This window comes from Leptodactylus fuscus, chromosome 2 (assembly GCF_031893055.1).
Source record: "Leptodactylus fuscus isolate aLepFus1 chromosome 2, aLepFus1.hap2, whole genome shotgun sequence".
NCBI classification, from domain to species: domain Eukaryota; kingdom Metazoa; phylum Chordata; class Amphibia; order Anura; family Leptodactylidae; genus Leptodactylus; species Leptodactylus fuscus.
Window position 1 is genome coordinate 149247681 of NC_134266.1, and position 72089 is coordinate 149319769.

Here is a 72089-nt window from a genome sequence, read left to right on the forward strand (position 1 = left end):
AATCCCAGGATCTCCTGAGAGTCTCATCTTTTTAAAACCAATTTGCATTTTTAATTCAAAATAAATTGGGTCAAATCTGAATTGAACTTTTGGTTCACACCAGCGAATGAAACGAATTTTGAACAAAATTCCTTACTGAAATGCAAAGTTATATATATATAATATTTAATATACAGTATATATGATAGCTATACAGAAATATGAGTTAAAATAAAAGACCCATTAGGTTATTTAGCAGAGCTCCTGTATTCATCCTTCTTGCCAACTTGTTTGGAAATAATTCCTGGGCAGCCTGTCTGATGTCAAATCTTATCTCCTGTGCCAGATTTCTACACTGTTCTGCAATTAATATGGCTTTGATACCTGATGGATCTTAATAGGTCTGCTGGAGAGCTGTTCAGCTAGATCTCACTTTGAAGTGCAATAACTGAATCATAGGGGACGTACGAAACACAACAAATAGTTCTCAGGTTTATAACAATCTCTCCAGTATGCGAATCTATTACAAGGTTTCTCTTCTTTTACTGATCAAAGATGAATGCAAAGCTGTCAATTTGGTAGAGGAATCTCTGAATGCCACCAACAGTCCAGCTTGCTAAAACGTGCTATTTTGTGTTTTCTACCTTTATTTGAACACTATTGTATCTGAAGTTTAATAAATTATTACACTATAGTAATAGTTATTGAATAAATAATATGGGGATTATCAGATTACAATGAAGATTACTGTATATACAGCATACGTAGTTATTCTATTGCTATGATCATTTCATGTTATTTTACATAAAAAATTCACATTATAAAATATAACCCTGTTGAGAACCTACTCATACAGGACTCTGAAGCTCCCATACTGTATGAGCAGTTATTTGACATGGTCCTCATGTTGTGCTGTTGTGCATGCACTACGTTTGGTGCCACTGTGCAGACTGTGTCTCATTCTATTGTTACTATGTTACTAGATAGTCATTACGCACTAAAATGTATGTCTAATATTAGTGCAATAGGTAATATAACTACTATAATAGAAGTGCTTTTGCAGGTTTTAGTTTTTGTTGGTTACCTATAGAGCTGGTACTACTATGGACTAAGGTTCTGCAATCATATAAAGGCCATCCCAACCCTCAACATCACTGCAGGAAGCACATTGCTTGATAAGTCAAGAGCCCTAGTCCTTAGCAACATGTTCTGTGCAATGTTACATATACAGTATAAATGAAAATCAGAAAATGAGGATTTAATTCTGCAACTTCATCAGTACAAAAAGTACTATAAAGTCTGTGTGGGAACATGGAAATGGAAAGATATGTAGTTAAGCCACTATGCTTATCTATGGGGACATTGGTCACTGCATTGGATGCTCTGGACACCTTCTGCATTATCTATTCTTATTCTTATGGTAGAGTTGGAAGGGACCTCAAGGGCCATCGGGTCCAACCCCCTGCAGGTTTTCCTAAATCATCCCAGCTATATGTTTATTCAGATTCCGCTTGAAGATTTCCATTGATGGAGCGCCCACCACCTCCCGTGGCAGCCTATTCTACTCTCTCACTACCCTCACTGTCAGAAAGTTTTTCCTAATGTCTAATCTGTATCTCTTTCCCTTTAGTTTCATCCCATTGCTTCTTGTACTTCCTTGTGCTAATGAGAATAGGGTAGATCCCTCTGCACTGTGACTACCTTTCAGATATTTGTAGACTGCTATTAAATCTCCCCTCAGCCTTCTCTTCTGCAAACTAAACAATCCCAGTTCTTTTAGCCGCTCCTCATAGGACATGGTTTGCAGACCTTCCACCATTTTGGTTGCTCTTCTCTGGACTTGCTCCAATATATCGATGTCTTTCTTGAATTGAGGCGCCCAGAGCTGTACACAGTATTCCAGGTGTGGTCTGACCAGGGAAGAGTACAGCGGAATAATGACCTCTCTTGATCTAGATTCAATGCTTGTCTTAATACATCCCAGAATTTTATTAGCCTTTTTTGCAGCAGCACCGCACTGTTGGCTCATGTTGAATTTGTGATCTACTATTATGCCCAAGTCCTTTTCCCCTATGCTAGCACTTAGTTCTATTCCTCCTATACTATATATGTTTTTTACATTTCTGTTACCCAGATGTAGAACTTTGCATTTGTCCCTGTTAAATACCATTTTGTTCGCCTCAGCCCATTGTTCCAGTGTGTCTAGGTCCTTTTGAATGCACTCTCTCTCCTCTCTAGTGTTGGCTATTCCTCCTATCTTCGTATCATCTGCAAATTTTATGAGTTTCCCAATAATTCCATCGTCCAGATCATTTATAAAGATATTAAAAAGTACTGGGCCCAGGACAGAGCCCTGCGGCACCCCGCTTTTGACTTTCTTCCAGTTCGATGTGTAGCCATTTAGTATTACTCGTTGTGCTCGATCATTAAGCCAGTTGTGAATCCACCTAACTGATTTTTTGTCAAAGCCATACTTAATCATTTTTTCAATAAGAAGGTTATGTGATACTTTATCAAATGCCTTACTGAAGTCAAGATATACTATGTCCACGGCATTCCCTTGGTCCAACCATTCAGTGATTTTGTTGTAGAAGGAAATCAGGTTAGTCTGACAAGATTTATTGGTCATAAAGCCGTGCTGGCTCTGGTTAATTAATGCCTTCCCATCCAGGTACCGAAGTAAATGTTCCTTGACAATTTACTCAAAGATTTTTCCTGCTATCGAGGTCAGACTTACCGGCCTGTAATTTCCGGGATCATCCCTTTTCCCCTTTTTGTAGATGGGGACAACATTTGCCCTTTTCCAATCTAAAGGGACCACTCCTGTTTCCCATGACTTACCGAAGATTATAGCAAGGGGTTCTGTTATTTCCTCTGCTATCTCTTTCAGGACTCTAGGGTGTAAATCATCTGGTCCTGGGGACTTGGTTTCCTGTAACTTGGCTAAGTGCTCTCTTACCAGACCTTCGCTTATAGTCAGCTTGGAGTCCTCCTTCCCCTCATCTCCATCACCATTAATGTCGATATTTCCATTAGTTTCTTGGGAGAAGACGGATACAAAATATGAATTTAGTAGCTCCACCTGCTGTTCCACCATGTTAACTGTTTCTCCTTTGTCATTCTTCAGGACTCCAATGGTCTCCTTCACTTTTCTTTTGCTTTTAACATATCCCCAAAATCCTTTTACGTTACTCTTTGCCTCTTTTGCAAGCTTCAATTCGTGTTCAGCCTTAGCTCCTTTGATGCTTGTCTTGCAGAGTCTGCAGACTGCTGTGTACTCTTCCTTAGGTATAGTTCCCATCTTCCACTTTTTGTATGTTTCCTTTTTCCTTTTTAGCAGGTTATGTAATTTTTTGGTCATCCATCCTGATATTTTTAGGTGCTTCCCATTTTTCTTCCTTCTAGGTATTGTTAGTTCCTGTGCTTTAATGATTTCCCTACGGAAGATTTCCCACCCTTCATGTGCATTTTTGTGCTTAAGAATTTTGCACCATGGAATTCTGCTAACCCTTGCCTTCAGGCTCTTGAAGTCTGCCCTGCTAAAGTCGAGCCTTGAAGTCTGTGTCTTCTCAGGTCTTCTTCTTCTTGCAACCCCAAACTCAAGTATAGCATGATCGCTGAATCCCAGTGTCCCTGCTACCCGTAGTTCCTTAACCATGTGCTCTTTGTTGGTTAGGACTAGGTCCAAAATGGATGTTCCTCTCGTGTTTTCTTCTACTAGCTGGGCAATGAAGTTGTCTGCTAGAGAGGATAAAAATTTGATGGAGCCTTTACTCCTGGCTGTGTGGGTTTCCCAATGAATGTCAGGGTAATTGAAGTCTCCCATGATCACTATTTCATGTTTCTTTAAGAGCGTGGTCATTTGCTGTGAAAAAATCTCATCCATGTCTTCTATCTGTCCTGGTGGTCTGTAATAAACGCCTAGTATGATGTCCTTATCATTGTTTTTCCCTTGAATTACTACCCAAATAATTTCCAGTAGATTATCATTCTGTAAAACTGTAATTTCTGTGGAGATGTGTTCTTTTTTAACATACAATGCAACTCCACCCCCTCTTTTATTAGTTCTATTCTTTTTGAATAAGTTGTATCCTTCCATCTGTATGTTCCAGTCATGCATGTCGTTCCACCAGGTTTCTGTGATGCCGATGACGTCATAGTTTTCCTTGTGTATCATCAGCTCTAGTTCTCCTTGTTTGTTTCTCATGCTTTGTGCGTTTGTGTAAAAACATTTCAGATTGTGCTCTGTTGCATCGTTTTTCGTAATTTCCTTCTGAGTATCCTGTCTTGGGTCCTCTTTACCACATCTAGTAACCTTGTTAAGTATGTCTTTTAGCTGCATGTTCTTGTCTTTCTTTTTTCTTCCCATCCCCTCTTCTTCTAGTTTAAAGCCCTTCTGATGAGTGTGGCAAGTTTTCTGGCAAATATGTTTTTCCCAGGTTTTGTGAGATGTATCCCGTCTCTAGCAAGGAGTCCATCATAGAGGTAATTCACGCCATGGTCCAAAAATCCAAATCCTTGCTCTCGGCACCACCGTCGAAGCCAGGTGTTTACCTCTAGTATTCTATTCCATCTCCTGATGCCATGACCATCAACTGGGAGGATTGATGAGAATACTACCTGCACATCCAGTTCCTTCACTGTCTTCCCCAAATTTTCAAAGTCTTTATAGATAGTTGGTAAATCATTTTTTGCCGTGTCGTTTGTACCCACATGTATCAGTAGGAATGGGTAGTCGTCCTTGGAGCTGAGGAGGCTTGGTATCCTATCGGCCACATCCTTGATTTTTGCTCCTGGGAGGCAGCATACTTCTCGTGCGGTTAAGTCTGGCCTGCAGACAGCTGCCTCTGTGCCTCTTAGCAGTGAGTCACCCATAACCACTACTCTTCTTTTCTTCCTTGCAACACCATTTCTTGTTGCTCCTGATTGTCTCTGGGTGACTTTTGTTTCTTCTTTTGCTGATAGGTTATTTTTGTCATTTTCATCCGCCTGCATGAGAGTTTCATATCGGTTACTTAGCTGTGTGAGTGGTGATGGCCTTGTGATCCATTTGCATCTCTTGGTCACATGTGTCCAGTTTTCTGCCTCTCTAGGTTCTCTCAAGTATTCTTCCCTTACTGTAATCGGGGGACTTGCATCAGTCTCTGCAACTGTAGGCTCTCTAGCACTTTCATCCCCTACTGTGTTCTGGAGGCTTGCTTCAGCTTCATCAATGAAGACCTCACTTTCTTTGATGCTTCTCAACGTCACTATTCTTTCTTCCAACCTCTGCACTTTTTCTTCTAAAAGGGCCACTAGTTTACATTTCATACAGGTGAAGTTGGCTTTATGGTCCGGCAGATCTGTAAACATATAGCAAGTGTTGCAGCTTACCATGTGGGTTTTCGCCTCTTCCATGTTGCTCATTAAATTTGGATGAATGATCTTGTATATGTTTTTTTTTTTTTTGTATAGCTAAGCAGTATGTAAGTATTACTTTATGTCTAAATATTACACGTATACAGTAAGCGCCAACAAAAGAATAATTATGAAATTAGACAAAAGAGAACATAATGTAACTCAAATTCAGTACAAGATACAGTGCTACATTTTATTTTGTAAATTTTGTTCATTAGACATATTGTAGGATGTCGTGATCTGTACTATTCATGCAAGAAAAGAGAGCTGAGGCAGTTTTCTTTAGAGGAATGAGTCCAAATTCCTAATTCTTACCTTCATGCAGCAAGACTCTCCTCTGACTCTCTTCAATGTTTTATTAACCCAGTTACATATACATCAAGAAGGAATGAGTGATTACATTTTCCAAGCCATTGGTTATGATTAGGAACCAATCCCAGGTCTAAGACATGTACGTCTTCATTGCTGCTTGTTCTTTTTATTTCTGACTTTGCATTGAAATTTCATTTGACCCCATGATGAATCTCTCCTTTTAGGTTTCTCGATCCAGTGGCATGTACTGCCGAGTAATTCCCTGCAATATTAGCTTTCCTGATGGATTTTGTAGAGTTGATGCAAAAGTTTAGTTATGCACCAGTTGGTCTTATTGGTCTCACTGTTACTGTTTGTGTTGCTTTCGTCTACTGATTATCTGTAATCTGTTTTTTGGTAAGGCTTTCTCCATTCTCTTACTGTTTCCATTCTCTTTTGTACTACATGTCTACCTTGCTTGGTTAGGATCAGTGTTTGCTATTCTGTCCTTCTTGTGATTCCTGTGGCTGAGGTGCCTTTATTCTCACATCATTTATGCATTCAGAATAAAGCTATTTTGATTGTTTTGTGTGACCTCTTAATTTACATAGAGATTATATGTAGTCTTCTATCTTTATGCAAATATTCATACAATACAATTCTATAGATGCCATAACCATGTGTTAGACCAGGAAAAACAACGCAGCAATGTTGATTACAGCCAAATGTCAGTTGTAGGTGGACTTTACGATGCTGATGTCATGTACACATATATATACAGTCCTATGAAAAAGTTTGAGCACCCCTATTAATCTTAATCATTTTTAGTTCTAAATATTTTGGTGTTTGCACCAGCCATTTCAGTTTGATATATCTAATAATTGATGGACACAGTAATATTTCAGGATTGAAATGAGGTTTATTGTACTAACAGAAAATGTGCAATATGCATTAAACCAAAATTTGACCGGTGCAAAAATATGGGCACCTCAACAGAAAAGTGACATTAATATTTAGTAGATCCTCCTTTTGCCTCTAGTCGCTTCCTGTAGCTTTTAATCAGTTCATGGATCCTGGATGAAGGTATTTTGGACCATTCCTCTTTACAAAACAATTCAAGTTCAGTTAAGTTTGATGGTCGCCGAGCATGGACAGCCCGCTTCAAATCATCCCACAGATGTTCAATGATATTCAGGTCTGGGGACTGGGATGGCCATAACTTCAACTTCGTCACTGATTCTTGAACATTATTCTCAAGAATTTTGAGCGCTGGGGACCGTCCCCATCGCTGCAAGAGAACTCATTTGCATACTGGTAAAAACCGGTATTTCTAAGGAACGGCACAGCGGAGACCACATCTACAGGTAAGAAACAAATAGCCTTTCTAAAGGCTATTCCGACGTCTTATCCACAAAAAAAAGGTTTTTAATGGTAGAATCCCTTTTAAAGATACTGACACCCACCAGTACAGTATTGGGAAGAAACTGACACCCACTAGCTGCACCAGCATATGTAGTCGTATCTACAGTGTAACTATAGTCTAGCAGATATCGCTGATGTCATGGAAATCTAGGCCAACAGGTTAGAACAGTGGGAGGATCTGGCCCAGTATGCCATGGTAGTTTTATCTTGTCTTAAGTGTTATGGCTGAGATGATATTCAGTGCTGCCAGTGGCGTTATAACACCTAAAAGGACTACTGTCCAGAAGTAGCATGGAAAAAAAAAATCACTTTTAACTAATTGAATTAGGCATAGATACTAGAGATGAGCGAGTAATGAAATATTCGATATACTCGTTTCGAGTAGCCCCTCAATATTCAACTATTTGACCGAATATCTAATCCCATTATAGTCTATGGAGAAAAAATGCTTGTTTCAGGGGAAACCACAATTCGACTAAGGAATGACACCCCAGGAAATGATGCCAACACCTCTGGAATGCAACATGCCCAAGCTCCAGGATTTCCCTACTATCACAGCCTATCAACTAGACACTTTCCACACTCAATAGAACCTCTATGAAAGTTGAATAATTATTTAGAAACCTTCTTTCCTCCACAATAGTATGGACAGAAACAAAAATTTAAAGCTAAAGAAACATTAGCATGCACTCCTTTAAATCACGTTGCCCATTACAGCCACAGATGGCATAGGCAATGGGAAATCCAACAGCCTCCACCCTTAACTGTCATTGTGTGTGTGTGTGTGTGTGAGTGTGTGTGTGTGAGAGAGAGAGAGCGAGAAATGTGGTAAGACCTTCAAAAATTCACTTTTCCAGCCCTTAACGTGAGCCCTTCCAAATAAAGTTAGAGTCCCTTAAGCTGAGCTACCAGCAGAGATTGAGGCCCTTGAGGTGACTTCAGCTTTTTACTAGCATAGTTTTAGGCCCTTTAAGTTAGTTCAGCCTTGCACCAGCAGAGTTTTTTGCCCTTTGGGTGAGTTGAGCCTTGCACCAGCAGAGTGTTAGCCCCTAAAATGGTGGTTCCAGAACCATCACTCTCATTGTGTTGGATTGATGCAGTGGATTGGACTGAGGACCCAGACATTGACCTTGATTTTGATTGTGAAATTGATAACATTTTAGTATCAACTCCTGGGGGTAACTTTCATTTAGAGGACCGCAAGGGCGGAAAATTGGCTGAAACCACTACTAATGGTAAAGGTCCTCTAATATGGGACTCTACATTACCTCTACAGGGTTCTGATCAGGTGTTAATAGTCCAAACAATATGCTCTAGTACTTTAGATGTAGATCAGAAACCACTTTCCCTTCTGACACCAGATTTAACCAAGCTTCATCATCATCATCATCATCATCATCATCATCATCATCATCATCATCATCATCATCCTGCTGAGATGGAGCCACTAAAGGAAACCTTGCCTTCCAAGGCATGTTCTGGAGCTGTGACTGAGCCAAATCTAAACACAGAGTCCTTTGGAACTGAACAATATTAGAAGTTCAAAAGACTTTAGAGACTGTTGAAAGTAATGGGAAAGGGAAAAGAGCTGTTGTTTATGAATGTTTTCCTGCCTAGCAGAAGCTACAATCACTTTCTCACCCTCAATACAATTTCTCACTATCTCACCAAAACGCATCTGACAAGAATATGGCTGACACTATTGTTATAAATCCGAGGTCACCTGATTTCGCATGCCAATGACTTTTTCCTATTTTTTTTTTTATGCCTACGTTTTCCTGCTTCCTGTGCCACCTTCCCTGCACAGTTACTGGTGCAAAAAAAAAACGCCAGGGAAGGTGGGAGGGCATACAAATTTTTACTGCGTTTACCATGTGGTATTCGATTGGAATCGAATATATCTTGAATACCTTAATATTCGATCGAATATCTACTCGATCGAACCTTATTCACTCATCTCTAATAGATACCATGTTCAGTATGTTCACTAGTCTATAACAAAACTACTTATTTTACAGTATGTACTGTAGTTCTAGTCATAGTTGGCTTTAGCTATGTGTGATACATGTTGTCACACAGTGTGCTAGCAACCCAATACAAGGGGAAGGGGGTGTTAGAAGCACATTCACATGCCTTACTAGGCATCTCGCATTGCTCCTTGACACCTCCTCTATGATACATACATTGTTGGCCAAAAGTATTGGCACCCCTGCAATTCTGTCAGATAATACTCACTTTCTCCCAGAAAATGATTGCAAGCACAAACTCTTTGGTATTAATATCTTCATTTATTTTGCTTGCAATGAAAAAACTCAAAAGAGAATGAAAAAAAAGTCAAATCATTGATCATTTTACACAAAACCCCCAAAATGGGCTGGACAAAAGTATTGGCACCCTCAGCCTAATACTTGGTAGCACAACCTTTAGACACAATAACTGCGATCAACCGCTTCCGGTAACCATCAATGAGTTTCTTACAATGCTCTGCTGGAATTTTAGACCATTCTTCTTTAGCAAACTGCTCCAGGTCCCTGAGATTTGAAGGGTGCCTTCTCCAAATAGCCATTTTGAGATCTCTCCACAAGTGTTCTATGGGATTCAGGGCTGGACTCATTGCTGGCCACTTTAGAAGTCTCCAGTGCTTTCTCTCAAACCATTTTCTAGTGCTTTTTGAAGTGTGTTTTGGGTCATTGTCCTGCTGGAAGACCCATGACCTCTGAGGGAGACCCAGCTTTCTCACACTGGGCCCTACATTATGCTGCAAAATTTGTTGTTAGTCTTCAGACTTCATAATGCCATGCACACGGTCAAGCAGTCCAGTGCCAGAGGCAGCAAAGCAACCCCAAAACATCAGCGAACCTCCGCCATGTTTGACTGTAGGGACCGTGTTCTTTTCTTTGAAGGCCTCTTTTTTTTCCCTGTAAACTCTATGTTGATGCCTTTTCCCAAAAAGCTCTACTTTTGTCTCATCTGACCACAGAACATTCTTCCAAAACGTTTTTGGCTTTCTCAGGTAAGTTTTGGCAAACTCCAGCCTTTCTTTTTTATGTCTCTGGGTAAGAAGTGGGGTCTTTCTGGGTATCCTGTTATGTCAGTCCAGGCAGCTGCAACGGGGCTAAGGAATAGCAGTAGGAAATCTCGCCCTGCACTACTCCCACTAGCTATCCCGGTCCCTGCCTCACGGGTGTGGGTCGGCTGTACTCAGGCTAAGCCTGACCCCGACAGCTCCTCTCTCACTGAAACCATAGGCCTAGAGGGAAGTGGGAGAAGGAATGCCCTATAAGATCTCTAGGGACTGGAGACTAAAGGGGGTCACCCCTAACGAACAAGTGAAGCTGCTACTGACAGGGACTGACAAGGGTGTGCGCTGACTTACAACACAAGCAGCACACAGGAAAAATGTGGGAAAGGATATCCCCAAACCAATATGGGAAGGAACCTTACACTAGGAAACAAACACAGGGAAACTGAGTAGAAAACAAAGGATAAGGCAATTCACTCACACAGTCAATTATACACAGAGGGAGGATTGGTGAACACAGAGGGGAAAACTCACACACCAACTTGTTCACCCAAACCTCCCAAACACCAACCACGGAACTTCCTCTATCCAAGATAACCACCTACTCCTCCTGCTAAGGGCTAGCTCTGTAAAAGCGACACTCAGCACAGAACCATGGGAGGCATGGGTTTAAATACAGAGTAGAGACCACTCCTCCCAGGTGCAAATGGGAGGACAGACTAATCAACCAGGAAATAAAGCTGCCTACCAACAGTGCGCGCGTGCAAGTCAGAAGGTGTGCACCAATACCCACGACAGGACAACCCCGCAGCGCCAGGATGCCACCCCAGACACTGCGCAGCCAAAAACTCCCCAGGTAAGAAAAATAGAAAGCAATGAACCTAAATACTCCTAACAGGATCCTCCCCTCAAGGAGAAGACTCCGGATTCTCTAGGAGCATCCTTCTTCGGGAACTCCTTGTGGAATTTCTCCACGAGTCTGGGGGCTGACATATCCGACTCCAGAACCCAAGAATTATCCTCAGGACCGTATCCCTTCCATGCCACCAGATACCGTAGCTTCCCCCGAACATATTTGATATCCAGAACTCGGGATATCTCATACTCCCCGGACTCAGAAACTGGTGGAACCTTAACTGGAGATGTTCCCTTCTTGGCCTTCTTTAACAAGGAGACATGGAACACCCGGTTTATCTTCCACTTTTTAGGTAGTTGCAGCTGCGCCGCCACTTCATTTACCATCTTGATGATCTTAAAAGGACCCACAAACCTGGGACCCAGCTTCTTGCTAGGAACCTTCAACCTGATATTCTTGGTGGACAACCAAACCATCTCACCAGGGAAGAACTGCAACTCTCCTCTCTTCCTATCCGCCTGGACCTTAGCCTGGTGCGACGCCCGCACCAGATTCTCTCGGATACGGGACCATACCCCTTGCAGCTTTTTAGAAAATAGCTCCTCCTCCGGAACTGGGGAAGAAATGGAAGAAAATACTCCGAAAACAGGATGTCTACCACTGGAGCAAAAAAAAGGTGTGGTACCTGTGGCATTGGAATCATGGTTGTTTAGGGAAAATTCTGCCAGGGGGAGAAAGTCAGACCAATTATTCTGGTTCTCTCGAACAAAACACCTCAAAAACTGTTCCACATCCTGATTCTTCCTCTCTGTTTGTCCGTTAGACTCTGGGTGAAACCCGGAGGAAAACGACAGTGTAACTCCCAACCTGCTGCAAAAAGCCCGCCAGAATTTAGCCACAAATTGCGGACCCCTGTCCGAAATGATCTCCTCAGGAAGAGGACCATGCAACCTTACAATTTCTTTAATAAATGCCTCTGATAGTGTCTTGGCACATGGCAGCTTGGAAAACGGGATCAAATGGCACATTTTCGTGAAGCGGTCAACGACTACCCAAATGACCGTGAAACCCTTAGACACCGGAAGGCCCATGATGAAATCCATAGACAGATGAGTCCAAGGTGCCTTAGGAGGTTTCAATGGATGTAGAAGACCGTGGGGACGGGTATGCGACGCCTTGGCTCTTGCACAGACCGAACAATTTTGAACAAACTGCAAGACATCCTTACTCCACCCTGGCCACCAAAAATTCCTAGACACCAATCTCATGGTCTCTGAAACCCCCGGGTGACCAGCAAGAACCGACTCATGACACTCCCTCAGGAGACTTTGTCGGAGAGTAGTTGGGACAAAAAGCTTGTTTCTAGGTATCTTGGAAGGTGCAGCGTGTTGCGCTTCGATCAAGGCCTTCTCCAATTTCGCGCCCAATACTGCTACCACCACTCCATCCCCAAGAATAGTGGCAGGCGCCTCTCGTTCCTCCTCAGTCGACATATACCGGGATAAAGCATCAGCCTTAACATTCTTCGAACCCGGCACATAAGTCACGGTAAAATGGAACCGTGCAAAAAATAGAGCCCATCTGGCCTGCCGTGCATTTAATCTCTTCGCCGACCCAAGATAAACCAAATTCTTGTGGTCAGTAAATACCTGGACTGGCCTTCTGGCCCCTCCAGGAAATGATGCCAATGTTCGAACGCTAGTTTTATTGCCAGTAGTTCCCTATCTCCGATGTCATAATTCCGTTCAGAGGCAGAGAATTTCTTAGAAAAGAAGGCACAGGGATGCGTACCCTCCTCGAACTCTTGAGAAAGTACTGCTCCCACCCCCACCGAGGAGGCATCCACCTCCACTCGGAAGGCCAACCTATCATCCGGCTGTCTCAAAATGGGAGCGGACGAGAATCGCTTCTTCAATTCTTCAAACGCGGCTAGCGCCTCTGGCGACCACTTAGCACAGTCAGCCCCCTTCTTAGTCAAGTCCGAGATAGGTTTCACAACCTCAGAAAATCCTTTGATAAACTGGCGATAATAGTTGGAGAACCCCAAGAACCGTTGGACCGCCTTTAGGCTCTCAGGTCGCGGCCACTCCAAGACTGCCCTGACCTTCTCAGGGTCCATCTCGAATCCCTTTTCCGATAGGATATAGCCAAGGAAACATAATTTATTGACCGCAAACACACATTTCTCCAGCTTAGCACTTAATTGGTTAACCCTAAGGAGATCTAAAACCTCTCTCACTCTCTCCCAATGAGTCTCCAAATCCGGGGTGTAAATGAGTATATCGTCCAGATAGACCACAACCCCCCTCCCTATGACGGCACTTAGTACATCATTAATAAAATTCAGAAAAAACGCAGGCGCATTGGTTAGACCAAAAGGCATCACAAGATTCTCAAAGTGTCCTAGGGGTGTGTTAAACGCTGTTTCCCACTCATCCCCCTTCTTGATTCTCAGCAAGTTATACGCCCCACGTAAATCTATTTTACTAAACCAGCGGGCTCCCGTAATCTGGCTGAATAGATCCGAGATCAACGGAATGGGATAGGGATTCCGCACCGTAATTTTGTTAATCTCCCTAAAATCCAAACAAGGGCGCAACCCTCCATCTTTCTTCTTTACAAAGAAAAACCCCACTGCTACTGGGGACTTAGATGGGCGAATATGCCCCACCTCTAGACTCCCCTCAATATACTCTTTGAGCGCCTCCCTCTCCGGAATAGTGAGATTGTACAACCGTGTCTTGGGTAGCACTGCATTAGGTATAAATTTAATCGAGCAATCATAGGTGCGATGTGGTGGTAATGTCTTGGCTGCCCTTTCCTCAAAGACCTCCCTGAACTCACATATTTCTTGAGGCAAATTGTCTATAGACAAAGACATAACGGATATGGGCAGACATCGACCATTACATAGGGTTATGCTGCTTCAGCCAGGGCCACCCCAACACTACTTGTGCTGGTAATTTAGACAACAAGAACAAGTCAATCTCTTCCCGGTGGCCACCCACAACAAACTCCAGACCCTCCACCTGTTTGGAGATGACAGCTTGCTGTAGAGGGGTCTTATCAATAGCCCACACTGGTATCTGAGACTTCAAGACCAAAGGACTCACCCTTAATTGCTCACAAAACTCTGAGTCAATAAGGTTGACTGCCGAACCACAATCAACCAAAATCCGGCACTTCTGCCCATTTACCCATCCTTCAAGGGTCAACCCGGCAGTCTGAGTACAGGAAATATGCACACCTCCCTCCTTAGTAGGTTTTCTCCCTTTACCCTCAATAGACCTGGGGTTATTACTCTCCTTGGCGAACCATTCTCTGGAGGGGCATACCCTTGCTACATGTCCCATCCCTCCACACACAAAACAGGGTACTGTGCGGGACCCTTCACTCTTGGGTCTAGCACTTCGCACAGTGGCCCCAATCTGCATGGGTTGGTCCCCCGGGTCCTCTCTAAAAACAGAGAATTGAGGAGGGCTAACCCCCCTAGGACTCTTGTCTCCACGCTCCCGGAGGCGCCGTCCAACTCTAATTGCCAGCTGCATGGCCTCATCTAGATCTCCCGGAACAGGGTGAGAAACTAGATGGTCTTTAACCTGGTCCGGGAGCCCTGTCTCAAACTGAATAAGTAGAGCGGGGTCATTCCAGTGTACTTCTGCTGCCCACCTACGAAACTCTGTGCAATATTTCTCTATAGCGTGATCCCCTTGCACCAAACGTCGTAGGTTATACTCAGCCGTGCGTACCCTGTCTGGGTCGTCATACAGTAACCCCATTGTGGAGAAAAACGCCTCTACAGTTAGTAAGCAAGCTGAGTCGGCTGGTAACGAATGTGCCCAGATGAGGGGATCATCTCTCAATAAAGTAATAATAATCCCAACTCTCTGTACCTCAGAACCGGAGGAAAACGGCCGTAGCCGGAAATACAAAAGACAGTCCTTTTGAAATCGGAAAAAATCTGACCTCTTACCTCGGAAGGGTTCAGGTAAGCTGACTTTTGGTTCCAGAGGCCGACCCACAGGGGCGCCACTCACCTGCCTCTGTATGCCCTCCACCTGAGAGGCTGTGTGTTGAGCCAACTGCTGTAACTGAGATACGTCAGAAGCTTGGATGGCATCCACTCGTAGCTTGATCCCCTCCATCTCAGTGGAAATCTGCTGCACCGCCTGGTACAACTGTTTCAGGTCCGTCATAATGCAAATGAACCTTTTTTTTTTACGGCTGAGTGTACTGTTATGTCAGTCCAGGTAGCTGCAACGGGGCTAAGGAATAGCAGTAGGAAATCTCGCCCTGCACTACTCCCACTAGCTATCCCGGTCCCTGCCTCACGGGTGTGGGTCGGCTGTACTCAGGCTAAGCCTGACCCCGACAGCTCCTCTCTCACTGAAACCGTAGGCCTAGAGGGAAGTGGGAGAAGGAATGCCCTATAAGATCTCTAAGGACTGGAGACTAAAGGGGGTCACCCCTAACGAACAAGTGAAGCTGCTACTGACAGGGACTGACAAGGGTGTGCGCTGACTTACAACACAAGCAGCACACAGGAAAAATGTGGGAAAGGATATCCCCAAACCAATATGGGAAGGAACCTTACACTAGGAAACAAACACAGGGAAACTGAGTAGAAATCAAAGGATAAGGCAATTCACTCACACAGTCAATTATACACAGAGGGAGGATTGGTGAACACAGAAGGTAAAACTCACACACCAACTAGTTCACCCAAACCTCCCAAAAACCAACCACGGAACTTCCTCTATCCCAGATCACCACCTACTCCTCCTGCTAAGGCCTAGCTCTGTAAAAGCGACACTCAGCACAGAACCATGGGAGGCATGGGTTTAAATACAGAGTAGAGACCACTCCTCCCAGGTGCAAATGGGAGGACAGACTAATCAACCAGGAAATAAAGCTGCCTACCAACAGTGCGCGCGTGCAAGTCAGAAGGTGTGCACCAATACCCACGACAGGACAACCCCGCAACGCCAGGATGCCACCCCAGACACTGCGCAGCCAAAAACTCCCCAGGTAAGAAAAATAGAAAGCAATGAACCTAAATACTCCTAACAATCCTACCATACAGTCCCTTTTCATTCAGATGCCGACGGATAGTATGGGTTGACACTGTTGTACCTTCGGACTGTAGGGCAGCTGGAACTTGTTTGGATGTTAGTCGAGGTTCTTTATCCACCAAGCACAATCTTGTGTTGAAATCTTTCATCAATTTTTCTTTTCTGTCCACATCTAGGGAAGTTAGTCACAGTGCCATGGGCTTTAAACCTCTTGATGACACTGCGCACGGTAGACACAGGAACATTTCGGTCTTTGGAGATGGACTTGTAGCCTTGAGATTGCTCATGCTTCCTCACAATTTTGCTTCTCAAGTCCTCAGACAGTTCTTTGGTCTTCTTTCTTTTCTCCATGCTCAATGTAGTACACACAAGGACACAGGACAGAGGTTCAGTCAACTTTAATCCATTTCAACTGGCTGCAAGTGTGATTTAGTTATTGCCACCACCTGTTAGGTGCATCAGGTGAGTAACAGGTGCTGTTAATTACACAAATTAGAGAAGCATCATGATTTTTCAAACAGTGCCAATACTTTTGTCCACCCCCTTTTTTATGTTCGCTGTGGAATTATATCCAATTTGGCTTTTTGACAATTATTTTTGTGGTTTTCCATTGAAGACAAATTAAATGAAGATAATAATACCAAAGAATTTATGATTGCAATCATTTTCTGGAAGAAAATGAGTATTATATGATAGAATTGCAGGGGTGCCAATACTTTTGGCCAACACTGTAAAGTAAAATTAAGTCATTGCACTGCCCTCTTTGTTCTTTAAGAGCCTGGCCATAAGTGTGAAGGTTTGGAGGTGAGCATTCTATGATGTGGTGGAGGGTTCTTTTTTACTTAGACAGTGTATGACATACATTTATTCAGGGGACACAGTGGTGGTATATTTTAGAATCAGGGCACAGTATTTATGTCATGAGCTTGTTTCTGGTATGGGTATGATACTTCCTTACCTGTTTTCCTTATGATGGGCGAGTGGCATCAAAAGCGGATTCTGCACAGGGCACAACCTGACCTAATGCCAGGCCTGGTTCTAGTACAGAATATGCTGCACTCTTTTCACAATCATTAATAAGCTGCCTGGACTTATACCTTACTTTACCTTATGCTCTTATACCTTTACTCATTCCTCCACTTAATAATGCAGACAAGAAGTCAAACTTCACTAGAGAAACATTGTATAAATATTTAATACTCCTCTCTTCTGAGCATACAATAATACCAATCTGTGGTTATTAAATATATTAACACACACAGTCATAAGTTATAAATAGAGGAGTAGAATGAGGAAACCTGGTAGCGATAATAAAGTCCAAGTAGGTTAACATGAATAAGAAAGTACAAAACGAGAAATAGAAGAAAAGCTGCAAAGGTCAGGCGCAATGAATGTTAATTAATAACATTTCACTTAAAAGAGGCTCCATACGTGAGCTGCAGATATGAAAGGATGTGATAGATCTATTAAGCCTTAGATTGGGAAGGGTATAAGTAGGGCAAGGAAAAGTTGATCTAACACTTCAAAGCAACTTTAGGTTTTTGTTTAGGAGGGTACGCATAACAGCGGGTATTGGATATGGGCCGCTGGGGTTGTTTTTGGGTCACACAGAAGGAAAAGTTTGCTCTTTTCTACATTATACAGTTACATGCTTATTAAGCAGATATCGCACAAACCATGGCAAGTGATTGATTAGTCTAGATGAGAACTGTAATTAGCGGAGAGATATTGCCCCTGGTTTTGATAGGAGAAGAAGGGAAATGGGTAATTTTCACACTACAGAAAAATGTGTTCATGTCTGATTCATGACTTAGCCTAGGATTTTGATAATATTATTCAGATATTAATTCAATATTTTAATTTACTTCCAGCACTTTAGCTGAAATCTGCACATTAGAAAACATAAAAATCATAGTTTTATTATCCGTGTTATATTTCAAGTTACCATGGCAACAAACGGACTGTGTATACTGTACATATCAGCATAGTCTGACAATGAAGGGCAAAGGAAGGTGAAAGACTAGAAAGGTCAAACTTTCCTAACAGATACTTTCGGCATCTCGGCCTAAGAAAGGTCTTAAACATTTATACTGTAAGTCAGTGCGCTGTAACTAAACATCTGTCAGAAAGTAACAGGGTTATTCATCAAGATCTGTGTTGTTTAAAGACATTCATTACAATAATGCCAATTAGAAGCTGCTTAAGATTTACGTGATGTTTCTGCCGCTTTACAATGCTTTGCTTGGTCACAATGGATTGACATTTTCAGCAGTCCCATTAGGACTGTAATTAATGAAGACTGAGCTGTCAATATGATAGTTACTTATTCCAAAAGGGTAGCTAAGATTTTCACAAAGTCATAATGATATGTCAGACATTTTCATCACTTATAGTCACTTTCATCACTTATAGGTGCTGAGTGGGGTTGAGCCGACCTTGAGATTTCAGGATCGTTTTTAAAATCCGATTTCCGATCATTTTCCATTCGAACCCGATCCCAATTCCGATCCCAATATCACTAGAATTTTTTTAATAATCAAAGATCGGATTTTAAAAACCATCCTGTTCACTACACAGCGTGGTGTCCAAAAATTGAAGGCATTCATTTTTAGTCTCCACGCTGTGTAGTGATTAAAAAAAAAAATCCTATGGCTACTTAGTCACCCCTGGTGTCCACTTACCTGCACAGATCACTGCCGCTGCCGCTCCCTGTTGTTCTCGGTCCTCTTCCCTCTCATTCACACGACTGCAGAGCGCCATGCGTGCCCCGCCTCCGTAGGCCAGATGCTGGGAGTAGGTGGGGCTTGTTGTGGCTTAGGAGAGTGTGGGCGGATACAGGACAGGGAGACGTGAGTGCATCACTCACGTCTCCCCTCCCAGTACCCACCCACGCTCTGCTAAGCCACAAGCCCCGCCTTCTTCCTAGGTCTGTAACACTAACCTGGGAGTGAGGGTCACTCACGGTGCTCTGAAGGCCTGTAAATGATAGAGAATGGAACCGAGAAGAATGGGGAGCGGCAGCGGATCTGAGCAGGTAAGTGGACTATTCTGTTTCTAGTGGACTATATTATTCTGTTTCCTCCCTGCTGTACCATATACTGGACTCTGCTATATCTGCATTACAAACTCTGCTACATCTGAGATGAGTATATGGCACAGCAGGGAGGAAACAGAAGAGTAGCACGCTCCCATAGGAATGAATGGATGCACATGGGGTTAAGCGGCTGGACGCCAGCAAATTCTGCGTGCCGGCTGCATCCATTCATTCCTATGGGAGTGTGCTATTTGAAACGGCAGTTTCGAATAGTACTCGCTCATCTCTAGTAGCTAACATTGTTAGCTTTTCCCACAATGCTTGGCCAGTAGCAAAGCATTGTGGGAAATAACCTTCAACCTCGATCCCACCTAAAAAGATCTCTCAACCTAGTGCTGAGACCTTCATCAGTCGTTAAAATGAAGAGACATGGTTTGTGGACTTTCTATGAATTTGCACATGAATATACTGAATACTAGAGTCAAACAGAACTGAACAGAAATAAATGGGTGCAGCACTCAGATGAGACTCTCCAACCCTTTATTTCAGCAACTTTTAGGGATCACAGGTCTCTAACCCCCATCTGATTAAATCTTCTGACAAGTCACTGTGACTTATTAGAAGCTTGTGAAAATAATAGGCAACCTTTTGATGGGAACCTGTCAGGTCTACTTTCTTAACCACTTGCGGACTGCCCAGTGGATATAAGGTGGTTGTCTAGTTCTGCAAGGAGGTACTGGTACATCCTTGCAGTTTTCAGCAGCTTCAAATTCAGCCGGAGCTCCCAGAGAAAAGGCAGTGAAGGTTTAGGAGGCTCTCAGCCTCCTAAGCAGGTAGAGTCTGCTGTGGCCCTTTCTGTACAGTGCATCCATGTGATCAACCCAGTCCAACATATTATTGAAGAGAACACCTAGGTACATCCCCTGGATGTCCACTGGTTAGTTGAATAACCCAAATGATAAAAATGTTACAGAATTCAAAACCGCACATACAAAAAACCTGAAAATGCGTCTGGTCCTGGACCAGAAATTGTCCCGGTACAGAAGTGGTTAAAGAACACAGTTCTCCCACAGTTCTTTATGAACTGACAGTTTAGTGTCCAAATACCCCTACTCTAATACTGTCTTTTGACACACAGAATAAAAAAAAAACCTTTATATTTTCCAGATTCTTGTACTTTTGGCACCTACGCAGCTCTTCTTCAAGGTCAGAGTAGTACATCACAACTTCACTGTGCAAGCACCAGTTATTGGGCACATATGCACTAAAGTCAGAGTGTACATCCCTATGAGAAGAGACATAAATTCATAGGGTAGTATATGCAAGCAAGAAAAATATTTGGCTGGAACGCCTACCATCCTTCTCTTAGATAAAGGCTCACATCTCTTGATTGTGCTATAACTAAACACAATTCTACTGTAATCTACTGATTCCTCAGCCTGTGTTTTTAACAAGCTATACAGTAACCACAGATTGAACCAACACATGAGTACTCACTTGTCAGATCTGAGGATAGAAGCGATCCTCTCTTGAAATTACTTATTTGCCGCAACCCCATGGTGGTAGTAGGAGGTTTGGAGAAGTAGTTCTAGTTGGTGTTGTCAGTGGGAGACCAGGAACAATCAACTAACTCCTTCAGCTCAGCTCAGAGTAGGAGTAGTGTTGAGGGGGTCTGTAGTGTACCTGATGGTCCTGAACTTCCACCGAGCCAGGTAATGATGGTCAGTAGAACCCTTGATAGTAAACACAGGAATGACTCAAGATTGGCGTCATTGGGCTAATGCAAGTACCCCAACACATTTCCCTCATCTGAGGCTGTGAATACCTCTCTCTCAGTAGTTTTGCTCTGATGCAAACCAAAGCCTGAACTGAACAGAACTCAACTGAAAACCCTACTCTTCCCCCCTCACACCAACCAACTGTTGGGTGGGCTAGACCAAGTTTCCCTAAATGGATGGGTGTACCATTACGACAAAGGAAAGTACCCAAAAAGGGGAAACAGCATACAAGGAAACTGCAGAACATAAATTATACAAAACAAACAAAAAGATTTTTACAAGTGTCCACTGGAATGGTGCAAATGTACATTGAAATGATAGCAGTGCTGGTGCACTCCACTGTTTAAAACCTGTTCAATATTTTCCCAGAAACACTATGGGATAAATGTATTCTTGGGCAAACATGGGATGGCATATAAATGCCATTCTTGTCATCTTGTCAATGCCATATTTTACTTCTGCATCACCCTCACCACTTTCTTGAAAAGGGGGCATGACGAGTTATGTAGGGGGCAGGGGACATTTACTATCATTTACTCCAGAAATCTAGAATAATGGTGTGGGAAATGTATGCCATGCACGCAGTCCGGTGGGTGGTCCTCCTTATCCATGAGAAGGTGTGTGCCTCATTATATAGGAGACACACCATCCGCTGGCAAAGGAACTAAAAAGACTGATGTTAATAATAACAATCTTCATAAATTGTGGATTGGTGTACACTTAGGTCTTCAGCATTGCTCTTCTAGTATTATGAGCCTATTTGCAACAACAGTATATGGGACCCTACACTAAAATGACTCTCTTTGAAGAGGTCACAGCACTTGTCCAAACACCACATTCACTTCAATCAGCTGATCAGTTCCAGGAGTCAGACCTCTATTGATCTGATTTGGTGACCTATCCCAAGGATAGGTGATCGATATCATAGTACCAGAAAAGCCCTTCAAATATGTGTCCCTTTTTTATTTTTTCTATCGCCACATTTTAAAAGTCCTTACATTTTCATTTTTTGTCCACATAACCATATAAGACCCAGTTTTATTGTAGTGAGTGATATCGGTAACCATGTAGCTTAGTTTCACCACCAATGTCCTAAATTGTGCACCATGCCCTGCGAGTATGAATAACACAGTAACTTTATTCTGTTAGTACAATTGGGGCAACACCAAATTTATATAGATTTTTCATGTTGAAAAACTTTTGCACAGTAAATCCAATGTTCATTATTTTAGTGTCACCATATTTTAAAAGACATACATTTTTATTTTTCTATCAATGAAGCTATGTGAGTTTTTTTGTCAGATGAGCTGCAGTTTCTATTGTTAGCATCCTGGGTATATGCAATTTCTTGATATATTTTTTTATTATTTTTTTTTAGGGAATTTGACCAACTAGGCCGGTACCATCTTTATGAAGTAATAGTACTTTATGTCATCTTAACAGGTTCTCTTTAGGAGTTAGATTGATGTCATACAATGTACTAGATGCAGCTATAGCCACATCCATTTGGGAGGACTGCTGGTGCTTTTACTTCTTAGGCTAATTACACACAACCATGTGCAGGCCAATGGCTGTTTTTGAACGCATGGCCAGTGCACGGGTAGCACATGGATGTCACCTGTATGCCAACCGTGCTTCTGTGGTCCCATTCATAAATCAAGATATGATGGAGGGGGAGGGGGGGTCTCAGAAGCACGGCTGCAAAAAGTGGACAGTAATAGGACCTGTCCTGAGTTTTGCAGCCCATACTGTCGGTCCATGCACGGAACCATGTAATATGTGAGTGGGCTAATAGAAATGAATAGGTCACTGTGTTGTCCAGGAGAAATGGTACAAGGGGCCTAAGTGATTGGAATGAGGATTAGTGTCATCTGTATATCATTACTACTCATGTGGCTTTATTGTTACTGCGGAGCCGTTAATGATATAATGCTTTGGACCAGTGGCGGATCCAGGGTTTGCGGGGCCCTGGGCAATTGACTTTGGCGGGGCCCTACGCGCAGCGCGCTGCAGCAAATTAGGCCCCGCCCACTTTTATGTTGACTCCGCCCATTCAAATTCATTTTTCATGTGATTCCACACAGTATAATCCTCCTACAGTCACCCGTAAATTATATGTCCCCCTTCCATCTCTCCCCATTTTCATATACACCCTTCATCTACGGATACTAGAAAAATGCTTCACAGCCCTGGTGTTATTTTACGTGGACCCAATGTGTAAGCAGGAAAAATTATTCCATATACTGGCACTGTTGCACGAACAACCTAAGCCCTGCTGGTGCAGGTATTATCCAACAGTCCCAAAGAAAAAAAGGTATGAATTCAGCATTCAGTCCAGTGTGATATTTAAAAACTTTAGTACTTTAATTAGACCATCTTAAAAAATTTGAACATTTACAGAAACCAGTGAAAAAATAGAAAAATGACACAGCACTTACATGACAATGGTTACACGAAAAAACAAAAACCGCCTACGCGTTTCAGGGCCCAAGCCCCTTCCTCATGGCGAAGTGAAAACTGAATGAACTGTGTGGCTATTTATACCTCTCTGAGGTTGGTTGTTAATTATTTTATATTTGCTGCAGTTGTGCAGCAGCCTAGCCACCTTGTTCACTACAACATAATAACACTTTCACAAAAATAAAAAAAATAAAAAAACAAAAAACATACATTTAACCTTCCACCATTAATACCAATGTGTGTTACAACATAAAAAATAAAATAATACATTTTAAAACGTGTACCATTTAATATGTACGTTATTTACTTATTGTGTTGCATATCTTTTCTACCTTACTGGTGTGATTACGGATTCACCCTATACAACTCCTACGGGCGTATGTTCATAAATGCTAGCTGCTATTTTCACTTACATACATATATAATGTGACTGTACTTACCTCTTAGAAGTAGATAGCCCGTGTATCTAAGCATTGGTTTCAATGAATGAATCTGTTCCATGTATAGTGCTTTCGTAACAACCGCAAACATGTACTATACGTGGAATAGCACATCACATGACAGACGTCAGACGTGCTACCATAGTAACTATACATACTATGCGGGACTACACATTGTAAGTTATAGTTTTTTTTTTGTCTTTGTAAAGCGACAGCTTCATTGGCAATAGGGATTTCCAATACAGCAAGGTAACCTAAGTGGTTCAATACCGGTAGGTGATGGTGATCCGCAGCTAGCATTTATGAACATACGCCCGTAGGAGTTGTATAGGGTGAATCCGTAATCACACCAGTAAGGTAGAAAAGATATGCAACACAATAAGTAAATAACGTACATATTAAATGGTACACGTTTTAAAATGTATTATTTTATTTTTTATGTTGTAACACACATTGGTATTAATGGTGGAAGGTTAAATGTATGTTTTTTGTTTTTTTATTTTTTTTATTTTTGTGAAAGTGTTATTATGTTGTAGTGAACAAGGTGGCTAGGCTGCTGCACAACTGCAGCAAATATAAAATAATTAACAACCAACCTCAGAGAGGTATAAATAGCCACACAGTTCATTCAGTTTTCACTTCGCCATGAGGAAGGGGCTTGGGCCCTGAAACGCGTAGGCGGTTTTTGTTTTTTCGTGTAACCATTGTCATGTAAGTGCTGTGTCATTTTTCTATTTTTTCACTGGTTTCTGTAAATGTTCAAATTTTTTAAGATGGTCTAATTAAAGTACTAAAGTTTTTAAATATCACACTGGACTGAATGCTGAATTCATACCTTTTTTTCTTTGGGACCCTTCATCTACCCCTAGTTTCATGTCCCCCCTCTATCTCTGTCCCCAGTTTCATGCCATTCTCCCCCTTTATCTGCCCACAGTTTCATGTCCCGTCCCCCCCTGTCTCTGCCCCAGTGTCATGCCGTTCTCCCCCCTTCATCTGCCCCAATGTCATGCCATTCTCCCCCCCTGACCTCAGCTCCTGCTTAGCTGCGGCCCGGCTTGCGTGTGTAAGCGTGATGTGATGACATCATCGCGCCTACAGACGCAAGCCGGGCCGGAGCTTTAAAGCAGGAGCTGAGCTCACAGCTCCTGCTTTAATCGTGATTCAGCTCATCGGCGAACGGACGCCGATGAGCTGAAATCGTGACAGGCAAGTGCCGGGGGGCCCCCAGAGGCTCTGTGGGCCCCGGCACTTGCCCGACTATGCCGAGCTGACCGGGACCATTTTGTTAGGGCTGGGCCGCGGGGCCCTGCTAAGCGGCTTGCCCGGCCCTGGATCCGCCCCTGCTTTGGACTAAAAGTGACCATAGCTGAATCCAGTACATCATGTTGCATAACCTATATGCAGTTAATAGACAAAGAACTGGTGAAATCCACACTTCCCATCTAATCTCTTTAATGAAAACACTTTATGCCAATTAGCTCTTCGGGAACACATTAACACAGAAGTTCACCTACCTTTTCTCCTTCTTCTTTGATCTATTTTTATTGAGCACATTGAGTATATATACACTTTCATGCATTAGGTTACATTGTGTTCATCTACAATTGTGACTCACAGCAGATACCAATCAGATCATAATTTACTAGGAATTAAGCAGACATCTGGGTTATTTTACTTTATATTGTGCATATACACTTACACCTGTTATATACAGTACATATGCACATTAATATACGCTGCCACTTTGTATAGCCAAGACTTTCAGCTGTCTCATACCTCAGGCTTTAAAATGAGCAAGAGAACGTATGGAGCCACGTTATTTTCATTAGAAAAGTGAAATCACTGTTAATCTAACAGTAAAGAGTCTTAAGTGTTAAGTCGCTGATAAGAGGTCTTTCCTAGGCTTAGCAACTCTCTTTAATACATATTTTTATGGGACTCAGCTGCTATTTGGAAGGAGCAAGGGATTTTGCTATTTAATAACAAGAATGATCTGGTGCAGCTTTCATGATCTTGTGTGATATTCTGAAACATCTCTATATAAAATGACATAAGTTCCTTAATAGGTGAAAGCCCCGTCTGCTGCCAAGAGTAACAGTTACTGTATAATCATTTTAAAGCTGATAAAATTCCTAAGGGTTCCATCAGTAGTTACAAAGTATCCGTAGTACCATGAGCCTACAAAACACAAATAAAGTAACTCTGCTATACACCATGGCTCATAAGCTTGTCCTGTCTGTCACGTAGCACTAATAGGGTAGCAAAACTTACCATTAGCCCTTCAGGCAGAGTGCATACTACTCTTACAACCCATGACTATTCAGAATACAACAAAGCAGAACAGCAGAATACAGAAATAAAACTTCAGTAGCAGGGAATCACACTACTACTACTACTACTACTACTACTACTTCTCCTACTACTACTATTACTACTACTTCTACTACTACTATTACTACTACTACTATTACTACTACTACTGCTACTATTACTACTACGACTACTACTACTCCTCCTACTACTACTATTACTACTACTACTACTACTACTCCTCCTACTACTACTATTACTACTACTATTACTACTACTACTATTACTACTACTGCTACTATTACTACTACGACTACTACTACTCCTCCTACTACTACTATTACTACTACTTCTACTACTACTATTACTACTACTACTATTACTACTACTACTGCTACTATTACTACTACTACTACTACTACTATTACTACTACTACTACTACTACTACTAATACCATTTAAGACCTGATATTGTAATGAATATTATCTTCCATCCATAGATGTGACCCCCCCTTATCTTTCCTCTTGAGTGAGAATGTGTTCCTCCAGATGCATAGTTTATTCTTTTGCAATGATGTATCCCTAAGGCCTCATGCACACAACCTTGTGCACAGTCATTGTGGTAGCCGTGTTTTTCATGGGTTGCAAACTGATCCATTCATTTATATGGTACCATACATGCAACCATTTTTTTTCACAGTCAGGTGAATGGGGCCATGGGCAAAACTCAGGACAGGTCCTATTCCTGTCTTGTTTTGTGGCCATACTAACTGGGGCCATGGATGCATGGATGGTGCATGGTTGGGTGCATGACGAAATGACAAATAAGGCTAAGTTCATATCTGCGCCAGAGTCTCTGTTGGAGACTCCATCACAGGAAACTGCCAGAGATCAGCAGAGAGAAAAGTCCTGAATAGACTATAATGCGGTCTACTAGGTGTCCATCTGGTACCTGCTGTTTTTAGACTGAAACCAGTGGATACCCGGCAGACCCCATTATTATTTATGGGGTCTGTTAGTGTCCCCAGGTAGCTGCTGTTTTAGTAGTCCAGCAGATGTGAACCTAGCCTAAGTTATATCCTATATGAGTCTATGTGTGGCCACATAGTTATGTTGTGATTTGTCAATTTGACCTAAGTTAAGGTTAGGTGAGATTAAGAGAAATAAGCAGTTCTTGAGGATCTATCAGGTGTTTATCTAGGAAATACTCTAGATTCAATCTGCATAGTTTAAATGGTATATCTGCATTTAAGTTCTATTGTAGAGAACATAGTACACTGGGTCTATGTATGGCGGTACACGACTCCCACTTCAGTGTCCTTTGAATCACTGTATCATGCACCACACTTACAAGGCCTGCACTATGCATATCACATTTTAGCATTTTTCCCTGTACTGTTCATTGTATGGACCAGGCCAATGATGGCAGCAAAGCTGAAAAACCTTTAGCTTTACAGATGATTTAAGGAAGAATGTTCTTCAATTATCATAGATTTAGCATATCAATTTTATGTGACACAAATATTATGATGTAACAAATCTATAACCATTTCGATACATAATTTTTTATGTACTAGGCATTCAGTGTACACAGGACTGGGAGCCTTCATAAGAAGCGACCAGGCCAGTAAGAACAGCATCAGTAGGACATTTTTTTTTTTTTACTTTGTGAAATAAATGAATGTTTTAATACCCATGAACGGATTGGCCTCCATATTTAAACACCCGCTTTCCACCTTAATAGTACGGTGAGTGTCAGGAAGGGGTTAAAGCAAAGTGCTTTTAGTGTTAGTGCTTCTTTGTCCATAGCATTTGCATACTGTACATTAGGCGACATGTGCATCTGGGGTGAACAAACCACAGCAATTTGTGCAAAGAATTGAAAATTGAAATGTGATGTTTAAAAATGCAAAATGCTTCAAATAACTTCAACAGCCTCAACGCTGTGCTGAATTAATAATCTACCTAGATTATATAACCTGAAAAGTGGTCATTCACATGCATATTTTTAGGCAAACCGTCCAAGAGTCATAATAGGAAAAAAATCCAGTGTTCAAGCATTACCTATTTTGTCTTTGTTACATGTCTCAAGCAATGGCAGCAACAATACAGCACAGTCACAAAGTAGTAGTCACAAAGGAGCCCTGCGGCCTCTTAATTGTTTAATGAAGTGCCAGCGCTGTCAGTACTCAGAATGGCTTAGAGCTGGAAATAACAACAGAGATATGAACACGGGCCCATTTTTCTTGCAGTATAATGTATGCACCTTTAAATTCCCAGTTCCCTTCTGATTATTTGGTTATGCCTTTGCAGCTAAAAATAATCATGACGTGACACACGGCCATGACACAATCACTGTCCGCAGCACGGATGTTTCAACCTCAATGATGTCATCATGAGCACATTGACACACCGCTGCTATTGCGAAATCAAGAAATTTACGTTGACTCCAGAGCAGCAGAAGATTTGACAGGTAATGTGTGGTATGTGTTGTCCAGGGCCGATCTGAAGTAGGCCTCAGCGCAGGTGTAGATTCTGACTCATAAAAGGCTGCAGAGCCTACAGTTCAGTAAGTTCCATGAGGTGAAAGGAGGTGTATGGTTCTGTCCTGTAACTCTGAGTCTGGTGAGATTATATTGCGCCAGTTTCGTTCATGTGGCTGGAAGTAAGCCACACGTATAGTTAGGTCAACCTACTGTCTAGTCAGTCGCTCAGACGAGCAGGTTTTTTTATTTAGTTTTTTTGCCTGAAGTTAAGGCTGTATTTTGTTTTGCTCATTTTGAGCCTGAAGTCAAGGTTTATTTATTTTCCGTTTTTTTCTAAATAAACCAGTTTACTGCATGTTTTGTGCCCCTGTCTTGACTGTTTGGGTTCGCAGCACTGCTTCTACTGAGCTGACCTCCACAATATGTATATATTGTACCCTTGTATATAGTGATGCCTTCTAAAGTTTTCGGCAGACCACAAGCAGCAGATAGACAAGGAATGGTAGTGCAGTTTCCAGAGAATGAGCTTGGTAGCCGCCTGAAGCAGATGACTGATGTCTACATTTAACTGAAATTGTGTATTTTTGACAAATTGAATATATTTTGTTTAGCTATTATGGACCTCATTATCACCCTACAGCCAATGCGATATGAATAAAGGTGAAATTACCATATATTAGCTTGCAATACTCTTTCCAGAGTAGTCTCGGAAATCAACCTAAAGGTTTGACATATTTGCCTTAATGATTTATCTATTGCAATGTTTCAAATGAAATCTCCCTCACTATATCGATGTTGTGCTTTGCAAATGGAAACAGACACCGCTTAGAAGTTCTTCGAGATTTTATAGAAGACATCAATTGCGTGCTTAGGATTCCTTGGGCATTATTTCTTGATGATAATTGTGCTCTTTAATTGCTATAGGAGCTACATTAATTTCTTAGAGCAATGCTGCCACATTATCAATGCAAATGACATGCATGCAGACTAAATCCTCTAGCTGTGCCTGGAAGCTGCAATTTTTTTGGTCTTGTAACTTCTGATCTTTGAGTTTCCCTGAAGCAGGTACATTTAGATGGAATGAAGGAAAAGGGAGGGATGAGAGAGGGAAATCTGTAAGGGATAAAGGAGACATGATGTGACAGAAGTCAGTTTGGGAGTGACTAACAGAACAAGGGAGAGTGTGTAGAAGCAAGATGAGGCTTACGTAATCCTGATGTGCTAGTTAGGATGTCAGTGTTGTGTATCTGTCAGGGCGGCTGTGCTTTAGCAGTTGTAATCCTCTTAGGAACCGTATAAGTAAAGCAGCTCGGGAGCAGGGCTTCCAGATTTAAGGCTATAAAATCCCAGGGAAGTAACTTACATCTACTTGATATAATACCAAAACAACAAAGTAAATGGCAAGCATAGCAAAATTAGGTAATATTATGGTAGACAATAATGTGATAAATGTCCACATGCACAGATTTACTTTTAATTAAATATGTAAGTTGGAAGTAGAATAGGGAAATTCAGCAAGGGTATTTTCTAGGAATTTGGTCTCAGGCCTCGTTCACATCTTCGTTGGTAATCCGTTAAGGGCAGTCCGCATGGGGTCCCCCCAAACAGAATACCAAACGCACTGGCAAGCGGTGTGCAGTGAAAGCACACAGTCTCCATAGACTATAATGGGGTGCATGTGTTTGCCGCGAGATCTCTGCACGAATCATGCGGACAGGAAAGTACTGCACAATCTACTTTCCTGTCCGCATGACTCGTGTGGAAATCTTGCAACAAGCACATGTACCCCATTATAGTCTATGGAGTCTGTGTGCTTTCACTGTACACTGCTTGCAAATGCGTTCGGTAGTCCATTTGGGGGGGTCCCCATGCAGACTCCCCAAACAGATTACAAATGCAGATGTGAACCAAGGGATAACGAAACACTAAATATAAAAAGTGCCCAAAACGTAGTAAATTACAGCCTGTTCTCTCTACATCTGACTTAGCCAAATTTGTTTCATATTATATTTTAAGCAGAAACTCTATGAAGATATCCTCTCTCTTTATCTCAGGAGCATAGTTGTCCTCCCTGCCACTTCTCACTGCCCTGTGTCTAGCTGTAAGACAACTGGCTGGAGCAGGAGTCTCAATGATCTGCCCAATAGGCTGCATTGCAAAATATTGTTAACTCCATCATCTTAGTCTGAGCCTCTCATAGCCACAAGCTGAAGATGGGACAGATGAGTAGGAAATTGTTTCTGTGATGGATTTCTTATGACTGTTTGCTTCAGGTTCATGTAGAAATGTTGCAGACTGACAAACAATGAGGAGTATTATATTTATTCGTAACTTTAGTATTCATTTAATGACTACATTAAATCATTGCAGCAAAGGCCTCTGGGAAGGTCGGCATGATGTTACAGGGAGTGCCCCCTAGTGGGCTGCATGACTGAGGCACTGTCTTCCTATTTACATCATGGAAGACAGATTTGCATATTCTTTACATTTTTTTATATTAATTGGATGAAAAATTAAAAATGCTCAAAAATTGATACACATGCAACACAAAGTTTTTGCTGTGAATGACACTGCGTATGCTGGCTACATGTTTTAATTCTAGGGCATTGCTTTATATCCATGGGCAAGTGACTAGCGTTGCCAGCAGAGATCACAGTAGTGGCTACTACCACTACTACTGGGGTTATTCCTATATTTTAGGAGAGTAATTTATGAAACAGAACTTTTCCTAACATAAGCTTTTACATGACAATGCAGAGAGCAGGTTATTTAATGTTAGTTATGTTGTATTGCTGGGGAACTTAAAGAGGACCTTTCACCATTTTGTACACAGGCAGTTCTATATACTGCCGGAAAGCTGACAGTGCGCTGAGTTCAGAATACCAAACGCAGTCAGAAAGGCGTTTCTGACAGTTAACCAGAGATGTCCTTCTTCACAGCACAGCCAATTGCGCTGTGCTGTGAGAGTCGGGAGGAACTCCCCGCTCCCGCTCCTGATAATGCTCGTCTATGGACGAGCTGTGTGAGCAGAGGGAGGGGGCGTTCGTCCCCGCTCACACTGTACAGCGCGATAGGCTGTGCTGTGAAGAAGGACGTCTCTGGCTAACTGTCAGAAACGCCCTTCTGACCATAGAAGAGCTACGGTACCGGACCGTAAGCTCTTCACACCGGGCACAGATCGGGAAAGCCGACAGTGCACTGAACTCAGCGCACTGTCAGCTTTCCGGCAGTATATAGAACTGCCTGTGTGCAAAATGGTGAAAGGTCCTCTTTAAGTAAATCAGAGTAGCAACCCTGTGCACACACACAAAGCCCCGTACGCTGTACCCATGCCTCTATATGGTCTCTATGAAAGGGGCTGTACTTTATCCCTTCCGGGAGACTGTAGCCGATATCTTCTGATGCTTTTGTGACCCTAAACACACATTCATTGCAGCAGTCATAAAGCAAACCTATCCAGCTGCACTGAATATACAGACAATACAGGAAATGTGTGCTTCTAATCTGTCTGCTTCAAACGAAATTACATTTTTACAGAAATATATAGCACCAAAAAATAGAAGAGATTAATTTTCTTCTACAGCTAATTAAATCTAATATACAAAACAAAATGAAAGATTTCCCTACACCCTCCCCATTACCTGATCATCACCATGGCTTCTTGACATTTACAACATTAAACATCAAAAGGCCTCAATTCCCCCAACAAGAAGAAAAGTTTGTTGCTTCTCCTTAAAAAAAGAAAGCTGGTGTTGTTTATCTACAGGAAACTCACTTTAAAGGACAGAGAATCCCTTACATACAGAAAAAAACATATTCTCAACAGTTCCATAATACCCACCCTTCCTCATCAGCTAAAGGTGTCTCCATCCTGATTCACAACTTAATCCCCTTTATATGTATCAGTGAATACTCTGATGCTGATGGCAGACTTCTATTTCTGAAAGGTACGATTGCTTGTACGCTCCAAACACAGGACAAATACCGTGGCTCATTGATTCCTTGAAAACTCTCCAACTGTTCACAGACGGCTCTATAGTAATTGGTGCTAATATCAACTTTTCCATTAACCATAGCCTGGATACGACAGCGAAAAAAGCTCTTTATAACCAGAGGTCTATCAGTAAATTTCTCACTGCTCTTGTGGATCTTCAGTTACTAGATATTTGGAGAACTGTTCACCCTTCCACCAAGGATTATACGTTCTATTCGACTATTGGCAGTTCATACCACCGTCTAGACCAGGGGTAGGGAACCTTCGGCTCTCCAGCTGCTGTGAAACTACAACTCCCAGCATGCTCCATTCACTTCCATGGGAGTTCCCAGAACAGCAGAGCCAGTATCCTCCCTACATCTCCCATCAATTTCTAAGGACGCTGTGCCCGCATAGCTTGCACCTGTCTCCTCAGAGGAACTGTCAGTCATCATTGGTGGTCTCGCCTCCGGCAAGAGTCCTGGACCGGATGGTCTGCCTTTAAGCTACTATAAAAAAAAAACTTCAGCAGGTGCTACTACCATGCCTGGTTACGTGGTGCAATGTGCTTCTGGAAGGTGCTCCCCTACCCAAACAATCTCAACAAGCACACATCACCTTGATCCATAAAGATGGTAAGGATCCTGCCGAATGTGGGAGCTATAGGCCTATCTCCTTGTTGAATGTGGACATTAAAATCTGGGCAAAAGTCCTTGCCAAGTGCCTCCAGCCATTTATTCCGGCCCTTATATGTGACGAACAATCCGGTTTTGTCCAGGGTAGGGAAGGTCGTAATAATATGTCCAAGTTGCTGCCTGTCTTCCAAATGGCGCACTCAACTAAGCAGCCGCTGGTCCTTCTGGGAGTCGATGCAGAGAAGGCATTCGACCATGTTGACTGGACTTTCATGAGACAGGCCCTTGTGAAATTTGGCCTTCCCTCGCAATTCGTTACAGCTATCTTCTCCTTGTACAACCAACCCTCTGCGTCACTTAGAGTGAATGGCACTTTGACTGTCAGCTTCAATATAACAAATGGCACTAGACAAGGATGTCCCTTATCACCCTACTTTTTGATTTTAGTCATAGAAACACTGCTTCAGGCAGTTCGGCAGGACCCTCGAGTTAAAGGTGTCTCGGATGGCACCACAGAGCTACAGGCTTTGGCATTTGCGGACGACATATTGTTTGTTGCCTTTTTTGTGTGTTTTCTGTCTATGTCAATCATACTACACTGGCGTTTGAATTGAACCCGCTGCACGTCATGTGATGTTCCATGTGATCTAGTATCGCGAGAGTTCTTCGCTAGACGTGCGGCGGGCCTTAGGTGATATACGCCACATACAAGATTTGGATAGACTCCTACAGCTCCAGTCAGGGTTTGGTGAGTCTGTAATATGCTTTATTAGTATTTGTACCATGTAAATGAGTTAATTGTATCTCTTTGTGCTTTATGATTAGTGTTCCTTGTACTGCATAAACTCTATATGTTTTTGTATACATAGCATGTATAGGGTTAAATTAAAGCTGAATGTGGGAGGACCTAACTAGCTATATAATGTGGGTTCAGTTGGTAACTAGCAGGCTATGAGTAAGGGGCATACTATGCAGCCCCGAAACGCGTAAGCTACTATTTTGTATTACTGAGTGGATCCATTTTTGTAATTATTTTATTTTTGATGAAGTAAAGGTGAAGTTTTAATTTTTTCTGGCGCTGGATATTTTATTTTTCTTCGGTTTCAATATTGTGCATTTGCATCCTCTTCAGTCGGGGATTTATCCGGAGCAGCCTTAAACCAAGTATGTTTCCATTCCTTTTTACCTAAAGGGGGTTGAGCGGTTTCTTTGTTATATTCATATTGTTTGTTGTGTCGAATCCAGAAGGATTACCGGTTATTGTTGAACATCTTACTGACTTTGGTTTTCTCTCTCACTGCAAGGTAAATCTCTCTAAATCAGAGGTCCTCAACATCACTTTGACTAGAGCTAAGGCCGCCCTTCTGCAGACTGCAACTCCGTTTCTTTGGGCTCCGTCAGTCATAAAATACTTGGGTATACTGTTGACCTTCACCCTGGACATATTGTATGAGGCAAATTTCCCTCCATTACTGACAGACATCAAACACTCACTGACCTTATACTCCAAGCTGTCCATATCCTGGTTTGGTCACAAGAATGTCATCCAAACATATATCCTGCCCAAGATTACATACAAGCTCTCGATGCTACCCATTGCCATCCCCAAGACTTTCTTTCACTCAGAAATAATTTTTCCAACTTCATATGGCATAACAAGACACCGCGTTTGGCCTGGTCTTTCATGACTAAAGCAAAAAGATCTGGTAGTGTTGGTCTTCGTGATCCCTACAATTATTATTGAGCCGTTATGCTGAGCTGGTGGGTATAACTTGCTGCTCCTATTCAATCGAAAATTTCATCCAATCTCCTGCGAACTGTATATGGAAGGCCCTTCTTGAAAAATCTGTGCCTACCAGGACACGTGGCGGGGCGACGTGAGATTTCATGCCCTATTCTGAAGGAGGCCTTCTCATTATGGTCATCTCTATACTCCAGACTGGCGCCTCGACCTTCTCCACTTCTGCCTGTATGCCTCATCCCAGACTCTCTAAAACTGAATGTTGATGCATATCATTCCCTGTGGGACAGATTCTCCCATCTGACAATACATGACATTATGAAAGACGATGCGCTCCTGTCTGTAGCTAATATTTTGTCTTTGGTCCCGGATTTGTCTTTGTCCTTTCTTCATAAACACCATCTTGTTACTGTCCTTCACCTTTTCACAGAACAGTTTCAACTGCGAAATGAGCTGACTACCTTTGAAAAATTGCTACTTTCTCAAACCAGGATGCCGAGAAGCATCTCACATATGCTTCATTCATATGTGGCCCCAGATCAGTTCTATAAACCATCTTACTTGACATCTTGGGAGCAGGAGTTAATGATCAACCTCAGTGTTGATGATGTAGAAGGTATATTACAAAACTCCCATGGCATCTCCACCTGTATCCGCCTCCAGGAAAATCATTTTAAACTATTATCCCGATGGTATAGGACACCTGATTGCCTCCTTCATAAGAAACTGGCGGACAATGACCGATGTTCGCGTTGCTCTGCTCCTCATGGCACTTACCTGCATATCTGGTAGGACTGTCCGCTGATTCAACCTTTCTGGTCAGGAGTACAGGAATGTATTCGCAAGGTAGCCTGCTCAACTTTTCAGATCACCCCATCTTTGTTGTTCCTGAACCTACCGTTACCCACCTACTACCCCAAGAAAAATAGATTTACATTCTTCCTACTGGCCACGGCTAAACTCCTTGTCCCGTTGTATTGGTTGACTACTTCAACCCCTCCTTTATCAGTTTGGTAGGACAAGGTCAACCAACTGTCCAGATTTGAGGAGTTTATCAGCTGGACATCCAGATCACATGAGAATTACCTGAAAATCTGGTATCCGTGGCTTCTACGAAATGTTACCATCTAACCAAATGTCCTAGTTAGATGACGCTTGCATCTGTGTCAGAAACTGGCCTTCCCCAACCTCCTCCTCCCTCCCTCTCCCCCTCCTTCCCCTCTCTCTTTTTTCCTTTTCTTCCCCTCTTTTATCTACCTTCTCTCTTTACTCTTTATATGTGACTCTTGTTTGTATTGTACTTTTTGTATCCTTACAAGATTGCATCTTCTGCTTATATTTGCCTGTATGTTCTTATGAAAAAGAAAAATCAATAAAAATTTGAATTAAAAAATAAAATAAAATAAAGATTACTTTTAAGTATTTCTGGCCAGGTTCAGCCTTCGGGTAGTGTTGTGGCGACCAGCGTAGGTCATTCATTATTCAACTTATGAGTGGGGAGTTACTCCTTTAGCCATAGATTTCAAGCTATATGGGAAAAAAATATATATATCTCCGTTCACAAAAATTGTCAAATTCTGTAATGCCTTGGAAAACATTATATATTTCACAAAAGCTTAAGCATGATCATACAGTGAAGAGAATAGTGTCTGAGAGCACAGATGGGTTCGTACAGCTAATGGCATAAAGAAGAAGGTTTCTGCCTGACAAATTCATAGGATTAAGAGAACAGTTGCAGTGATGTCGGCAAGGAGGTATTGGGTCAGAATTATGGGAAGAGAGCTGGTAGTCCCCTTTAGGGTTCCTGAAGGTGAGAAAATGAACGCTGCAAGGTATATAGAGTTTCTTACTGACCACTTTCTTCCATAATACAAAAAGAAGAACCATGCTGTCAGAAGCTGTGTTTTATCATCATGAGAAGATACTGTTCCAAGGATCTCCACTAGTGGCCGCTGTTCTCAAGTGTCATTTTTACTTCCACCACTGGAGGCTGCTGTTCCCTGGCTCATGCCCACAATCAAGATGGCGAGTATTGTTTCATGACTGTGGCCATCTTGCTTCGTGTTTGCGGCCATCTTGCTTCCTGTTTTAGGCCTATATAAACCTAGAGCACATTATAACCGATGTTTGAGTATTGTGTTTATTCCCGGTCCTCTAGCTCTGAGGTATATCTTGCTCAGATTACCTTGGCTTCATCTGCTTACCTGCTCTGTGTACCAACCCCTGGCTATCCATCGACCAAGTCTCCTACTCCGTGGCACCTGCTATCTTTCCTGTCTATCGGATTCCAGCTGTATCACCAGTTTTGTAACACATGCTCTTCATAACATCTGGAATATTGTGACCACAGCCTACAAAAATATATAGATAAAATAGAATGGTGCAAAGATATGTTACAAAACATTGAACATCTGTAAGCCCAAGGTCTGTGAATAGTATCTCTGAAGCAAATATCAGAAATCACAGTAACTGACATCAACGAGCAGTAGAATGAGCTGTTTAAATCTTACACAGTGCTGAGATATAGATCTCAGGCACCTAAAAGTCTTCACCAGCATCAGATAGTCTTGGTGCTGAATTTGGTGCCCAAGTATTCCCCACAGAAACTTGTATAAGAAATAGATGCTCCTCAACTAGTCTATCCAGAACCCACAGTAAACTCTCAAGGCAAATCAAAATCAGGGATTTGAATCTGAAGCATGAAGATGCTCAAGCCAAAAGTCAGTCCATGAGGTAATGACAGAGCCAAAATCAGAAGACAAACAGATTTCCAGTAACAAGCTGAAGGTCAATATTAGAGCAGTCCAGCACAAATGATCAGGATAAGCAAGTCTCATTAAAGTATAACTAAATAGCAGGCACCTAGATGAGCAGGAACATGGTTTAAATATCCCTCCTCAGCTGCTAATTGGATCAATTGGAAAAGCAGGGTAAGCTTAAAGCAGCAGCAGATAAACTAACATTCCTGACACTAGTTTTAGATAGTTGAGTCTGCCATTGTCACTGTAACTGTCCACATAAACACTGCTGCTTGCAGATTCAGCCTTTGTGAAACTGAAAAAGATACAGCTTGTAGGCTGCTTCTCCCCTCAGGATGTTAGACACACCCTGTTTCCCCGAAAATAAGACATCCCCCAAAAGTAAGGCATGGGGGAGGTTTTGTTAAATTGCCTAATATAAGGCACCCCCCGAAAATAAGACATCCTCAAAAACACTGCAGCCGGCAGAACACTGTGCACGATGTTCCGTGTGCACAGGTATGCCGGCTGCTGCCTCTGCTGTGATACCACTGTTCCTGCTTCTGTAAGATGAGCTGGGAAAGCATTGTGTGCTGCGGGGAGTCCACTCTCCCAGCTCATCCCACAGCAGCCGGAACAGTGGTATCACAGCAGAGGAGGCAGCCAGCTTTCCTGTGCACACGGAGCACAGCGTTCAGCCGGCTGCAATGTCCACTAAGTGAGGCTCTCTGGCACAACCGCCGGAAACCTCGCTAATCTCTGCTAAGCCCCGCCAATCACTTCCACCACCGTGACCAACAGCAGCACCAGCGCTGCTATGAAGATGGGGAAGGTAACTAGCATACCTCCCCCCACCACCACCACCTACCATCGGCAGTCATGCCGGCACTCCGTTAAGGAAGCGCCGGCATGACTGCCGATTGTCCCCCGCTGCATAAGACATCCCCCGAAAATAAGACAGGTCATATATTTTGGAAGGGAATTTAATATAAGACACTGTCTTATTTTCGGGGAAACAGGGCAGAAGTGGAGTTACGTTATGTGGCAGAGAAGGTCTGTGGCAGTGAGAGGTGGAGTCAAGCAGAACGGCCACAATTCAAGATTAGGATAGAGGTGAGGCAGGCCATGGATAAGAATGGAGAGAAGTAGGTGAGATAATGCAGTGAGCAATAGAGTGAGTGAAATGAGCGCTAGTTAGGATTGGTGTGGCCAGTCAGTTGGCAGTGGTAGCGACTCTGTGGCCACCTGCGTCCTGTGCGGCTGCACAGCTCACACTTGTCTAAGATCAGCCATGCCACAGCTTCTTCTAGACAACATAGGAAGGATATTGCAGCAATTTCCTTTTAGGGTGCATTCACACTGAGTAAACGCTAGCTTATTCTGAACGTAAAACACGTTCAGAATAAGCGGCATCTAAAGCAGCTCCATTCATTTCTATGGGAGCGGGGATACGAGCGCTCCCCATAGAAATGAATGGGCTGCTTCTTTCACTCCGTGCAGTCCCATTGAAGTGAATGGGGAGTGCCGGCGTGTACGCTCCGGCATGAGCAGAGCTTGCCGTATACGCCGGCACTCCCCATTCACTTCAATGGGACTGCACGGAGTGAAAGAAGCAGCCCATTCATTTCTATGGGGAGCGCTCGTATCCCCGCTCCCATAGAAATGAATGGAGCTGCTTTAGACGCCGCTTATTCTGAACGTGTTTTACGTTCAGAATAAGCTAGCGTTTACTCAGTGTGAATGCACCCTTATATTTAAAAGCATAATATATCTCCAAATTGCAATGACATGTAAGAAATGATGTAATCGGCACAATCATTCCTGATAAATAGCAGGAGAAGCATTTTCCTGTGGAATGAGAAACTGGTTAATAAGTAATATAGGTTTACTGTTAATTAGTAGAGATGAGCGAACACTAAAATGTTCGAGGTTCGAAATTCGATTCGAACAGCCGCTCACTGTTCGAGTGTTCGAATGGGTTTCGAACCCCATTATAGTCTATGGGGAACATAAACTCGTTAAGGGGGAAACCCAAATTCGTGTCTGGAGGGTCACCAAGTCCACTATGACACCCCAGGAAATGATACCAACACCCTGGAATGACACTGGGACAGCAGGGGAAGCATGTCTGGGGGCATAAAAGTCACTTTATTTCATGGAAATCCCTGTCAGTTTGCGATTTTCGCAAGCTAACTTTTCCCCATAGAAATGCATTGGCCAGTGCTGATTGGCCAGAGTACGGAACTCGACCAATCAGCGCTGGCTCTGCTGGAGGAGGCGGAGTCTAAGATCGCTCCACACCAGTCTCCATTCAGGTCCGACCTTAGACTCCGCCTCCTCCGGCAGAGCCAGCGCTGATTGGCCGAAGGCTGGCCAATGCATTCCTATGCGAATGCAGAGACTTAGCAGTGCTGAGTCAGTTTTGCTCAACTACACATCTGATGCACACTCGGCACTGCTACATCAGATGTAGCAATCTGATGTAGCAGAGCCGAGGGTGCACTAGAACCCTTGTGCAAACTCAGTTCACGCTAATAGAATGCATTGGCCAGCGCTGATTGGCCAATGCATTCTATTAGCCCGATGAAGTAGAGCTGAATGTGTGTGTTAAGCACACACATTCAGCACTGCTTCATCACGCCAATACAATGCATTAGCCAGTGCTGATTGGCCAGAGTACGGAATTCGGCCAATCAGCGCTGGCTCTGCTGGAGGAGGCGGAGTCTAAGGTCGGACCTGAATGGAGACTGGTGTGGAGCGATCTTAGACTCCGCCTCCTCCAGCAGAGCCAGCGCTGATTGGCCGAATTCCGTACTCTGGCCAATCAGCGCTGGCCAATGCATTCTATTAGCCCGATGAAGTAGAGCTGAATGTGTGTGCTAAGCACACACATTCAGCACTGCTTCATCACGCCAATACAATGCATTAGCCAGTGCTGATTGGCCAGAGTACGGAATTCGGCCAATCAGCGCTGGCTCTGCTGGAGGAGGCGGAGTCTAAGGTCGGACCTGAATGGAGACTGGTGTGGAGCGATCTTAGACTCCGCCTCCTCCAGCAGAGCCAGCGCTGATTGGCCGAATTCCGTACTCTGGCCAATCAGCGCTGGCCAATGCATTCTATTAGCCCGATGAAGTAGAGCTGAATGTGTGTGCTTAGCACACACATTCAGCTCTACTTCATCGGGCTAATAGAATGCATTGGCCAATCAGCGCTGGCCAATGCATTCTATTAGCTTGATGAAGCAGAGTGTGCACAAGGGTTCAAGCACACCCTCGGCTCTGATGTAGCAGAGCCGAGGGTGCACAAGGGTTCAAGTGCACCCTCGGCTCTCCTACATCAGAGCCGAGGGTGCGCTTGAACCCTTGTGCAGCCTCAGCTCTGCTACATCAGAGCCGAGGGTGCGCTTGAACCCTTGTGCACACTCTGCTTCATCAAGCTAATAGAATGCATTGGCCAGCACTGATTGGCCAGAGTACGGAATTCGGCCAATCAGCGCTGGCCAATGCATCCCTATGGGAAAAAGTTTATCTCACAAAAATCACAATTACACACCCGATAGAGCCCCAAAAAGTTATTTTTAATAACATTCCCCCCTAAATAAAGGTTATCCCTAGCTATCCCTGCCTGTACAGCTATCCCTGTCTCATAGTCACAAAGTTCACATTCTCATATGACCCGGATTTGAAATCCACTATTCGTCTAAAATGGAGGTCACCTGATTTCGGCAGCCAATGACTTTTTCCAATTTTTTTCAATGCCCCCAGTGTCGTAGTTCCTGTCCCACCTCCCCTGCGCTGTTATTGGTGCAAAAAAGGCGCCAGGGAAGGTGGGAGGGGAATCGAATTTTGGCGCACTTTACCACGCGGTGTTCGATTCGATTCGAACATGGCGAACACCCTGATATCCGATCGAACATGTGTTCGATAGAACACTGTTCGCTCATCTCTATTAATTAGATAAACATTTCACAGATATCAGATATACTTTGTTACATACTTAGACTGAGATGACTAGAGGTGATAGGGTTAATTGAGAAAAACATCAAATACACCCATCTCTGAGACACTCCAGGCAAAACTGAGATCAGAGAGATGCACAAACTCTAAATGCAATTCTGTTTCAAGACACTGTAAAATAATATTAATATTCAGCTGGAGTGGGAAAGATACAAGAAATATTACAAAAATATATGCAAGCAAATGATAGCGGATCAGCCTAGTCTGCTCACATCAAAGCCTTCTTCAATCTCATCTCATTAGCTGGCTTTTTATGCCAACCTAATCGAAAATCATATTAGCAAGTAATGTTGTTGCTTGGACTGAAATGAATGTTAATGCACTGTGATGTTAATCAATGACAAGGTGTCAAATCAATCAGTGTTCTCGTATTGTGATGTTATCGGATGTCCCTTGGGGCAATCCCCAAACACACTATGAAATTCCTTTTATTTGCAGCTCATGTCACATGTGTTATGACTGACCTGTCTGCTGCGGCTGCTGCGACTGCTGCTAAAATAGTAACTAATTAAATACAGCAAAGGGTGACCAAGCTGACATGTCCTTGTAACTAGCTTTCTGCAAAAGTCCGTGTCTCCGGAGTCATGTTCTTATCACAGCAAGTGTTAAGTGTGACAACTTCCACCATAACAGAGATATGCTGATGCTATTTAAATGTAAATGACTCATTATCCAATTTACTGAGTGTATACAGGTATAAATACCAAACTGCAGCATGTAATACAGAGGCTATTGAGGTTCAAATGGGATATTTCACTGCTCTATTTGTATTGGGTGTCCTATATTTCTGTGATATCACTTTTATTTATTTTTTTACAAATAAATATATTGTAACATGCTCTGCCTTTCTAAAATCTTTGGGTTGTATGTTTGTTAATGTGATTTGTTCAGTTTTCAGCATGGTGCCAAACAATGTTCTTGACCGCTGCTATAGCTGCCTGTGCTCTCTCTTTTCAGTAAGTGAAATGTTGATTCATTTCAGAGGTATATCACTACTGATCATATGGTTTTACTGCTATGGCATGGCCCTGGGGTGGATTGGCCATGTATATCACGGGGAAAATTCCTAGTGGGCCACCTGGAATATGGGCTGCTGGGTCAGCAAGCTACCTGTCCCGAGGCCCCTTACCCTGACTAAAGCTGAAGAGTACAGCCCGGCAGCCCCTGTTCTATACAAGGCTGCCTGACCCTAGAGTATAATGATCAGAGGCCTGGGGAGGTTAAATTTAATAAAAGAGGAATTCTGGCCTCTTTTGATCTTAGAGTCATCATTATGCAAAATTACATTGGCATGACCCACACCCTCATGACATCTCTAAGACCAGAAGATGTCATTATATTGTGTGAAATTGCTACTATGGTACCATATACTATTTGGAGGACCCACTATGGGACATTATACTGAGTGGAGGGGTCACTATGGGACATCTTACTTTTTACGCTATGTGAAGGCGCCACTACGGACATTCTATTGTGTGAAGGCCAATGTGGGACAGTATGGGACATTGTTCTTAAAGAGGAGTAACATTAAGAAAAAAAAAACATACTCACCTGTCCTCAGCATTTCAGTGTCTGAAACCACAAACTGTTCAGTCGCATCCCCTGCCTCATTCCCCTTGCACCCAATGTGACTACTGAGGTCAGTTAGGCAGTCACTGAAAAGGGTGACGTCATTCACATGTTACCAGTCCTTCTCCAGCGACTGCTGAGGCTGCTGATTAGATTCAGAGGTCACATGGGGTGCATGGATTCCTAGGACTGAAGCACATGGTAGATTCAGAGGTCACATGGGGTGCATGGATTCCTAGGACTGAAGCACATGGTACGACCGAATGGACTGTGGCAGTGGACACCAGAGCGCCATGGGAGTTTGCCAAAATCCAGCAAATCTCTAGATCAAGAAGCCAGTGGACTATGAGTGTGATGGTAGTGGGTGCTGCACCTACCATTTAATTGCCTTTATCTTTATTTATATGGCTACTGCCTTTACATTTAAGGCAGGCAGCCCTGTGTAACAAAAATGTCTGCTTTACATGGAGTGAGAGACAGCAGTCCTGAGTAAACTATAGTTTCAGTCTAACAGGGTGACTTACATAGGACTGTTGCCTCTCTCTCCATGTAAAGCAGTCCTATGCAAAATTATTTTACATAGGACTGCTTTAAATATAAGAGTTACTTGTGCTGGCCTTGTCTACTTGTATTGATTCCACCTACTCGCACTGAACCAGCATATAAAATGCAAAAACAATCTTTCCATGGGTACTTTCAGGTCCCAATCCGCTCCTGGTGTAGCCAGTAATGATATATAGAGGATATGAGTCAGCATTTCAATTACTGAGAAGTTAAAGCACTGGCAGCCCCTGAATTCAGGAACATCCCATGGTACCACACAAAAGTACACCACTTTTTCTTAAGGGTCCATTCACACGGAGGAAAATGGTGAGGAATTTGGTGTGGAATTTAACCCCTTAACGCTAAATCACGTACATTGTATGTGAGGGAATGTGGTTAGTTCCCGCACTCCCACGTGCATGTACGTGATGGAGATCTCACGGGCTCAGAAGCAGAGCCCGTGCGATCTCCATGGGAGGCCAGCTGTATCTGACAGCCAGGCTTCCCCTGTAGCAGCAGGGACGACGATTGCACCGCCCCCCCCCCCCCCCCGTTTAACCCTTAAGGTGCCATGATCCATAGTGATCATGGCACCCTAGGGGTTTGGCCGGCTATAAAGCATGCTGCCGGCTGCATAAGGAGTCTGTGTTAGCTGTAATTTACAGCTACACGCTGCTCCTTAATCCCTCCCCCCATCGGAGCGAGCTCCGATGGGGGGAGGGTTAACCCCTTGGATGCCGGGACGAGAGGAAGCTAGTCTATGCATCTGCATAGCTAACTTCCTCTATAGACTGCAATACACGTGTATTGCAAGTCTATAGTTAGTATAGAACCAGCGATCCTGTCTGATCGCTGGTTCTAGTGTGCTTACAGCACAAATGTAAAAAAGTTTTTTTAAAAAAAAAAATAATAACGTGTGTAAAACAAACAAACAAAACAAACATAGTTACATTTCTTGTAAATCTGGAAAATCGCTGTTACACTTGTAAGCCTTGTAACGTCCAAAATAAATTAAAATACAATCAAAAGATGATGCCGATATAAAGCAGAGATATGGTAGATAATATTTATTCATGTATTTGGGTGGTATAACTATCTGCCTGAAAAGCAGAGAATTTCACATTTTGAAAATTGCAATTTTTTCCAAATTTCCATCAAATTTCCTATTTTCTTAATAAGTAAATACAAAAATATTGATTAGTGTTTACCACTAACATGAAGTATAATGTGTTATGAGAAAACAATCTCAAAATCACTTGTGTAAGTTAAAGCGTCTCAAAGTTATTGCCATTTAAAGTGACACATGTCAATTTTGAAAAAATAGGCCTGGTCCTTAACATACTTTTGGGCTGTGTCCTTAAGGGGTTAAGCGCTTAAAAAAAAGAATCCCTTTGACTTCAATGGGTTCCTTTTTCTGCAATGGGTTTTATATATGACTATAAAACAGTTTCATAGTAATTGTATATTTGCAAAAAAGGAAAAAACGCTCAACTCTATAATTGAATATGAATGGAATTTAAGTGATGAGGGGTGCACGGAACCTCCGACTGAGAGGTGATTATGACTAGGAACCAAGGTAAAAAATCCAGCACGCCCCACACTAGTTAATAAATAAAATATAACTTTTACTTCACATTATTAAAAAAGAAAAAAGAAGTTTTTTTCTTACAGCATGGATCCAGAAGATAAAAGCATGAAGGCCTACGCGTTTCGAGACACATATGTTGGTCTCTTAGTCATGGTATAAAGTCTGCAGATTCAGGAACACATTTATATCCTTACAAATTACGCTCACTGGTGGTAACAAACAATCAAGTATATGAAAAACAACTGCGTTTGTGACGTCAATACAGATTTGCAGAAAACCAACAAAAGAACACATAGGAACATACAGACTATGCAAAAAGAAAATCCAAACAGCATATATCAAATTTTAACCATTTCTAATGAAATAAATAATAACAATGTCCATTTTAGAATAGTGTCATATTCATATAATTATATATTAATCCATTGAAACACATTATATGGAATAGCATCCAACAAAACTCATCCTTAATCCTCCATATAGAAAATTATAACAAGGTAGTACTATAGTACCAACCCCGTTATAAATAATTAGTAAAGAAAAAGACACACTTACCCCAATCATAAAGATGTACACTTCTATGTCCTGTTGTTTGTGTACCGGGGAATTATGGTCACGTGATGTATACACATGATCGTGTTGAAAGATCACATGATCGGATGAGTAAGGATTTCTATTGGTCGGATGACGTTCCATAGAAGACTATGTACATAACTACTGACTGATAAATGAGCTATTGGATACTACAAAGATTGAAAAGGTAAGTACAAACATTATAATGATGAATCGGATGAAAATTTCTATTAGTTGGATGGAGTTCCACAGAAATTTATAAGCAAAGCCACCGACCAATACTAATGTATTGAAAAAGTTGAAAAGGTGAATATAAACATCATGTAACGAAGAACTATTAACCATCGATGTTCACTACCTTATGGATGCCTATAGAATACACAAAAAATAGTATTTTGAATAGCCATATTTTTTGAAGGATAAATATTTAATAGATCAGTGACAGATCCTGTCTGATGTTCAAACCACTTGGGACTCTGGTATTCAACTTCCAGATCCAGAAAGCCTCTCGTTTGAGAAGTAACTTTCTGTGGTCCCCTCCCCTTACTGGTTGTGGTACATGTTCTATTGCATAGAAAGTGAACGATGTAGTATCACCACCATGCTGTATTGAAAAATGTTTCGAGGCATTTGACATTTGATCAGTGGGAGTTTTTGAGCAGTCCGTCAAATGTTCCGATATTCTAATTTTAATTTGGCGGATAGTACAACCTACATATAGGAGATTGCAAGATTTGCACTCTATGATGTATATTACAAATTTACTATTATAATTTAGATGTTCCAAAATATTGAAAGATTTTTTATTTTCTGTATCACAAAAGTTGGAAGTTTTTTTAGCAAATCTACATACCGCACATCGATTGTGTCCACATTTGTAGAAACCCATACTTTTTAGCCATGTTGTTTTTGTATCATCTCTCGAAATAAAAAGGCTTGGGGAGAGAGAATCTGCCAAAGATCTTCCTCTACTAGGGACAAAACGTACTCCATTACGTAAAATATCTCTCGTTTGGGGGTCCGACTCTAAGATAGGTAAATTTTTTCTAATAATTTCAACTATTTGATTGTATTGTACACTATATTTAGTTGAAAAATAAATTGATTTATTCTCCTGAGGCGCAACTTGTTTTTTTGCTAGCAATTCTGTTCTGTTTTTCTTAGAAATGATATTAGAGGCTCTGTTTAAGGTCCATTGTGGATATTTACGGTCCCTTAATCTATCAAGAGTACGTTCAGCCTGTACCTGGTAATCTGCTTCTACCGAACAAGATCGTTTAGTACGGCAAAGCTCCCCTACCGGCACAGATTTGATGACATGCCTAGGCTGGCAACTAGAGGCTAATAAAATTGTATTTCCCGCAGTGGGTTTGCGGTATAGAGAAGTTTGTATTGATGCCGTGGTGGCACTGCCGATTAAACACAAATCCAAAAAATTAACCCGTTCCTTTTGAAAATCATGTGTAAAAAATAAATTCAAATTATTGGTGTTGAGGTAGTCTAAAAACATTGGTATGGGCGTTACGTCACCTCTCCAAATGATCAAAATGTCATCAATGTAACGCCCATACCAATGTATAAATGAAAAATAAGGGTTAGAAACAGAAAATATGTAAGACTCCTCCCACCAGGATAAATAAAAATTTGCAAGGGAAGGGGGAAAAGGGGAGCCCATGGGGGCTCCACAAATCTGCAAATAAAATTTAGTGTCAAACATAAAGTAATTGTGTTTTAACAAAAACTCTACAATTTGAATAATAAACTCACATAACTCAGGAATATAATTACTGTATCGATATAAGTGATACGACAGTGCCACCACAGCAAGATCATGGGGAATACTCGAATATAATGAGTTGACATCACATGTCAGCCACGAGTCAGAGGGATCCCAAGAGAGTCCATCAAGCATTCCAAGCAGTTCTTTAGAGTCCTTTACATATCCAGGGATCCTCCTGACCAGCGGCTGCAAAAGATCATCAACCCACGTACAAACCCTTTCACTGTAAGAGTTTATACTTGCGATTATGGGACGCAATGGAGGTGGAAAAACAGATTTATGGGTTTTAGGTAACCCGTGAAATATTGGAATGACAGGGAATTTATTTAGTATAAATTGCTGTTTATTTTCAGGAATAATTCCTAGGCTAACCCCCTCCTTAACAAGATTTTCCAAACCTTGGCTGAAAACATACGTAGGATCTTCATTTAACAATCTGTATGTTTTCTGGTCGTTCAACATCCCTAAACATGCATTTTTATAGTCTGTAGAATGCGCCTCAGGAGAATAAATCAATTTATTTTTCAACTAAATATAGTGTACAATACAATCAAATAGTTGAAATTATTAGAAAAAATTTACCTATCTTAGAGTCGGACCCCCAAACGAGAGATATTTTACGTAATGGAGTACGTTTTGTCCCTAGTAGAGGAAGATCTTTGGCAGATTCTCTCTCCCCAAGCCTTTTTATTTCGAGAGATGATACAAAAACAACATGGCTAAAAAGTATGGGTTTCTACAAATGTGGACACAATCGATGTGCGGTATGTAGATTTGCTAAAAAAAACTTCCAACTTTTGTGATACAGAAAATAAAAAATCTTTCAATATTTTGGAACATCTAAATTGTAATAGTAAATTTGTAATATACATCATAGAGTGCAAATCTTGCAATCTCCTATATGTAGGTTGTACTATCCGCCAAATTAAAATTAGAACATCGGAACATTTGACGGACTGCTCAAAAACTCCCACTGATCAAATGTCAAATGCCTCGAAACATTTTTCAATACAGCATGGTGGTGATACTACATCGTTCACTTTCTATGCAATAGAACATGTACCACAACCAGTAAGGGGAGGGGACCACAGAAAGTTACTTCTCAAACGAGAGGCTTTCTGGATCTGGAAGTTGAATACCAGAGTCCCAAGTGGTTTGAACATCAGACAGGATCTGTCACTGATCTATTAAATATTTATCCTTCAAAAAATATGGCTATTCAAAATACTAATTTTTGTGTATTCTATAGGCATCCATAAGGTAGTGAACATCGATGGTTAATAGTTCTTCGTTACATGATGTTTATATTCACCTTTTCAACTTTTTCAATACATTAGTATTGGTCGGTGGCTTTGCTTATAAATTTCTGTGGAACTCCATCCAACTAATAGAAATTTTCATCCGATTCATCATTATAATGTTTGTACTTACCTTTTCAATCTTTGTAGTATCCAATAGCTCATTTATCAGTCAGTAGTTATGTACATAGTCTTCTATGGAACGTCATCCGACCAATAGAAATCCTTACTCATCCGATCATGTGATCTTTCAACACGATCATGTGTATACATCACGTGACCATAATTCCCCGGTACACAAACAACAGGACATAGAAGTGTACATCTTTATGATTGGGGTAAGTGTGTCTTTTTCTTTACTAATTATTTATAACAGGGTTGGTACTATAGTACTACCTTGTTATAATTTTCTATATGGAGGATTAAGGATGAGTTTTGTTGGATGCTATTCCATATAATGTGTTTCAATGGATTAATATATAATTATATGAATATGGCACTATTCTAAAATGGACATTGTTATTATTTATTTCATTAGAAATGGTTAAAATTTGATATATGCTGTTTGGATTTTCTTTTTGCATAGTCTGTATGTTCCTATGTGTTCTTTTGTTGGTTTTCTGCAAATCTGTATTGACGTCACAAACGCAGTTGTTTTTCATATACTTGATTGTTTGTTACCACCAGTGAGCGTAATTTGTAAGGATATAAATGTGTTCCTGAATCTGCAGACTTTATACCATGACTAAGAGACCAACATATGTGTCTCGAAACGCGTAGGCCTTCATGCTTTTATCTTCTGGATCCATGCTGTAAGAAAAAAACTTCTTTTTTCTTTTTTAATAATGTGAAGTAAAAGTTATATTTTATTTATTAACTAGTGTGGGGCGTGCTGGATTTTTTACCTTGGTTCCTAATTGTATATTTACCCGAGTCTTTCTTCTGGATAAGGGTACAAATGGTATTTTTCTCCAAATTGTCTCTTTATCTCTCCAATACCATACTGCAATGCTTTACATAGAGCCAGATTGTCTTTCTTCAAAATAGTAGCAAGAACCTATTATTTATAATTGTTTCCCTTATGTCCAATGGTTTGAAATTGCAGACATAGGCTCAGCATGGAGCAAGTCTTTTCAGGACATTCCATTTCCAGATAACTGAGATATGTTTGAAAGCGCTTCAAGTGAATGTGTGAATTGTCTGGCTCTGGAAATTGTTTATAGCCGCTCCTGTGCAATGTTAAAATACTCTCTAAATATTCTTTTTAATGTAAGTGAGTTAGATTTCTCCTGAAAATAAAGGCAAATGACGTGGATCCTGAGTTTGTCCATGTTTGTGAGTTTATGTAATATATATACACTTGTACATTGCAGATTCTTCCATAGGAAGGGCTTGGTGTATGTGTGGCATACAAAAAAGGTCTGGCACCCAATTGACAGAATTCAGGGTGCAGTAAGCTTTATTGAGATGCAGTCCATAGTTTATCAATGGTGACATTTCAGTCCATGATGGACCTTTATCAAACCACTGGAATTGCCTCCATATGTAGAGCTAAATGCTCCATTGGCTGATGCTGCTCTCCTCCATTGCTGTTCATCTCTAAGGCTTTTACTTTTAACTGTATATACTAAGGCAACTCCAATGTCTTGATAAAGGTCTGCTCAGGGACTAAAATGTCACCATTGATAAACTGTGGACTGCATCTCAATAAAGCTTGTATGAAAACTGCCAGCTCATCTCCAGATCTTTATTTATGTCCTATGGAGCAGGATCCTATCTTGGCACCTACATTAGGGTGGCATGCCATATTTATTTAAGGATTTTTCTGAACAATATTAGAGGAAATGGGTCAGAAAGGGAGTCAATCAGGCAGGGTCAGTAATGTTTTATATATATTCTGACCAGTGGCGTAACTAGGAATGGCGGGGCCCCGTGGCGAACTTTTGACATGGCCCCCCCCCCAGACTAACGCCAAAGATCTCGACCAACTGACCACTACCCCACCTCACATTTCTGCGCACACTATAATGCCCCATAGTGTCCCCTGCACACAGTATTATGCCCCATAGTGTCCCCTGCACACAGTATTATGCCCCATAGTGTCCCCTGCACACAGTATTATGCTCCATAGTGACCCTTGCACACAGTATTATGCCCCTTAATCGCCCCTGCACACAGTATTATGCTCCATTGTGGACACCCATAAACAATTATCTTACTCTGGGGTCTTTTCAGACCCCAGAGTATAATAATCGGTGACCCAGGGGGATAAAAAATAAAAAAAACACTGTTACTTACCTATCTCCCAGCTCTGCTACATTCTCCGTCGCTGTTAGCCATCTTCAATGACGACCGGGATGTTATGTCTGGGGGGCCTGCGTCGTGACGCATAAGAATGCAGGCTCATACAGACAAAACACATGCCATAGCACAACCCATGGGAGTAAAGAATATATGCTGACCACAAGAACCAACATCAAGATGTTCACTAAGGCATTTATCCTGAGGTCACTGGCCTAATGTCAAACCAACAGGAATCAATACCGAATGAACGTCTGACTTGGGTAAGGAATACTCCCTATAGGAATGCTAACATAGACATGAAGCTAAATAGCCCCGTCATAGAAATACTTCTTCCCTATGCGTTTCAACTCTTTAGAGAGTCATCAGGGGCTATTCTCATAGTAAACTCCTACAGTCATTTGCCATATAGTAGGATCAGAATGTAGCATGACTGCAGCGTGACTGCTCTGATGACTGCGGTGCCGAACACTGAAAAATCTCCACTATTTAAGGACTGGGCTCCTCCTATCTCTCCCTATGGCATGTTTTTTGTCTGTGGTCTAGGGAGGTAGGGCCAGCTGTCAGTACTCAGTTCACTAGTGAACAGCAATACACAAGTGTGAGACACTCTGGCTATGTAGTGTTTTTTCCTACCCTACACCAAGAGAAGGGATGTTTGATAACATGCTGATAGCATTTACTATTTAAATCTTTCTTGAGAAGTGTGACTCAGACTTGACCACTCTTTGTTTGTATTTAAATACTTTTATTAATGATAGCAATAAAAGTTAAGTTTTACATAGTTTTACCAGAGTCCCCCGTTATTATGTTCAGTGATTACTAGTTTTCAGGTGGACACTCTATTTGCAACTTTCAGTGAATTAGTTTTCACTCATAAGGTGCCATTAGTTATGACTAGAGATGAGCGAACACTAAAATGTTCGAGGTTCGAAATCCGAATCGAACAGCCGCTCACTGTTCTAGTGTTAGAACGGGTTTCGAACCCCATTATAGTCTATGGGGAACATATACTCATTAAGGGGGAAACCCAAATCCATCTCAGGAGGGTCACCAAGTCCACTATGACACCACAGGAAATGATGCCAACACCTCTGGAATGACACTGGGACAGCAGGGAAGCATGTCTGGGGGCATCTAACACACCAAAGACCCTCTATTACCCCAACATCACAGCCTAACAACTACACACTTTACACATTCCAAAAAACCTCTATCAAAGTGGGAAAATACCTGGAAACCTTCTTTACTCCCCAAATGGATGGACACAAACCCCAGTTTAAGCTCAACAAACAGTAACAACCACCCCTTTAAATCACATTCCCCATGACAACCACGGATGGAATAGACAATGGGAAATCCAAAAGCCCTCACCCTTAACTGTCATTTTGAGTGTGTGTGTGTGTGTGATGTGGTAAGACCTGGTGAGACAGGAGTTGGAAGAGGAGGTGGTGGACGACGAGGACACTGACCCCACCTGGACAGGGCGGATGTCAAGCGGGGAAAGTAGTGTGGATGTTGAGGCAGGTGCAGCACCAAAAAGGGTAGCTAGAGGCAGAGGTCAGCAGCTTAGGCGAAGCCAGGCCACACACGAAATCCCCCAAGATGTTCCAGTTTGTACCCAGCCCCGAAAAACTCCCGCCTCGAGGGCACGTTTCTCAAAGGTGTGGAGTTTTTTCAAGGAATGCGCCGAGGACAGATATAGTGTCGTCTGCACTATCGAGTAGGGGCTCTGAGAAGAGCAACCTGTCCACCACTTCAATGCACCGTCATTTGGAATCCAAGCACTGGAATCAGTGGCAGGCAGCAACGGCAGGACAAACGTCGCCCACCGTTAATGCCACTGCCTCTGCTCACAGTGCTGGCGATGCACTCCAGAGGACGAGCCAGGACATCACTTCATCTGCCTCCGCCACTTTGTTGACTTCTCCCTCATCCTCCCCTGTTCCTGTCTTATCTCCTTCTCCTGCACCATCAAAGGCACCATCAGGCGCTTCTTTTCAACAACCCACCATCTCTCAGACATTGGAGCGCTGGCAGAAATACACCGCTAACCACCCACCCGCGCAAGCCTTGAACGCCAACATCGCTAAACTGCTGGCCGAGGAGATGTTGGCGTTCCGGCTTGTTGAAACTCCGGCCTTCCCGGACCTGATGGCAACTGTGGCACCTCGCTATGCCGTCCCTAGCCGTCACAACTTCTCCCGGTGTGGCGTCCCCGCCTTGCACCAGCACGTGTCACTCAACATCAGGTGGGCCCTTAGTTCCGCGCTTTGCTGCAAGGTCCACTTGACCACCGACACTTGGACAAGCGCCTGTGGTCAGGGATGCTGCTTATCTTTAAGGACAGGCAGGGTGAATGTGGTGGAGTCTGGTCCCAGGGTGCAAACTGAGGTACCCTATCTCCTCTCCCAGGCCAAAATTCATGGCAGGAGTAGACTGAAACCCTACGACGCTGCAACCTCCACCCCAGCTACTAGCGGCAAACGCTAAAACACTGGCGTGGGGAGACATCAGCAGGCCGTGCTGAAGCTCATCAGCTTGGGGGACAGACAGCACAGTGCCTCCGAGGTCAGGGATGCCATCCTGGCTGAGATGGCATTTTTTTTTTCCCTGCTACACCTGGGGCCTGGAATATTTGCGCCTACCTCCACCCCAGCTACTAGTGGCAAAAGCTAAAACACTGGCGTGGGGAGATGTCAGCAGGCCGTGCTGAAGCTCATCAGCTTGGGGGACGGATAGCACACTGCCTCTGAGGTCAGGGATGCCATCCTGGATGAGATGGCAATTTGTTTATCCCCGCTGCCCCTGGGGCCAGGCTTTTTTGTCTTGTTGGAGGGCTCTGGAGCTTGCCAGCCTCCAACACGTTCCATGCCTGGCCCACGTGTTCAATGTAGTCGTGCAACGATTTTTAAAAACATACTCCAAATTAGCGGAGCTAAGGGTGAAAGTGCGGCACTTGGACACCCATTTTCCCAAATCTACAGTACCTGGAGCTAGCTGCAATACACTCCAGCAAGGCCTACATCTGCCTGAAGCACCTACTGTTGTGCGAGGTCACCACACGCTCAAACCCTAGATACCGTATGTTGAGCAGGGTGTGTGAGCAGCAGAGACCTTTGATGGATTTCCATCTACAAAACCCAAGGGTTCCTCAAAGTCAGCTCCCTCAGTTTCTGCACCATGAGTTTCCAGGGGTGGCAGAGTTATGGCTAGAGGCAGAGATAGGGGTGATGTTTAGGGGCAAAAGCAGTGTGGATGTGGAGGCAAGCTAAGCAGCAACAACTGGGGGTACAAGCAGAGGCATGGACTGGGGTGATGTCTAGGGGCAAAAGCAGTGTGCTTGTGGAAGGAAGCTAAATCAACAAAAAAAATGGGTAAAAGCACAGGCATAAACTGGGGTGATGTTTAGGGGTGAAAGCATTGTTGATGTTGAGGGAAGCTAAGCAGCAAAAAATGGGGATACAAGCTGAGGCATGGGCTGGGGTGATGTCTAGGGACAAATGCAGTGTGGATGTGGAGGCAAGCTAAGCAGGGAAAAAGGTGGCTAGAGGCAAAGGGATGTCCAGAGGCAGCAAGGGCAAAGATGCAAGACTCTCTCTCTGTTTCAAGAATTTTCCCTAGGTATGGGACACGTTAATGGCACCCCCTGGGCAAACTACCGCCACTGAGGGGCTTAGTGTCACCAGGAGGGACAAGTATAGGTGAATGTTGCGGGACTACCTAGCCGACCCCAGCTCTGTCCTCTCCCATCCCCCTGCCCCCTACACTCATTGTGTCTCCAAGTGTGATTTGTGGCTGGAACTTGCGCTGTTCGCTTTGGAGGTCCTTCCCTGCTGCCAGCGTGCTATCTGAAAGGATCTACAGTGCAGCCGGTGGCGTCATCACCGATAAGTACAGCTGTCTGTCAGCTGACAGGCTGACTTTCACCCAAATGAACAGACAATGGATAGACCCATCATATACATGTCAGTTACATGACAAATTTAGTGCAGTTTGCTCACTTTGCAAGTCTAACATGAGTTGGAGATCTGCAGAGAGCAACCTCACCACCTCTTGCGTGTGCTATCATTTGGAAGGCAAGCCCTGGGCTCAGTGGGTGAGAGCAAGCGCAGGATAATCGTCGTTTGGCCTTGCGGCCACTGCCTCTCCCACCGTTGACAGTGCTGGCGATGCAGTCCAGACCTCCATCCTGGTCACCACCAAATCTAACTCTGACACTTTGGGGAGTTCACCTTCATCTCCCCTTTTCCTGCCACTTCTCCTTTCGCCTGCGTCATCATGCGCCTCTTCCCAGCAACTCCCCATCTCCCAGGCCTTTCATTTCAGGCTAAAGTACAGCGCAACCCACCCACATGCCCAAGGCTTTAACGGCCTCATCTCGAAAATTCTGGCCCAGGAGATGTTGGGGTCCCGGCTTGTGGACACTCTGCCCTTTTTGGGCAGAGTGTCTACTGTGCCACCTCACTGTGCCGTCCACACCAGCACTTTTCACCAAACATAAGGCGGTCCCTAAGTTCAACGCTTTGCACAAAGTTCCACCTGACCAGCTATGCATGGACAAATGCATGCGGACAGGGACGCTGCCTTTCAATCTTGGCACAGTGGTTGAATGTACTTGAGGTGGGGACTGCATCGCTAAATGTGGTGGACTGACTTGTCTCCCCACACAACATTCCTGGGAGGAGGGCTGAAACACCACCCTCCTCCTCCGCCGTTAAGTGGACCCCAGCTACGAGCTGGAAACGCTGCAACACTGGTGTGGGGAGACATCAGCAGGCTGTGCTGAAGCTCATCAGCTTGGGGGACAGACAGCAAACTGCCTACAAAGTGAGTCATGCCATCCTCAATGACACAGCAATGTGGTTTTTGCCACTGCACCTGGGCCCAGGCATGTTTTCATGTGTGATAATGGCCGTAACCTGGGATCGGCTCTGTAGCTTGGCAGCCCGCAACATGTTCCATGCCTGGGCCACGTTTTTAACTCATTGCTGCTAATCTTTTTAAAAAAGTACCCCAATGTTCCTGAGCTACTGGTGAAAGTGCAGCGCTTGTGCGGATAGTTTTTAAAGTCTATAGTTGCCGCTGCTAGCCTCTATGCACTCCTACAACGCCTGTACCTGCTGGAACAACGGCTGTTGTGCGACGTCTCCACACTGCTGGCACTAAACATATCATGTGTTGAGCAGAGTGTGTGAGCAGCACAGACCTTTGATGGCGTTCCAACTGCAAAACCCTAGGATTCGTCAAAGTCAGCTCCCTCAGTTGCTCAACCATGAGTGGCCATGGGTGGCAGACTTATGTGAAATCCTATCCCATCCATTGCAGTGGACACGAAACATTAGCATGCGCTCATCACAACTCCGGTTATGGCAGCTGCGTTCAGCAGGGTGCAGGGTACAACACAGACCAGGCCCGAGCACCAGGAACAGGTGTTAGAAATACTGCAGCATCCACCATTTCCTTCCAATTTTATGGTTGTGGACCCGCCACTGATGTTTCTGGACCTCAGTGAGGATGATGAGACACAGTTGCCATCAGGGAAAGCTGTGGTCATGTGCGGTTTGCAGTAAGAGGACAGTGCGCAATTGGAAGAGGAGTTGGTGGATGACGAGGCCACCGACCCCACATGGACAGGGGTGATGTCTAGGGGCTAAAGCAGCATAGATGTGGAGGGAACCTAATCAACAAAAAACCTGGGTAGAAGCAAAGGCATAAACTGGGGTGATGTTTAGGGGCTAAAGCAGTGTAGATGTGAAGGGAAGCTAAATCAACAAAAAACCTGGGTAGAAGCAAAGGCATAAACTGGGGTGATGTTTAGGGGCTAAAGCAGTGTAGATGTGGAGGGAAGCTAAATCAACAAAAAACCTGGGTAGAAGCAAAGGCATAAACTGGGGTGATGTTTAGGGGCGAAAGCAGTGTAGATGTGGAGGGAAGCTAAGCAGCAAAAACAGTGGGTAGAAGCAAAGGCATGCAAAACTCTACCCTGTTGGAAGACTTATTCCTAGGTCTGGAACACGTTAATGGCCCCCCTGGACAAATTACTGCCACTCAGGGGTCTAGTGTCACCAGGAGGGACAAGTATAGGCGCATGTTGTGGGAATACCTGGCCGACAACAGCTCTGTCCTCTCCGATCCCTCTGTGCTCTACAGCCTACACATATTTTGTCATCTTTTTTTCTGCACTGCACATCTCTTGCCAACTTCCTTTGTGATCTCAGAAGAGGTGTTCTGCGTTCTGAGAAACACATCAGATTCCCCCAAGCCTTTAATGGCCTCATCGATAAACTGCTGGCCCTGGAGATGTTGGTGTTTGTTTATGCTTCTGGATACCCAGGCCTTCTGTCAGCAGATGGCAGCTGGGGCACCTCCCTATGCTGGGCCTAGCCGTTACTACTTCTCTTTGTGTGCTGTCCCTGCCTTGCACCTGCATGTGTCCCATAACATCAGTCGGGCCCAGAGCTCTGCGCTTTGCTGCAAGGTCCACTTGACCACCGACACATGGACAAGCGCCTGTGGTCAGGGATGCTGCAGTGCTTATCTTTAATGACAGGCAGGGTGAATGTGGTGGAGTCTGGTCCCCGGGTGCAAACTGAGGTGGCCTATCTCCTCTCCCAGACCAAAATTCATGGCAGGAGTGGACTGAAACCCTACTGTGCTGAAACCTCCAGCCCAGCTACTAGCGGCAAATGCTGTAACACTGGCGTGGGGAAATGTCAGCAGGCCGTGCTGAAGCTCATCAGCTTGGGGGACAGACAGCACAGTGCCTCCGAGGTCAGGGATGCCATCCTGGCTGAGATGGCAATGTTTTTTTCCCTGCTACACCTGGGGCCTGGCATTTTTGCGCCTGTAATAATGGCTGGAACCTGGTAGCAGATCTGGAGCTTGCCAGACTCAAACACGGTCCACACATGACCCACGTTTTCAACTTGTTGGTGCCATGTTTCTTTGAAACCTACACCATTGTGCCTGATATACAGGTCAAAGTGGGACCATTTTCGTAAGTGAGAACTAGCCTCTGCTAGGCAGAAAACATTCAGAGCACACTCCTCTCATCTTCGCACTGTTGGCTGGCGGAAGATGACGAGGCTAGAGGGTGCACTTCAGTGCATCCCATTGCTTCACCACAAATGGTGTGAAGGGGAGTGGAAAATGGAGGAAATGGAGAGTGACCCTTACAGTTGGGGCCAGCAAAGGCATGCCAAGTAACACACTGGTACACATGGCTGACTTCATGTTGGGTTGCTTTTCAAGAGTCTAACGCATATTTCACATCATGGAGAACAAATAATACTGGATTTTTACAAGCCTCGAACCACGGTCTAGGTCTAATGTCTGTTCCTTTCTTATATTAGGGGAGAGGAACAAAATATTACTTAAGTGATGCGTTTAGCGTACATAGACTGTCTATTAATGTGTATCCCACTTAGTGTTGTTGGGGTTGCACACCGTCACAACCTGGCTAAAGCTTCTATAGCTGTTAATAAAGTCAACAAAGTTGCAGACAGATTAGATTTAGAACATGTTGTCTTCATTGTCAAAATCCTCTATATAGATAATGTGTTTTTTGGGCCGAGCTGTCTGGGAACGATCTGGTGCAGCACTGACAACCTGGGTGAATATGGAAAGAGCCTGAGATGTAGGGTGAATGTATCCCCAAATTATTTGGGGAATTTCCACTCAGAAACTGGCACTATATGGCAGTAGCAAGAATTGAGGGTATATGTAGGCCCAATATATTCTTTGAATTCCCAGTCAGACAATGGCACTATATACCAGTAGCAAAAATTGTGGGTGCATGTAACCCCAATATATTCTTTGAATTCCCAGTCAGACAATGGCACTATATACCAGTTGCATAAATTGTAGGTGCACGTAACCCCAATATAGTCTTTGAATTCCCAGTCAGAAAATGGCACTATATACCAGTAGCAAAAATTGTGGGTGCACGTAACCCCAATATATTCTTTGAATTCCCAGTCAGAAAATGGCACTATATACTAGTAGCAAAAATTGTGGGTGCACGTAACCCCAATATATTCTTTGAATTCCCAGTCAGACAATGGCACTATATACCAGTAGCAAAAATTGTGGGTCCACGTAACCCCAATATAGTCTTTGAATTCCCAGTCAGAAAATGGCACTATATACCAGTAGCAACAATTGTGGGTGTATATAGCCCCAATTCTATTGCTAGGGGACTTCCAGTGTATTGAAGTTAGTTTCTGGGGTGAAGGTGGGGGGGCACACCGTTGGAACATGGATCGGGGGTATATATAGGGTATACGGGAATACACTGTCAGTGTATTCCATTCAGGATCCTGGGAAAGCTGGGTTGCGGCGATTGAGCCCGTCAGTGCCACGTTACACTGACAAGCTTCTCCCTGGAATTTAGCTCTTATAAGAGCTGTTGGTTGTCTTCTCCTTCCTATCCTAGCCTGTCCCTGCCTACCCAGAATCTAAGCCCTAGCTAACTGGATGGAAACCTCCGTCCCCGGTGAATTGCAAGCTCAGAATGACGCGAACCTGGGCGTCGCTGTTCTTTTAAATCAGAGGTCACATGTTTTCGGCAGCCAATGGGTTTTTCCTACTTTTTTCAATGTCACCGGTCTCGTAGTTCCTGTCCCACAGCAAAAAAGGCGCCAGGGAAGGTGGGAGGGGAATCGAGTAATGGCGCACTTTACCACGCGGTGTTCGATTAGATTCGAACATGGCGAACAGCCTGATATCCGATCGAACATGTGTTCGATAGAACACTGTTCGCTCATCTCTAGTTATGACTATGGATAATACAGAGGGGCTTAATTATTTGCATTATTTGTGTGCTTGTGAAATATGTTGCGTAAAGCAACTTTTTTTGTTGCAGATTTTGCTGCAGCTTTTTGAGCAAGGAATGGCTACAAAAGGAATGGAAAATATATAGAGAGTAGAGATGAGCGAGTACTGTTCGGATCAGCCGATCCGAACAGCACGCTCGCATAGAAATGAATGGACGTAGCCGGCACACGGGGGGGTTCAGCGGCCAGCCGCCGTCAAAACGGAAGTACCAGGTGCATCCATTCATTTCTATGGAGCGTGCTGTTCGGATCGGCTGATCCGAACAGTACTCGCTCATCTCTAATAGAGAGTACTTATACTTCTACCTTATGCTCAATCCACTCAGGCTTTGGCAAAAAAAAAAAAAAAAATGCAGCAAAATTTGCAACAAAAAAATATGTTTTTCCACAAATATTGGTTTGGTTTAGATTTTTCTTTGTTCATTCACTTTGTACTTTGTTAATGGATAAATAGTATAGATGAGCGAACAGCGATCGACCGAGTACATGTTCAATCGGATATCAGGCTGTTCGAGATGTTCGATTCCAGTCAAACACCACTTGGCAAACTCATTAAAAATTTGTGTCCCCTCCCCCCTTCCCTGGCACTTTTTTTGCACCAATAACTGTGCAGGGGAGGTGACGCAGCAACTACGACAACGTAGGCATTGAAAAAAAATCGGAAAAAGCCATTGGCTGCTGAAATCAGGTGACCTCCAATTTATACGAATGGTGGATTTCAGATCCGGTTCATATGAGACTGTGAACAATGTGACTGTGAGACAGGGAGAGATGTACTGGCAGGGTTAGCTAAGGATTACCTTTATTTAGGTAGGAATGTTACACACCTAGCTATTTGGGGCTCTATCTCGTGGCAGCCCATTATATGCTAGTCAGGATCCTTGTCAGCTTCTGTTATGCGGGAGCTGAGTTTTCCCCATAGGAAAGCATTGGCCAGCGTTGATTGGCCGAATGCCGTACAGTGTACAGCATTCAGCCAATCAACACTGGTTCTGCTGGAGGAGGCGGAGTCTAAGATCGGTCCACAGCAGTCTCCATTGTGATCCGATCTCAGATGTGGCTGAGTTGACAGACCTCTGTACATCTCAGGTGTAGCAGCGTTGACTGCACAGCACTGCTACATCTCCGGAATAGCAGAATTGCATGTCTCCCAACTTTGTAAGAACTGAAAGTGGGTGGGGCTAAATTTGCCACGGCGCGCGTAGCGCACCACACACTTTCAGTTTTATGTTGACTCCCCCCATTCTCATTCATTTTTTATGTGACCCCACACAGTATAATCCTGCTACAGTCACCCGTAAATTATATGTTCCCCCCTCCATCTCTCCCCAGTTTCATGTCCCCCCATCTCTGTCCCCAGTTTCATGCCCCCCCTCCATCTCTGCCCCCAGATTCATGTCCCCCATCTCTGCCCCAGATTCATGTCCCCCTATCTCTGCCCCCAGATTCATGTCCCCCATCTCTGCCCCCAGATTCATGTCCCCCATCTCTCCCCCAGTTTCATGTCCCCCATCTCTGTCCCCAGTTTCATGGCCCCCCTCCATCTCTGCCCCCAGATTCATGTCCCTCCATCTCTGCCCCCAGATTCATGGCCCCCCTCCATCTCTGCCCCCAGAATCATGTCCCCCATCTCTGCCTCCAGAATCATGTCCCCTCATCCCTGCCCCCAGATTCTTGCTGTTCCCCCCTTCATCTGTACCCAGTTTCATGGACCCCCTTCATTATGTACCACCACGTCATCACATTGCGCTTACACAGCCACTAGTTGGAGCACCGCTGTGTAGAAGGAGCTGTGACAGCTCCTTGTTTTAGTCGCTTATGTATTCAACTCAACTCAACAATATGGTCTGGGTATTTCTGTTGTTTGGCACTTGTCAGTAACACAACTTTCATTTCTTTATTGTGGCCTGGATTTTTTCTCATGCATATAGTGTTCCTGCCTGATAACCTATTCACAGTAAGACAATCATGGCTTGGTTTCTGACAAGTGTCAGACCATAGAAAGTTCATTCATTCATGGTTATATCTATTGGCAAGTGATCAAAACAAAAGATTTCCACCACTAGAATGGTTACAGAAAATCTTTCATATTCTGCAAAAGTTTTTCTGCAAATTTAAATATGGCCATGTTCATGATAGAATCCCTTTAAAGGGGTATTCCCATGTACATAGTTTTTTTCTTTAATTTGTAGATAATTAAAAGTTAAACATTTTTGCAAATACAAGTAATTAAACATTTTGCAGAGTTTTAAAGATTTTCTCTAAATATCTTGTGGTGACAGTCTGTTATCTTGATCGGTTGCCATTGGATACGACCATGAATGCAGGACCTTTCTAAGGTCAGAAAATCAACCACGATTTCTTTATTGTGGCCGAGAGATCTTCTGATACATGTAGTGTCCCTGTCTGACAACCCGGCTACAATATGAAAATCATAGCTGGGTTCCTGACAAGACCCAGACCATAGAAAGTTTCTGCATTAGTGGTTGTAACCATTAGCAACCGATCAAGATAAAAGACTGTCACCACTAAGAAAGTTTAGAGAAAATCTTTAAAACTTTGCAGAATTTTTAATTACTTATATTTCCAAAAATGTTTAACTTTTAATTATCTACAAATATAAATATGATCATGTACATGGGAATACCCCTTTAAGTAAGGAAAACAAATCGAGAGGAAATGAAACTGGACTTCCCTATTCGCTTCTTATAATGAAGTTAGCTGGAAAACACGGCACCAAATTTATTAAGAGGCACCTTGAGTTGTCTCTAAGACGTAAAAAGATTTGTAACACTTTTCTACCATTTTTGGCTTAAAATGTAATAAATTTGTTCAAAACTTGTGGCTACGTTCACTCTCACTAAGCCTTGTCCACTTGTTGTGCCACTTTTAATAGTGAGGTAAGAGACAAAGTTGTAAGTTATTCCAGAAATCACTTGAAATATTTTTTCCATTATGTAAAAAAAATAAATGTATTAAAAATAATTGAAAATTCCTTTGCATTTTATTATGTTCCTTTTGTTTGCAGATGTCATTTCTGACCTGGTTGCTATTAAAGAGTAACTCATCAGACTGACATTAAGAACTAATGACAGACTGTCATTCTTCTAGTGCCATTTCCATCCCTTATTATTCAATGAACTGAGTGTAATTTATTCAGTGCATTGCCATAATTCTTCAGTATCCTTAATATAAGTAACTTCAGTGCACAGAACTAGGTAACATCAAAGAAAGGAATGGCAAGGAAGATAGCTATAAGAAATGACATAGACAAAAGAAACAGACTTAAAAGCCATGTATACCTTAACAAACACCTTCCTATTGCTCCAGTGCATCTAAAATATAAAACAGCAACTTTGCAGATTGTACTACAGGTTACAATAGTCCACAGTACCTATAGAGACCTATGTGATTCTATATAGAAACAGTTTGTTAAAGGGGTTTTCTGGGCAGAATTTTATTTATTTATTTATTTAGAAAGGTGCGTTAGTGCTAGTGATGGATTAATAAATACACCCATATACCTTTAGCAGTGTTTGGTGTGTTTTCTGGGTGTCTATGGTTTCTGCTGCATCCTCTGAGTTTGTTTACATGGTGTAACTTCCTGCTGGGCAGACTTCCTATGTAGCTGCTGCACCCCCTTTTACTCAGCCCCCCCCCCTTTCTAACTCCATTACAAAACCCTCTGTCTCACTAAGCCTAGCCCCTCCCACTATCACTGTCTCACTAAGCCTAGCCCCTCCCACCCTCACTGTCTCACTAAGCCTAGCCACTCCCACCCTCACTGATTAGCGATCCCATCCATTACTAGCCCCTGCGACCTTCCCCCATCTCCTTGGCTAACCTATTTCACCTACTACTGTACTAGCAGACACGGAGGAGCTGTTCCCTGGACACAGAAAGGCTTGGTAAGTATCGATGGGGATAGGGGAGGGGGAAGAGTGATGGTGATGTTCCGTTTTGGATGCAGTGAAACAGAACGTCACAGGATTATCAGGAAGTGTCCCTGGAGCAGTCACATGACTGCTCCAGAGATATGGGTAATTATGGTTTACTTTAATTGAAGTAAATTACAAGTTAGGTGGGGGGAGGGAGTTTAGTTTAGTGGTTAATTATTAGTATAATCCAAATGGTTCCTTTCACATAAAGATTAGAGATGAGCAAACGCCGTTCGATCGAATAGGTATTCGATCGAATATCAGGCCATTCGAGATTTTTGTTTGCAATCGAATACCACGCGGCATACGCAGTAAAAATTCGTATCCCCTCCCACCTTCCCTGGTGCTTTCTTTGCACCAATAACTGTGCAGGGGAGGTAGGACAGGAACTACGACAAAGGAGGCATTGAAAAAGATTGAAAAAACCCATTGGCTGCCGAAAACATGTGACCTCTGATTTATAAGAACATCGGCCGCCATCTTCGATTAATTTTCCGGCTTTGAAACATAGGGACAGGGGTGCTGCTGAGGGCTAGAGAGGGATTAGCTTTAGCTAGGCAGGGAAAAATGGAAGAACAACAACAGCTCTTCTCAGAGCTATACACTGCAGGGACAGGAGTCGATAGACGCTCAATCCAGCTTTGCACGGTGTGCCCCCCCAAACACCAAAGTGGGATACAGAGCAATTCAGTCCAGCAATATTGGCTCAACCCAGCTTTGCAGGTGGTGTCCCCCCATAACAGGGATACAGAGCAATTCAGTCCAGATAAATACGCTCAACCCAGCTTTGCAGGCGGCGTCCCCCCATAACAGGCATACAGAGCAATTAGGTCCAGATAAATACGCTCAACCCAACTTTACAGGCTTTGTCCCCCCAAATGCCAAAGTGGGATACAGAGCAATTCAGTCTAGCGATATACGCTCAACCCAGCTTTGCAGGCGGTGTCCCCCTATAACAGGGATACAGAGCAATTCAGTCCAGATAAATAAGCTCAACCCAGATTTGCAGGCAGTGTGTAACCCCAAAACAGGGATACAGAGCAATTAGTTCCAGCTATGTACGCTCAATCCAGACATCCATGGTGTGCACCCCCAAAACCTAAGTGGGATACACAGAAATTTAGTCAGGCTATGTATGCTTAATCCAGATATCCAGGGTGTGTACCCCCAAAACCTACCTGGGAGACACAGAAATTCAGTCAGGTTATGTATGGTCAAACCTGTTTTTAATGCTGTACCCCCCCAAAGCTAAGTGGGAGACAGCTGTTCATTCAGTCCATGTATGGTCAAACCTGTTTTTAATGCTATACCCCCCAAAGCTAAATGGTATACACAGCAATTCATTCAGTCCATATACGCAACATCCAGCTTTCCCATGCTTTACCCCCCAAAGCTAAGTGGGAGACAGCCGTTCATTCAGGCCATGTATGGTCAAACCTGTTTTTAATGCTGTACCCCCCCAAAGCTAAGTGGGAGACACAGCAATTCATTCAGTCTATATCAGCTCAATCCAATTTTTAAGGGTCTACCCCCCAAAAGCTACATGTGATACAAAGCAATTCAGTCACGCTATATAAGTTCAATCCAATTTTTTAATGCTCTACCCCCCAAAACCTACCTGGGATACACAGCAATTCAGTCAAGCTATATAAACTCTGCTGGTAAGAGGCTGCAGTCACCTAAAGGGCCTCAATCTCTGTTGGTAGCTCAGCTTAAAGTCCTGTAACTTAATTTGGGAGGGCTCACGTTAAGGGCCAGAAAAGTGAATTTTGGAAAGTCTTACCACATCACACACATACACACACACACAATGACAGTTCAGGGTGGGTACTGTTGGATTTCCCATTGCCTATTCCATGTGTGGTTGTCACGGGCAACGTGATTTAAAGGGGTGATTGTTAATGTTTCTTTAGCTTAAATTTTGGTTTCTGTCCATCCAATTGGGAAAGAAAGAAGGCTTCCAGGTATTTTCCCACTTTGATATAGTTTTTTGAGTGTAGAAAGTATGTAGTTGATAGGCTGTGATGGTGGGGTAAAACTGTGACTTGGGCTTGTTAAATGCCCCCAGGCATGCTTCCCTTGCTGTCCCAGTTGCATTGCAGAGGTGTTGGCATCATCTGTGGAGGTGTCATAGTGGACTTGGTGACCCTCCTGAGTTGAATTGTGGGTTCCCCTTAAACGAAGCATTTTCTCCCATAGACTATAATGGGATTCGATATTCGTTTGAATAGACGAATATCGAATATTTTACTGTTCGCTCATCTCTAATAAAGATGTATAAATATTATGTTGTACGATATGAAAATTTTCCCTCATTAAATATGGAAGATATAAAACAATGCAATGAAATATTACACACTTTGGCTTCCTCCACCTTAGATCTGCCCACTCTCTTTTTAAGCAGCATAAAGTAGCAGAAAAGATATTGCACACTTCTTCAAAGCACTGTCACACTATTGAGAAGCAAACAGACCCACATGAACACTTAATCTGAAGGTGAGATGGCAGCACAGGTAAAGTAATAAAATGCACTAAGTGACTTGTATAGATTCTGATTTATACTCGCCATCAATACTGCTTAACCTCTCTGTACAGAAAATCCACAAAAGTATCTGCTACTTCTGAACTTGGTATAAAGTACTTTCTTGTGAACTATGCTGTGGAATAAAACTTTCCGATCACACTATAGCATTCAACAATGGAAGCTATGTCCTGTTTGTGAAGGAATGACACCCCTTAAGGCACTAAATGTTTTATTCTGTTTTATTTCTAGACCATTGCACATACGATCGCACTTATATTTGGATACGTATAAATTGTAACACTTTGACAATGTCATTCCCAACAGCTTTATTAACTTCTCTCTCTCTTGAGCCCCTGGCTGTTTGCATTGAGAATGTTGATACATGGATAAGCTCCCACAAGGAACCCCCTGCCTATTTATTCATTAGACTCAGCGGGAATGGGAGCACAAGACCCCTCTCTACAGTATTCAGCTAAAACTCCTCTCCTTGAACCTTCAGAAAAGACTGACCTTATAACTGTGATATCTACAGATGATATACTGCAAAAAGGAAGAATTTTCAGACTACAAGGATAAATGATAAACTTCCTCTGTTTATTTGTTCTCATTCAATCTCAAAAGAAGCTATAAGATGGCTGCTGACTATTCCGTTAGGTTATTGGATGCTGTTAGCCACCTACCTTTACCAACTGGTGGAGAACATAACAACAATACCTCTTACATGTGCCTGTCTCTGTGTGTATTAAAGGGATTGTGCCATTATGGTCACTTAGAAAGCAAGATTTGACATTCTTTAAGACATTCGTTCTGTTTATGATCTGGATAGAACTTTTAGAACATGAACAATTCTGGGTTGTTTTTTTTTTTTTTTTACTTGATGCAATTACTTTGGAAAAGCTTCACTCACTGAGCAAAAATAAATTTTTTCTTACTTAGAATATTTTAAGACCTATAAATCAAATTCCCCTTCTGAAAGCAAATATAATTCTCGGTTTATATGTACAGACTGAAAGTAGGTATGCTTTTATTTTGGTTAGACTAATGCATTGTTCTACTTTTCAGCTACTCTGCATTTTTTTTTTGTTTTTACATATAAAATATATTACAGTTATTTTGTGGCCCATCTTAAATAGGTTCAATATTCGGTTCTGAGTAATCTCCTAATAAGTCTTTAACCCCTTAAGGACCCGGCCATTTTTTGGTTTCGCATTTTCGTTTTTCCCTCCTCACATTTCAAGAGCCATAACTTTTTCATTTTTCAGTTCACAGAGTCACATGATGGCTTATTATTTGCGGGACAAATTGTACTTTGTAATGGCATCATTCAATATGCTGTGCAATGTACTGGGAAGCTGGAAAAAAAATTCAGAATGAGGTGCAATTGGAGAAAAAATGCATTTGCGCCATTTTCTTATGGGTTTAATTTTTACAGCGTTCACTGTTTGGTACAAATGACATGTTACCTGTGTTCTACGTGTCAGTACGAACGCGGTGATACCAAATTTATATAGTATTTGAAATGTTTTGATACTTTTAAAAAAATGATAAACTTTGCAAAATAGAAAAAAAATTTTGTGTCATCATGTTCTAACACCTGTAACTTTTTCATATTTCCATGTATGGAGCTGGTTGTGGTGTCTTTTTATGCGGGACAAGATGACGTTTCTATTGATACCATTTGGGGAAAGATCTGATGGTTTGATCACTTTTTATTCAATTTTTTATAGGAGGCAAAGTGTTGAAAAAAACGCTTTTTGGCGGTTTTTATTTTTTTTGCCGCTACGCCGTTCGCAGTACGGGATAAATGTTTTAATATTCTAATAGTTCGGGCATTTTGGAGCGTGGGGATACCTAATATGTTTATGTTTAATGTTCTTTAATTACTTTTATAGCTAATCTAGGGAAAGGGGGGTGATTTGAACTCTTATATTTTTTTTATTTTTTTAATACTTTTAAAAACTTTTTTTTTTCTTCTGTTACATTTATGATCAGACCCCTTAGGTACCTTGAAACCTAGGGGGTCTGATCGCTCATACTATTCACTGCAATACTACAGTATTGCAGTGAATAGGAAAATCACAGCACTTCTATTAGACGATGCCTCTGGCATCGTCTAATAGATCTCGGGCAGAGACAAGCCTGGAAGCCTTCAATAGGCTTCCGGCTGTCATAGCAACCGATCACCGCCCTCATGTGACGTTCAGGAGGGCGGCGATCGGGGAAACATGGCGGCGCCCATGCCGCCGGCGCCGTTTACACACTGCGGTCACGTTTGACCGCAGTGTGTAAAGGGTTAACAGCAGCGATCGGCTCGGGCACCGACCGCTGCTGTTATTGGCAGGTCCTGGCTGTATTATACAGCCGGCATCTGCCGTGTATGGAGCGAGCTCAGCGTGTGAGCTCGCTCCATACATCCCCATGCGACCCATGACGTACAGTTACGTCAAGGGTCGCTAAGGGGTTAAAGTGGACAATGCTAAGTTACCTTTTATAGTAAATACACACGTGTACAAAATTGTTGGTTTCCCCCGTTTAATGAAAGAAAAATCCACAACGGTCACAGAAATAACTTGAATCTGAGAACAGTAACAACAAATAAAAATTCCATGAAAATGAACGAATGAAAGTCAGACATTGCTTTTTGCTTCAACAGAATTAAAAAAAAAAAATCTAACTCATGAACCAGGCCTGGACAGAAATGACGGTTCCCTCAACTTAATACTTTGTTGCACAACCTTTTGAAGCAATTGCTGCAATCAAACGATTCCTGTAACTGTCAATGAGACTTCTGCACCTCTCAGAAGGTATTTTGGCCTTCTCCTCCTCATGAGCAAACTGCTCCAGTTGTCTCGGGTTTGAAGGGTGCCTTTTTCAGACGGCATGTTTCAGCTCCTTCCAAAGATGCTCAATAGGATTTAGGTCAGGGCTCATAGAAGGCCACTTCACAATAGTCCAATGGTTTCCTCTTAGCCATTCTTGTGTGTTTTTAGCTGTGTGTTTTGGGTCATTATACTGTTATAAGACCCATGACCAGTGACTGAGACCAAGCTTTCTGACACTGGGCAGCACATTTTTCTCTAGAATGCCTTGATAGTCTTGAGATTTCATTGTACCCTGCACAGATTCAAGACACCCTGTGCCAGATGCAGCAAAGCAGCCCCTGAACACAACAGAGCCTCCTTCATGTTTCACAGTAAGGACAATGTTTTTTGCCAGATATGCTTCATTTTTTAATCTGTGAACATAGAGATGATAGGCCTTGCCAAAAATTTCAATTTTTGTCTCATCTGTCCATAGGACATTCTCCCAGAAACTTTGTGGCTTGTCAACATGTAGTTTGGTTATTATTACTTTTGTCAGATTCTGAGGCCATTGTGGGTTTTAATTTCATTAAATGAGGGGTACCAACAATTTTGTCCACGTGTGTAGCTCCAAATCGGTAATATATGTACATAACCCCAGAATCTTCCTACCCTTATAGAGTTACGTTTTGTTCTAATTGCTGACGGTGATCACTAGGGGAAAATACTAAGAATCTACACAGCATCTACTAAAATTAATAAGAAATCAGTCTTCAGTGAGAAGTTTGACCCCCTCTAGTAGTGGCTGAAATCAGACAGAATTGTATTATTTTATGGCTGTGTGATATGAATTTAAAACATTATTCTCTAGTGGTTCTTTACTTTATAACATGTACATATGTGTATGTGTATTAGACATTAATTAGGCACTTGAAAAAAATTAAAAAAAGCGCATACTCACCTGTCCCCGATGCTCTAGTGTCCTCCTGGTGTATCTGATCCTTCTGTTGTACGGGTCTCTTCTGGAGTTCCGCTGATTGATCTCAGCGGTCATTATGACCGCTGAGGTCAATCATCGAATGGCATGCAATGTCACTAACTGTGACATCACGGGTCCTCACGTGGTCTGCTGAGGCCAATAAGCGGCTTCAGCAGCACTGTGGAAGGGATCCAGGAGAAGTCACCAGAGCAGGAGAACCGATACATGCCGGAGGACACCACAGTCCATTGGGGACAGGTGAGTATGCATTATTGTTTATTTTTTTTCACTGCCCCCGACTGGACAACCCTTTTAGAATGCAAGCGTTTTTACATGTCCACCTACATGCTATAGCTACTTCAAGATATAGTAAATAAGATAATCTCTCAGACTATCTTAATGTCTCTTTGTATGGAGGTACTAAATTTTATAAAGTGTCACTTATGTGTTATCCAGCAAAAAAACAAAATCTAAACACATAATAGCTGGAAAAATGGTTTGGTAGACTTAGTTTTAAGCTGCAATATTAGCTTTTTAGAATTCGATTTGCCTTTGACAGATTTTCTTTTTCATTGTTGATTTCTTTTTTAAATTTTCCCAATATAATAAAAACAAGGACAGCTATTTATGGCTAAAGCAACATTCGCAGACTAATGGCTCCGCTTCCCACTGTGGAGTATTCGGAAGGTAATGTGCTGTCTGATACGTGGTGCGGCCTTGATAAGCACTGGGAGGTGTGCATTATTGATTAACTATGCAAACAGCCTGGGGTTAATAGCTTGCTTCAGCACCTCGGACACAGCTTTTAGCTGTGACTATTGCCCACTAGAAAAATGGTGACAGATGTTGAAAATATTGCTAAAGGTGCAATCATGCTGTAAGCTCCTTTACAAAATCACTTACTAGTTTTCTACTTTGCAGAAATCCTTGTAGAATGGGAAGCATTCTGAAGCCTCTAACCAGCTGCTCCAAGAAATGTTCATTATTTAGACTGATATGCATTATTCATAAAAGCTTTGCATGTTTACCTGGAAACTGATACAGTTTCATTTAAATAATTGCATAAATTAAACAAATGTAAAAGATAATAAATTATTTAGTTAGTAAAAAGCTTTTCCCCCTACAATCTTCCAGTGTTTACCAATAACACGAATGTAGATGAGAATGTTTGCACTCCGTAATGTCTACATTCTAGTCTTTGGTTAATTTAGTGATTAAATAGTGACTGCTAAAATTTCTAGGTGTATATATACAGTATAGTATTCAGCAAGAAGACAGAAAAAAGCATATCCTGCTATCACAGGGAGCCATGTATTATAAGACTATTCATTGCAATAAGCTTTATATAAAGCTACATTTCGCCTTCAAAGTGAGTTACAATTTATAATTTACTGAGGGATTAAAGACACTGAATCTGAATCAGTTCCTCCGGGAAATTGTTGTTCTAATGAAAGGGATCTCCAATTTTCAGACAATTGTCATCTTCATCACCACCATACTCAACAAAGGCACTATGGATTATACCCTGGTCTAACTTATAATGGAGTCTCCATGTAGCAAAATACAACCATAATATATGGATTAGTAAATGATTTAATAAGATGATGGGAATTAGTTACAACCATATATGTTGTAGAAAACCTGGATGAACTTAACCAGCCTATGCTAAATCATTGATTATTATGGTCAATAAATAAGTTTATTTGTC